This window comes from Spermophilus citellus, assembly GCF_964194105.1.
Source record: "Spermophilus citellus genome assembly, chromosome: 12".
Taxonomy (NCBI): domain Eukaryota; kingdom Metazoa; phylum Chordata; class Mammalia; order Rodentia; family Sciuridae; genus Spermophilus; species Spermophilus citellus.
The window spans coordinates 91,042,230-91,114,318 of NC_138198.1; the positions used below are offsets into that span (position 1 = coordinate 91,042,230).

General features: G+C 36.7%; 2 protein-coding genes and 1 pseudogene across 5 annotated transcripts; 1 reads left to right on the forward strand and 2 right to left on the reverse strand.

Moving 5' to 3' along the window:
* Window positions 1-6,106: 6,106 nt before the first annotated feature.
* LOC308631793 (archaemetzincin-2-like) lies at window positions 6,107-7,145 on the reverse strand. Its single transcript, XM_081263277.1, is given in 2 exon segments — window positions 6,107-6,708; window positions 6,711-7,145. Coding segments are annotated over 2 exon segments (963 nt in total). The 5' UTR covers window positions 7,123-7,145; the 3' UTR covers window positions 6,107-6,157.
* Window positions 7,146-15,261: 8,116 nt separating this feature from the next.
* On the forward strand, window positions 15,262-48,939 carry RNF138 (ring finger protein 138). Of its 3 annotated transcripts, none has more exons than XM_081263627.1 (8): window positions 15,262-15,393; window positions 15,939-16,121; window positions 37,374-37,539; window positions 38,902-39,017; window positions 41,115-41,171; window positions 42,517-42,625; window positions 44,630-44,737; window positions 46,619-48,939. In XM_081263627.1, the coding sequence occupies exons 2-8, from the start codon at window positions 16,012-16,014 to the stop codon at window positions 46,685-46,687; spliced, it is 735 nt and encodes a 244-aa protein (XP_081119753.1). In that variant the 5' UTR covers window positions 15,262-15,393; window positions 15,939-16,011; the 3' UTR covers window positions 46,688-48,939. The 3 variants fall into 3 exon arrangements, with proteins under 3 accessions (XP_081119753.1, XP_081119754.1, XP_081119755.1); XM_081263629.1 differs by lacking the exon at window positions 15,262-15,393 and adding an exon at window positions 16,728-16,814 and having other exon boundaries at window positions 16,107-16,121; XM_081263628.1 differs by lacking the exon at window positions 44,630-44,737.
* A 16,821-nt stretch (window positions 48,940-65,760) lies between these two features.
* On the reverse strand, window positions 65,761-66,248 carry LOC308631660 (small ribosomal subunit protein eS10-like; annotated as a pseudogene). Its single transcript has one exon. The product of its transcript is annotated as a small ribosomal subunit protein eS10-like (transcript).
* Window positions 66,249-72,089: the final 5,841 nt, after the last annotated feature.

Here is a 72,089-nt window from a genome sequence, read left to right on the forward strand (position 1 = left end):
TTCAAATGACAATGTATATTATAATTTCTGTATTAATTTGCTCTAGATTATATAATGTATTCTGCCACAGAGTCATCCTAGATAACCAAATAAAATTGGCTAAACCAGGTAACCAGGTAAAATGAAGAAATTGTTTAATTCTTATATCCAGTATGTTTGGATATACTTCTAAGCATATTTAATTCTATCCCTTTGAAACATATATTTTAAAAATATAATATATACTATACATACATATATATATATTTTGGGGGGGGATACTGAAGATTGAACCCAGGGGTACATTACCACTGAATCAAGTGGTAATTTTTTTATTTTGAGAGAGTTTCAATGCTAGGGGTTGGGCTAAGTGCTGAGGCAGGAATCAAATTTGTGATACTCCTGCTTTAGTCTCCCAATTTGCTGCATGTTCCACTGTTTCTGTCAAAACATTCTTAATAATGTATGCAAGAAGGTTAAAGGTTGGGGTTTTTTTGGATCAAACCTCAGTGCTTCATGTGTGCTAGGCAAGCGATCTACCACTGAACTACAAGCCCAGCCCCAGATTAAAGTCTTATATGCAGAGTTATAGTGCCTTTTGAGAATATTTCAAAGGTAGGTTTTCCAGAAAATTTGGTCTTGCAGCATGCTGTTTTTTAACTACTTTAAAAAGAAAAAAAAATACTTTCTAATTAAAAAAAACAAAGTTATCAAATTCTTAGAAACAGAAGGTTGAATTGTGGTTGCCAAAGCTGCTACAAGGAAGGAAAGCAGAATTGTTGTCTAATAGGTATAGAGTTTCAGTTCAGTAACATGAGAAGTTTCTAGAGCTTGTTGTACCACAAGGTGAATGTAAATAATTGCCACGTTGGGGAAAAGGTGTGACTTATACAGTCCAGGGAGAGAAATAAAGAATGTCCACATGCTTCTGCCCTACTCAATGCTTTATTCACTCAAATCCCTCAATATAATTTCACTCTATAGGTTCTTAATCAAGAAAACAACAATCCTTAATGCTAGGCACTGCAATTGATATAATCAATTCACAACAAACAATTCTAGATTAATTAATTCTAAGCACTTTGAGCACACTTAATCATGACAGGCTAGTGACAGACATTCCCTCTGCATGCTAAGCTCAAGTGTCAGATCAAAAGTCTCAAGCCTTAAGCTTTAAGTCCAGCAGATGCACATTCATTCAGACCATGGTGATCAGATAAGGAACCAAGGCAGGCTTCTCCTGGGGTGGAGGTGATGGCTGGTGGAGGAGAGGGTCAGAGGGAAAAATTGCGGCTGTCACTAAGGTCAAGATGTGGCTGTAGAGTTTGAGAGTGGTGAGGAAGATGCAGAGGATCAGCAAATGATGAACAGTGTTGGGATGTCAGTCCAGGTCCTCATCAGGTTCTCAGCGTGAGAGCACCAGTATCTGCTGGCTGAATGTCTGTTCTTTTGCTCTATTATTTATACCAAATTTTGGGGCTTTTGACCTCCCTTTCAATGCCACCAGATTTCTCAGTGACATCATTTACCCTGGGGTTAAAACATCTGGTCTGGAGTTTATCAGGGTGGGGAGAAGTGACTTGTTTGTGCCTGAGGGCCATACTGGAGGGCCCCTTAGGTGTGCCTGGTAAGACTGCAGGTTTCAAACTGGAGTTTTTAAAATGGAGTTGCTTAGGCTCAGGCCTAAGGCCATCCTTACAATAATACTACTGTGCTGTGCACTTAAAAATGACCAAAATGGTAAATTTCATGTTATGTGGCTTTTTAACCACAATTTAAAAAAAAAAAAACAAAACTACAAATAAAAAATATCTTAGGCCAAATACCTTGGTATATATGTACATTTCAGTGATACCCAGTTTCGGAAATTATAATTGTCAGTGAAATTTAGGAAAGAAGAAATGTCATCTTACTGGCAAAGCTCTTGAGGTTTTAAAAATAAAGACTTAAATATAGAGACTGAGGAACACTACTCCCTGTTTCTAGTTTTTTTTTTTTTTTTAAAGAGAGAGTGAGTGAGTAGAGAGAGAGAGAGAGAGAGAGAGAGAGAGAATTTTAATATTTATTTTTTAGTTTTCGGCGGATACAACATCTTTGTTTTTTTTATATGTGGTGCTGAGGATTGAACCCGGGCCGCACGCGTGCCAGGTGAGCGAGCTACCGCTTGAGCCACATCCCCAGCCCCCTGTTTCTAGTTTTTCACCCACTGTTCTCTTCAGACTTTTTTTCTTTTTAACCATAGGCTGATTTTTTTTTCTCTTTTTGAAATTGGAGTATTATAAATATACATAATGATGAGATTCATTGTTACATACTCAGACCTGCACACAATATAACAATTTAACTTGGCCAATAGCATTCCCCCTTTCCCTCCATGAAGACTTTCTGATAAAGCTCAAAATACACAGCCTTGTTTGCTTTCTTCCCTCTCCCATTTTAAGGGGTTGTGCTGTCTTTGGGTATTTACTGGTTTGAGCTGCCAGTCAGAGTAGTGTCACCTCCAATTTAACTTAAGTACATCTTTCGGGCCCTTTCACCGATAGAGTCAGATTCTAAGGTCCTGGGAGTTAGGGTTTTGCCATGTGAATTGACAGGTGCAGGCACTATACAGCCTACAATTTCTATTATAGTTAAAATTTGTATTTATTTATTGATTTTGTGTGTGTGTGTGTGTGGTGGTGGGGATCAAACCTGGGGCCTTACATGTGCTAAGTAAGCACTGAACCACATGTTGGTAAAGATGGCGCCCAGAGCGCTTCTCTTCCAGGAGCTTAGGTCCATGATGCACTGAATGGCGCGCGAACCATCACCTCCAATCCCTGTGAATAGCTCGAACTTTGAATGGTGCACCTCCGATCCCTGAAGTGGCTCGAACTCTCAGCCAATGAAGAAGTAGCAGCCCACTCACCTTGCTCCTCCTCATCCTGAGTTAAGCCCATAAATATCAACACCCTGTTCATGTTCACTCTCTTGCTCTCCCTCTCTCTCTTACTCTTCCCTCTCTCTCCCCCTCTTCTCTCTCTCTCTCCCCCTCTCCTCTCTCTCTCCCCCTCTCCCCTCTTCGCTTCTGCGACTGGCCACTATAGTCCTGCTAATAAAATCAAGTAAACGGTTGTTTTGGCTTGTTGAGTTTATGGAGCTTTTCCACCGTTCTTTACACCACTGAATTACATCCCCAGCCCTATTTTAAAATTATTTTTTTTCTTAATTTTATTTTATTTTGACACAGGGTCTTGCTGTGTTGCCCAGACTAACCTTGAACTCCTGAGCTCCAGCGATCCTCCTGCCTCACCCTCCTGAACAGCTCAGATTAGATGCATAGCATTGCTCCTGGCTAAAATTCTTTGTATTTTCTCTGTTCAAATTATTCCATGGACTGTCTCTCATGATTAGACCAGACTGATAAATCAATTTGTGTTGCTTTTTCCCAATTACCTTAAATAAAATGCAATAAGAACTTTATACTCTCCTACTGAGATTTTCTTGGAAGTGCATAGAGAATGCTGAGGTTCAGGTCAAGAAGGTAATTATTTGTTGGACTGAAGGACAGAAGTCAGTTTTTTCGATTTACTTCCGTTTCTGTTTCATAAGTTAGAAATGCTGACTAGGAAAGTGTAAGAGCCTGGCTGGCATCTGCAAGAGGAAAGAATGAGTGCAACAGAGGGCTTGGGGAATCCCAATTCTCTGAGCCATTCCAGAGTGACTCATATTGGCTTTCTTCCTGACAAAAGATACATCACTGCCATTTTAAAGTACACTGGACTGGAATCCAGTTTGAGGGCAATGGTGAGCCTTTAGAGTTTAGCAAAGAAGAGCTCTCTGCCAGCCCAGTCAGCTTTCTTCATCCACATCTTCATTTCCTGAGATAAACTTTGTCCAGCAGAGTACCCTGTGCTTCCCCAGAGTAACTGCTAAAACACAGAAATCCCCTTGGTGTTGGCTAGCCTTCAATATTTAGTTCAGTAGTCCTTCAGGCCTGACAAAGTTTTTGGTATTTGTTTTTGGGAAGTTCCACTAAAATGAAACTAATAGTTTTATTTATAATAGGGCTGTGATTCATGAAAACTAATGTTCCTTAGAGTACCTCAGGTCTCATTTCCAAACTCTGATACCTTAAAAAAAAAAAAAAGAAAAAAAAAAAGAAAAAAGAAAAAAAAGGAAATGGAAATGCAGGGCTAGGGGTATAACTTAATGAGAGAGAGAGCATATGCCTGGTGTGTGCAAGGCCTTGGGCTTGGATCCTCAGCCACAAAAAAAAAAAAAAAAAAAAAAGAAAGAAAGGAAGGAAGGAAGGAAGAAAAGGGTTACATATGAAATATACCCCTCCTGCTACAATTTAAATTTAAATCTAAAATGTTCCCCCAAAACCCATGTATTAAATGCTTAGTCCTCAATTTGGCACTATTGGGAGGAATCTTTTAAGAAGTGGGGCCTATTGGGAAATCTTCTGACCTTTGGGGACCTGACCTTGAAGCAAAGTGGTGGAACCATGTCCCTTTCTTTTTCTCTCTTCTGCTTCCCAGCTGTAACAAGGTGAGTGGCTTGTTCTACCCATGTGCCCTCACTGAGATGTGCTGTTTCACCAAGACTGATTGGCCCAAAAGCAATAGGGTCAACTGCATGAACTGGAACCTTTAAAACTGTGAGCCTTTTCTCTTTTTAAGTTGATTACCTCAGATATATTGTTAAAGGAACAGAAAGCTTACTACCATCATTGCCTCTCCCCAAATAAAATAGTTCACGTAATGTCCTTTTCTTTCGTAATTAATTAATTAATTTTTTGTGGTTCTGGGAATTGAACCCAGGGCCTTGAGCATGTTACCTCTCTACTAGTGAGCCATACCCTCAGAACTTCTAATGTCTTTTTAGATGTTTCCTTGCCAATAGAAATGATACCAGCTGGCAATATCAGAGGATCCAGTTGACAGAAAAGAGAGAAAGAATGTAAAGTTGAAGCTAAAAGAATTCTCACTACTGCCATCTTCCCAATGAAGTCCACAAGACTAGGCAGTTCTCTGTTTTGCTTTGTTAACTGTCCAACCACATATGGTACATGTCCTGCGGTTTCTTCCCATTTCCCCATGTTCTAAATGGAAAATTCCATTGTAGTTGTATTTGTTCTTCATTGTGGTACCAGAGGTGGTTAACAGGGATTACATTTATGAGTTAGTCTAAGATTGCAAGATCATGAAATGTCAAAACTGGATCAGATTGACTCAAGTAAAGGAAATATTTGGAAATACTGGACTGGGAAAATAGTGGTCTTATGACATTGTCTCTAGAAAAATGGTTGGAAGGGACATTGGATTACTTCCTTTTGCAAAGATAGTACATGCCTATTTAGTGAGTGTGAAGGCTGAAATAATTAAACTTAATGTACAGAAAGAGAGTTACTTATGTTACTGAAGGGTTATTCTGGTTTCTTTAAAACTTAGATTTTGATTTTTAAAACTGGTGTAGCCTGGTTGCAGTAGCACATGCCTATAATTCCAGTCTCAGGAGGCTGAAGCAGGAGGATCACAACATTGAGGGCATCCTTAGCAAATTAGTGAGGCCCTGTCTCAAAACAAAAAGTAAAGAGGACTGGGCATGTAATTCAGTGGTAAAGCTCCTCTGGATTCTATCCCCAGCCTAACAAAACAGCAGCAATGAAACTAGTGTTAGGCTTTGCTTCCACTGTTACACCAGAACTAATCTTGTTATCTTTGCCTCTGTCATGGATATGAGGACAGCACAGAACAATGCCCAAGGATGTTAAAAAAAAATCAATAAATGTTTGAAGCAAGGGAAAGATAAAAAGGAAAAAGATTAGAGTGGGAGAAGAGAGGAGAGAAATAGAGGAGGGGGGAGAGACAGATCTTTTAGCTTCAACTTTACATTCTTTCTCTCAAAAATTAAAAAAAGCTGGGTGCCATGGTGCATGCCTGCTATCCCAGTGATTCAGGAGAATGAGGCAGGAGGATTGGGAGTTCCAAGCCAGCCTTAGCAATTTAGCAAGGCCTTCAACAATTTAGTGAGACCCTGTCTCTAAATAAAATATAAAAAAAGGGCTGGAGATAAAACATGAATTAACTTGTTGAAATGTCTGCCATCATTGGTCTTTAGAGTTTTGCTTCCGAGAGCAGTATTTTTTTTTAATGTGCAAATATTTATTTTATTTACTCCTATCTGAAGGTACTCATTTTTGGAGAACAGCAAGGCATTTCATTATCCACTCTTTCCAATCCTGAAAGGCCTCTACAGGTTTCGGTAAATGCACATTATCTTCACAACTAGGTTTCGGAGTTGCTCTGGGTGTGTTAACATCATCAATCCACCTCACCAGTGCTTTGTATCTTTCTGCAATATTGAAGCCAATGGCACACTGCAACTTGCGTAGACAGATAGGACACAGGTTTAGAGGAAGACGGTCAGCCTTCTCCAAGTGGTCGGAGCCCTGCATCAGGCATGTGAGCCACTGGCAGTGTCGCAGTCCAAATATGTGTCCAATCTCATGGGATAAAGTCTTACAGGATCGCAGCAGCAAAACACTAGTGATTTCAGGAATAAAGTAGTTATCAAAAATGGCATAGTCATTGGAAGATTTTTTATGGAGCTTCTTCACTGTGCCTTTATAATGTGAGCTATAGGAATCACTGCCGTATCTAGCAAAGCTGAATATCCCCACTCCATCTGTCAAAGAAGCCTGTCCAAAGACAAAATTCCAGGAATCTCTTGGGTAAAGATCATTGTTACTCCCACAACACAGAAAGCATCTTCAGGTTTCTTCTTTTTTAAGAACTTCAGGATATGCCCTGCATGAATTTGTAAATTGCATGTGTGATCATTCACTCTAAAAGAACACCGTGTGGCAGAAACAGAAATCGGTTCTAGGAGTTTTACACTCATGCCATAGAAAAATGCTTCACAGTAGCCCTTGAGCCATTTAGTATATTCTTCACTGATAACTCTGGTGTTTCCTAGAGATCCAATGGCCAGTAAATAAATACTGTGCTTCTCTGGAGAGGGTATCTTTCTGTTGGGATTACTGAAAAACTGCTCAAAGTCTTGAGGAGCCTCAGGATGTGAGATTATCCAGTCTGATTGTGATTGCAAAATAATAGGTCCATAAAGATCACTGGTTGGCTGGAAGGCTTCCTTCATTAATTGCTGTTCCCTAGCATCTAATTTCTTTCTTTCTTTCTTTCTTTTTTTTAAAGAGAGAGTGATAGAGGGAGAGAGAGAATTTTTTTAATATTTATTTTTTAGTTATCGGCGGACACAACATCGTTGTTTGTATGTGGTGCTGAGGACCGAACCCCGGGCCGCAAGCATGCCAGGCGAGCATGCTACCGCTTGAGCCACATCCCCAGCCCCTCCAATTTCTCATACTGTGACAAAAGCGCTGGGTTCTTAGAGATGAGAGCTCTTTTCAGTGTCTGTTCAGAGTGACGTAATACTTGCATAATGACAGGTCTCATCCATCACATCATGTTCCTATGTAGAGCTTTCATCCTTCCCTTGAGTGAGGCAAACAGATGGTACACCATGAGGCTTTCTTTAAAAAGGAAGGCTCCCATTGAAGTGTTTATGTTACAAGGACAGGCATGTCCGGAAGGTGCTGTGGAGGGTGTCTTCACCCCCAGACAGGCCTCACCTCTGCCCGCCCGCCTCCCGAGGGCAGTATTAAGAATGTCTGTTTTATTGCTGGTTTGCTGTCTTTCTAGTGATTGATCTCTGTGTTTGGGCAAGACAGAGGTGGCTGCCTTGTCTCACAGCTCCTGGTTTAATCTACCTTAGAAGTTAAGGCAGTTAATAAAAACTGAATAGAATATTGGAATCTCAGTTCCTCTTTCTTGGAGAGAGAGTGGGGTTGGCATGGGTTGAGACTATATACAGATGTATTCTAGTTAACTGTACCATAAAAGCTGGGTTTCACGGGATAAACAGGGCCACTGGAGCTACTAACATGAATATTATTAAAAATGGCAGCTGTCAACAGTATGTAAAAATACTGCTGATATGAAATTGAATGGCTAGCATCTTGGAGTTTAGGTCAGTGGTATAGTACTCCAGGGATCAATTTCCAGTAGAGAAAGTTAAATGGCATGAAAATGTGTATCAGTAATGATATTCATGAATTAATTGAAATTTAACTGTCCCAAACTAGAGTGTGATAAAGAAGGGTAGATTCTTTTATTTTCTATAATTTAGTCTCACTTTTGAATTTCCATTTATGCTAATTCACAGAAGTATGAGAAGAGAATTTAAACTTGCATTGGAAAGTGACTCAGTTACTTCTCTTTGGGGAACAGGAACCACTTTTGCAGCATTTCTCACTTGCCTCCTGTCTCCTTCTTAAGTATTTTTTTTTAAGAGAGAGAGAGAATTTTAATATTTATTTTTCAGTTTTTGGCGAACACAACATCTTTGTTTGTATGTGGTGTTGAGGATCGAACCGGGCCGCACGCATGCCAGGCGAGCAGGCTACTGCTTGAGCCACATCCCCAGCCCTTCTTAAGTATTGATTCAGTTAGGCAGAGGGAACAGGGTCCAATCAGGAAGTGGAGTTCACAACTGATAGTTCAGTAAAGAATGTTTAGTTAAAACTAATTAAAAAGAACTTACAAGAGGGCTGGGGTTGTGGTTCAGTGGTGGAGCGCTCGCCTCTCACGTGCAAGACCCTGGGTTCGATCCTCAGCACCACATACAAAAATAAACAAGTAAAATAAAGGTGTTGTGTCCAACTACAACTAAAAAAAAAAAAAAAAAAAAAAAAAGAACCTACAAGAGCTAAAAGTCTAAGAGTGATAGTAGTAAGGTAAGCACCAAGTTACTGAGAAAAATCAGGGACTGCCTAGCAGGAAGTGGGACCATCAAGGAAAGTGCCATCTTGGGAAGCCAAAACTACAGAAGAAATGGAGCCATGGCCAGAAGCAAAGGGAGAGGGAGAAATACATTGGTCTTCCTTCCTTCAGGTCTCTCATCAGTGCTTCCCATTGGCTCAATGTGGCCAGAAGTCAGTTCACAAGGGAAACTGGGAAACAGGGTCAGTTCCAGCAACACAGAGAAGAACAAGGAAAAGGGTAGGAACATGTATCTGATTGTTGCTGAACAAATGCCTAACTCAGATATGTTCGGCAACAAATGAAAGTAGAACCAACTGAGAATGGCTTAAATGAGAGAATGTTTATTATTTTAACAGAAAGGAGGTAGGCCAGTTCCTGATTAGATTAATGGAATGGCTCAACTACATCTTTCTATCCCTTAGCTCTGCCATCTTGTGTACATTGGCTCATTCTTCCTGTATTTTCATGATGCTTGCAGCAATTTCAGGCATCACATATAGATATAGAAACATATGGATATGGTTGTGCAATTGTTTTTATTCTCAGGTTTTTTTTTTTTCAGAGTTGAAGTTTGAACCCAAGACCTTGCACATACTAGGTAAATGCACTACCACTGAGCCATATCCCCAGCCCTATTTATCTATATTTGTTTTTGGTACTAGGGATTGAACCCAGGACTGCTACATTTCTAGTCTTTCTTATATTTTTGAGATAGGATCTTGCTAAATTGCTGAGTCTGGCCTTAAAATTATGGTCCTCCTGCCTCAGCCTCCTGAGTCACTGGGATTACTGGTTTATGCCATCATGCTCAGTTATTTATCTGTTTTCTGTTCCACAAAGAAAGCACTTGCCAAAGTCCCCCAGAATAATTCCCCTCCATGCTCCCTTGGTCATATTAGTCACCTGCTCATGAGTAAACCCCAGAAAGAAGACAGGGCCCCATTCAGGTGGGTTCATATCAATCATGGTTTCCCCCCTTGAGCTGAGAATGGTCATTGCCTCCTGAAGCATGTGACTGGGAAAAAGAAGTAATTGAAAAAAATCATGATTTGTTAGAGTGGGAGATAGGAATGGGGTTACAAATTCTTGATAGGAAGATGGTATGTTACAGTTTCTCTTTCACATTCTTAGCTACTTGTCCTCCTTAATTGGCCTGCAGCATTGCTCTCCTCTGTGTGCACTGAGGTGAGGTGAAAAAAAGGAAGAAATTAGGATTAATTCAATAGAAATGAAAAGAATATTGCTATATATTTTTAAAAAGGAATATTTCCAAAACACACTTAAACAATCAAACCCCATGGCTTCATTAGTTAGTTATGCATAGTCATGTGTAATACTAAAATATTACTGACACTCATCACTTAGGTACTATTAGCCAATCAGAATGAACAGGCTGAAAAGAACTAGTACATCTGTACTGGTGCATGTGGGGAGCCATCCTGACACGTGACTGGGCGACTCCCGGTCTGGGTCTGAGGCGTTCTGGCTGTGTCTGAACTTTCCCGGCCCTCTCCTGATGAGAGAACCCGTCGGTGTGGGGGTGTGACTGACCACTGACCCCAGGGGCCCAATCACTGACCCTGACTTTGGAGTGTGGCCCCCCTCAACCTTCATTGGATGGAATTCTCCCCTGAATTTCTTGTTCCCCAATAAAAGGCTACTCCCTGGCGTGCCCTCTCTCTCTCTCCTGCTAGCCCTGAGTAATCCTTGCTGCCCTGCCGGGCGGTTAGAGGTGGGAACCAGAGAGGGGAGCCGTCTCGGACCTGGCAGTAGAAATAAGGTAACTGAGTCTGTGTGTTTTATTTCGATCTCGCTAGCTAACTTTTATGCCAAGAACCTCATTAATGAAACCATTGCGCTGGCCGCATGGTGGAGGTGCAAACTAGTTGAATGTCACATTGCACATGGTACCAGTTTAAACAGACACTGAAGAGAAGACAGTGAAACTGGAGTTTCCCTTCCATTTTACCCTTCAGCTTCCCAGTATAATTCCTCAAAAGCAAACTCACCAGTCTTTTAAATAGGACAAAGCCAGACTTTGTCAAGAAAGAAATTAATTTTCTAAATTTTTAAATTTCCCTCTTTATTTATTTAAAAAATATTTAATATATTTAGTATATTAATTACTTAACTTAGTGAACTTTAATGAAGAGTTTTACATGGAGAGTGCCCAATCAGTGATACAGGTCAAGAGGAAAAGTCTATTCATTCTATTTATTCCCTGAGATCGTAGAACAGACAAAATAGGGACTTCAATTTGGAAGGACAAGATGTGATAGGTTTAAGGGTATGCTGAGGGCAGAACTGGAAGCACATGGCATTATGGGCTGTTCAGACCCAACCTAGGGGTAAACACTTCATGTAAATTCAATGGTGCAGGATAAATCTCCCTCCACAGTATTAGAGGGAGAGTACTAAGAGATGTCATGAAACTATATATAGCTGTGCTTAAGAATTTGGGGATGCAGAAAATTAAAGTTAGACTGAATCTCAAAAGAAGCACTCATGAATCTCTAACATGCATGAAACATCCAAAACAAGCACCCCAGCCCATGTTCTCAGCCAGTGACCTTTCCGGCAAAAGGTAACAGGAGGGCAATGCGCAAGTGCTGAGAAAACTGGTACCAACTTATGTAACTCTGTTCTAGCTCCATCTTTAGCCCCTACCAACCATCTCTCTATAAAAATTAACACCCCACACCAAGATTTCTGTCTGTTCATCTGGAGATGGCCTGCCTTCCCCCTTGAATGTGTATTCCTTGCTTTATTCCAAAAACTTCTCCTCTTGAGATAGCCCATATTCTCCCTTAAATGTATCTTTGCCTTCCTAAATAAAGTTTTGTCTGTCTCTGACACATGCTGAAATCTTTTATGTAACATATGCCCAGGACCCCACTTGTCTTGTGTAGAGACATCTCAAGAGCCAGAAGGTCTGCTAAAGGGCCTGCTGTGTCAACAGTTAAGGAACTCTTGAGATAATTGGGGCAGAGATTCAGGAGGTTTCACAGTGTTGGTGAAGTTGAATCAACTAGGTCAGACAATAGGACCATGGCCCCTGATGCAGCTGAGACAGGTTGCAGCTGTCTTCACCAGCAAGTTCCCGCAATGGAATGCCCAAGACTCATTATATCTTTCTCTCTCTCTCTCATTTATTTTTTGGTACTAGGAATTGAACCCAGAGGCACTGAGTAACATCCCCAATCCTTTTCATTTTTTGAGATAGAGTATCATTAAGTTGTCAAAGCTGGTCTTGAATATTCAATCCTCCTGCTTCAGCCTCCTGATTTGCTGGGATTACAGGTATGCACTTTAAGGAGCACTCATTGTACCTTAAGGAGCAGTCAAAATTGACCATCTTGAAAGAAAAATCTAGGAAGAATCCAAAAGAAAACATACATATTTCAGGACCCAGATGCCCCATCAGTGTCTCAAGTTCATGTCAGCCTTCTCTCACCCTTCTGTCCCTCATATGCCATTTTGAGGGAAGAAGGCTGAAAGGGTTTGGGTGCTTTAACCTAAATGTAAAGGCTTTAATTTTTGCAACATGGCACATGCCTGTGATTCCAGAAACTTAGGAGGCTGAGGAAGGAGAACTGCAAGTTCAAGGTCAGCCTCAGCAATTTAGCAAGGCCCTTAGCTCAGTGGCTCAGTGGTTAAAAGCTCCTGGGTTCAATCCCCCAGTACAATAAAACAAAATAAACAAAAAATCCCCACTACAAACAAAAAAGGGCTGGGAATGTAGCTCAGTGGTAATGTGCCCTTGGGTTCAATCTCTATACTGCAAAAACAAATTAACAAATAAATAATTGCAACAGTTTATCAAATTGGTCACATATTTAGGACATCCCCCTCTACTGCCTAGAGGCTGAGGACATTTTATTTTCACAGCTGACTGTATTCTGAGTAAATCTGTCACATTCCTAGTAGAATATCAAGTACTTTTTCATATGAAATGCTGCCAAGACGGAAAATTGTGTCATTTGATAATTATGATTTTGTTTTGTAAGCTTAATTCTCAGAGGATAACTAAATTTCCCTTACACTCAAATTGCTGATGGATTTTCACATATTACCATGCTTATAGGTACACCAAATGACTTAGAATATATGAAGAAGTAATGCAAATGTTTGGATTAGGCATAAGTGAAGCTAATGTTACAAACAATAAAGCAAACAAAGTAAAAGTCACAATGTTGTGGATAGGAATTCCCAGTGAATAAAAGGAAAGATTATCACACAAAAAATACACTTTATTTACTAAAATAGTCAGAATGAGTGAAATATGAATTGAAATGTTATCAAAATGGTGAAATTTGGAATCTGAGAACCATTTAATAAGGGAATTTGAAAAGCACCTGGAATACCAAGATCAGTTGCCCCTCCCACACAATGTGTTCTTCCTCCTCCTAGGAAATCTGAAGCTAAAATTAGCTTCCCTGACCAGCTTCCACCGTGCTTGCTGCAAAATCTTGTAGTCTGGCAGTATAACTAGCTATTCATCAGACAAATAATTGTTATTGTGGAAACTCTTGTTTTAAGATGTATATTAAAATCCATCTCCTCCAGAATCATGTGGATTCTCTAAATCCACAGAATTTCAAACATCCCGTTTTCTATCCTCATTATAATCACTGTTAAGAGAAAATTTAGTACTTTGGCAAATACCATCTTTTTGTTCTCACATTTTGATATATATTTAAAATGTAAATTAGTTGACTGCAAAACTCATATCTCTATAATGCCTAACCAAGAGCAGTAAAAACTATAGCAAATTTTAAAATCTTAAATAGCTTTTACTTGCTATTTGATAATTGGGCAACACCTTGTTCCATAAAATAGGAGTATTCCAAATAACTGAGCAGAGAAATTAGGTTTCATAGACAGAAAAAGACAGTGGAAAACTGAAACAGAAAAGGGGATTGGCCTTTTCCTTGTAAAGATTAAAGCACAGCTTTCCTTATTATATAGGCTAGAATTAGATTGTTCAGAAATCTGGCTATTATGTCTCTTCTTATTTCTTCCAAGTTCAGATAAACACCTTGGTTTCAGCACAGTGGTGGGGAACTTGGCATGAGTGACTCCATTTTGGGCTCCTCTCATGGACCTAGTGTATGCGCTCAGTCCAAACCATCTCCTTTACTTTTTTTTTTTTTTTTGGGGGGGGGGGAGGGGGTACTGGGGATGCAACACAGGGGCATTTAACTACTGAGCCATATCCTCAGCCTTTAGAGACAGTGTCTCCTTAAATTGCTTAGGGCCTTGCTAAGTTGTTGAAGCTGGCTTTTAACTTGTGATTCCAAACTGCTTGTCTTACAGGTGTGTGCAACTATGCCCAGCTCCTATACATTTTACTTAACCATGCCAAGGACAATGTAGGTGGTAAACAGCATTTAAAAAAAATTTTTGTTGTTGTTGTTGTTGATAGACCTTTATTTATTTGTATGTGGTGCTCAGAATCGAGCTCAGTGCCTCATGCATGCTAGGCAAGTGCTCTACCACTGAGCCAGAACCCCAGCCCCAATTAAGGGCTTTAACAAAGGATGGTAATGAAATCTTTTTTTCCCTGAAGTTATCTGAAGATTTCCCTTACTTCTTTTTCACATAGTTCTGTTACATTCTCAAAGACTTATCAATTACGAGATTTATCTGCAAATTAAGGGCTCATTTAAAAAATAAAAATATTTTTGTATAAATGCTGCCAAAGTGAGCACAAAAATAAAAACATACGTAGTGAGATTAGAGGTAGGGTCTCCTACCTCCTTTTCTTCCAAGATATCAAAAACCAACCTCCTCCCCCCCCAACAAACTCTTATGGTGTTGGTTTTAAGACTGTGAACATGAAGGGTCACCATTTAAGAATCAATCACATTGCATTTAAGCCAAAAAATTGAATCTCTATGCAGCGCAAGGAATCTTCTTTTTAACTAACCCCAAGATTAAAACCACATAATATTGTTTCATAACACATTTTTGCAAGGTCAAAACAGTCTAGCAACGGCAAACAATTAGATTAAATCTTCAACGTTAGAAATATATTTTAAGGAAAAATTCCTGGGAAGCCTAAAAATTAAATTTGGCAGCATTTATACAAAAATATTTTTATTTTTTAAATGAGCCCTTAATTTGCAGATAAATCTCGTAATTGATAAAACGGGGTCCCCCTACTAAGATGCTGGGGGTGTGTGCAGGTACGTAGGCCGGCACCCAGCCGTTGACGTCACAACCTGCCGAAGGCGCCAAGCGCCAGTTGCTATGGAGGCTGCCCTCGTCACCCCGCCCCTCCGCTCTGGGCCTGCAAGGCGAAACCCTACTGCGTTCGGTGACCCGCCGGGCAGGCTGCAGGCAGCGCTATGCCACGGGAGAGCTGCTGGCGGGGGCGATGGGATCCCGGTGCACCATGAGCCTCGGGTCCCGCCCTTTCTTGGGCCGATGAGCACTGCGCACGCCGTTCTCCTTTTGCCGTGGGGCCTCGGTTGCGAGGGCTGCAGCGGCGGGACCAGAAGCCCGACGGCGACGAAAGGTCACCTTTCTACGAACCCGCGACAAAGAAGCAGTTCAGCCTACAGTGCCGCTCCGGGGCTCGGAAGTAAGGGTCTTCGCCCGCGAAGACGGGACAGGGATGCGGTGGAGCGAGGTTGGGAGCGGGAAGAGCAGTGCAAAAGGGTGGGTTGCGGCCGGGGAGGATAAAGAAGCGAGGGGCGGGCGTGGGGAGCTGCCGGACAGCTGGGAAGAGCGAAGCCCTGAACGGCGAACGAGGGACTGGGCAGAACCGCGGCCGGGCCCCAAGCTTCGTAGGCGGTGGCCTCCAGTGGGAGGCCGGCTTGGGGGCGGGACGTAGTGCCGTGGCCACTGAGTGGGGCTGGCCCTAGACTTGCGCCCAGCCCAGGGAGCCTGCGAAACCAATCGCCGTTTCCTGCGCCCGGCCTCCTGAGGAGCACCGCCTCCGAGTTCCGGGGGCGAAGGGGGGGGCCCCTCGCCCGGCGCGTGCGGCCCGAGCGCCGCTGTGTTCGGCCCCGCCCCACCCCGCTCGGAGTCCCGCCCCACCCCGCTCGGAGTCCTGCCTAGGTCCCCGCCCCCTTCCTGGCGCGAGCTTCTTCCTGACGCGATTCCCCTCCCCCCGGGTCCGCGCAGGGAGTCGGGCTCCGGACCGCCACCGCCACCTCGACCGCTGCTGCCGCCATCGCCTTGTTCCTCTGCCCCCGTCATGGCCGAGGAGCTGTCCGCGGCCACGGCCTACACAGAAGATGATTTCTACTGCCCGGTCTGTCAGGAGGTGCTCAAAACGCCCGTGCGGACCGCGGCCTGTCAGCACGTGTGAGTAGACGCCCCCTCCCCCGCGCGGAGCCGGGTGGTCGTTTGGGTTCCTCGTCTGGACCCGGACCTGCGACTGAGGCCTGGAGGGAGTCGAGCCCCCGAGGCCTGCCGGAGCGCCTCCCGCCTCGGGGGCCTGGTCCCGGCGCGTGAGAGCCCAGGGCAGCCCTCCGCCTGAGGCCGGGGCCCGCTCGCCGCGCCCCTCAGCCAGAGCTCCCCGCCCTGGTTTTCCAGGGCTTAGCGCCCCGGGGCAGGGGTCGGGCCCTCCGGTAGCGTCCACAGGCCGAGAGGCCCCTGTCCTCCTGGCAGGCCCGGGAGGAATTGCAGGGAACGTGGAGCCTTTTTGTTTCCTAGCAACCCGAGTGCAGGCGGGGGTGTCGAGTGTCAAACCCGCTAGTGCCGGCACGGGCCGCCCGCCGGCCTCCTGCTTCGCTTTCAAGTTTTTTTTTCTTCCTCTTTCAGAACCTTGGCCTGGTCCTCCTTGATCCAAGAGCTTTTAATCTAACTTCAGCCCTGCTTCACAGACCACTTTTGGATCGGTTTTGTTCCATTTAAAATTCCAGGAATCTACTAGGATGGTCTAAAATGAATTTTCTTCTCTTATGTTAGAACTGACAGGGTTTCCGGAAATTGAAGTGGTAGTTTCCCTTTGTGTTATCTTCTGTTCATTATTACTCGGTTACTACAAGAGTGGAGGTAAGAAAAGAAGAGTTCTGTTATGAGGAATGGACTGAAGATGAGGTACTAACTCTAGGGGTGAGGGAGAACACAAAGGGATTAGGTGAGGTCACATGGTGCTGTTTAACTAGGCTTATTTATAGGAACCACCTCCATCATTTTGTAGACTACCAGACTGTCGGCAAGGATTGAAAGGAGACCTTCTTGAAAAGGTATACAGTGCACCGACCAACCTGGCTGATGACCAGAGTCCCTGGGGAGTTTTTTAAGTAAACATACCAATTCCCAGGCTCCATTCCAAACTTGCAAAAGAATTTCTGGCAGGTGGGACCTGGAAGTCTTTTTATTTTTTAAAAAATTGAATCGGGCTTAAGTTCTGTGCTTGCAGACACAGAATTGAACAAATTTCTAGACATTTCTCCATTCACTTTTTTTTTTTTTTTTTTTGAGAGTCGGGGTTCTATAATTTTGTGAATAATTGGTAGAATTTTGGGTCCCTAATCACAAATGTTACTACAGATGACTTTTGGTAATCTTCCCTGTTCCTCTACCTTAACTCTACTATTTTATTCCATGATTGTGCTAGTTGTGTGAAACGACCATGTAGTTTTTTCAGGATTGAAACATCAGTTACGATTTTTGTGTCTTAAATTCTCTCATCATTTGTTGCAACAAATGCAGGTTGTTGAAAAAGTATTTTAAGATGTCTAGGACACAGAATATACTTTCTATCTTTAATGGTCATTATTCATTATTATAACTTGAACCTTTCCTATATTTAAGAAAAAGTAGTTCTGTGATGACAAAGAGGGGAAATAAAAGGAGGAGAGCAGGCAAGATGAGAAGTTATAATAATTGCTAACTTTATATATGCATGGTAGATATCATGGACAGAATCATTTCAACTATTCTTTGGGTCATTGTCCTCACAGGACTCATTGTAATTTTTAGCTTCCCTCAAAATTCCATGTAGATCATTCTAGTCTATTTCCTTTGTGGTGCATTTGAAATCAAGAACTATAATTTGACTTCACCTCAAAGCTATAGAAAAGAGTGGATGTTTTTAAATTCAAGACCATTCTCAAATCAATTCATTGGGCTTTGAGGCTTCAATGTAATCAAAGTAGCTCCTTATCTCTACTGTCCCCCACAGTTGCTTTATAGTTCTGACTGAACAATTAACTAAAAATAGAGTGAGCCAAAGTTTTATTTGGAAGGGGTGGTAATTGTGGAACAGGGTCTTGATTGGCTGGAAGGAATTTTCTGGGAAATAAGATTGGGGGGAGAGTTACTAGATATTAAATTCAGGCCATTGCATATGCCCAGCAACCATTCTACTGCTGAGCTACATTGCCAGTCCTAGAATTATTTTTAAGTAATAAGTTTACTATGTCATTTCCCTTTTTTCACCCAAAGGACAGAGCTGTACCTTTAATCAAATTTATATTTTGCTACAAATTCAGTTTTTTTTGTTGTTGTTCTGGGGATAGAACCCCAGGCCTCATGCGTGAACATTCCCAGCTCCCCGAATCAGTTTTTTTTTTTTTTTTTTAGTTGTAGTTAGACATAATACTTTTATTTATTTATTTTTTTATGTGGTGCTGAGGATTGAACCCAGTACCTTGCACATGCTAGGCGAGTGCTCTACTGCTGAGCCACAACCCCCTCCAATCAGGGTTTTTTTTTTTAAAGAGAGAGAGAATTTTAATATTTATTTTTTTTAGTTTTTGGTGGACACAACATCTTTGTTTGTATGTGGTGCTGAGGATCGAACCCGGGCCGCATGCATGTCAGGCGAGCATGCTACTGCTTGAGCCACATCCCCAGCCCCCAATCAGGGTTTTTAAAAAAAATATTTTTAGTTGTAGATGGACACATGCTTTTATTTTTTTTTTTTATTTTATTCATTTATTTTTATGTGGTGCTGAAGATCACACCCAGTGACTCACAAGTGCTAGGCAAGCACTCTACCACTGAGCTACAATCCCAGGCCCTCAAATCGGATTTTGATTCAGAGCTAGAAAGAGATAAGAACTTTGGGTCAGTCTGGGTCTGTTAGAAAATAAAAACAAATTTTCATTGCCAATGAGAGGAAAGAATTTTTCCATTGACTTTTTTAGTCAAAGAAGCAAATTCATTTCTATTAGAATAATTTTACTAAGGGCTGGAGATGTACAGCTTAGTGGTAGAACATTTGCCTAGCATGCTTCAAGGGCCTGGGTTCAGTCCCCAGTATTGAAAATATATATACATACACACACTTATCTATATGTGTGTATGTATATGTAGAGAAAAAGTGACACTATTGAGAATAATTTTACTAAAGTATTTAATCTCCACTTGTTCCTTCAAACAAACATCGTTAATGTTTTTATTTGCCTTGTTCAAGAAACACTAAATGCTCTTTCCCTGGAGACTGTTAATAGTCTAATGGAGAAGACTGTTAAATGACTATGGTATGGAAGAGATTTCAGTGGAAATTTTTATGTGAGCATTGAGAGCACATAGCTAAATAAACTTGTTAATATAGGGACAATTTTCTTGGGAAATACCCTGATTAGGTCTACATCATATGTAGAGGCAAGGAGGGGTACAGAGGATGACTCTGTATCCTGACTTCATAGTTTGTTTGGAGCCAGAGAATGAGTGTAATAGAGATGGAGCTTAGAGATGCTGGCAGGAAGCTAATTTGACTGTTTTCCTGAAAACCAGAGAGACCTATTAAATAATTTTTGGCAAGGGAGCAGCATGATTACAATTCCATTTTAGAAAGTTTATATTAGTGTCAGGGTTCAGCTTGGCAATGGTGACCCATGAAGATGTTGATGACACTTTGGCGTGTGAGGGAGAGAAGTGATTAGAACAGGAACTAAGGCAGTGATAATGGAAATGGAAAGAAGAGACTCCTGATATTTTAAGGTCCTTATATAAAGTCTGATGTTCAGTATTAGATGTATATACTGTATATAGATCTGGAATAAATGGAACTAAAGTTATGGGTGTGGATGAGTCACTGAGGGAGGTGTATGAATTGAAAGAAGGAGGCCTGCATAGATAAAAACAAAGTGTTAGAGAATACTTAAATATCAAGTAGAGAAAAGTACATCCTGAGAAGGAATGGACAGAATCATAGGAAGAAAACTAGGATTGAATGTGACAGTGGAGACTGAGATATAAGTACTTTTAGGAAACCAGCATCGGGCTGGGGATGTGGCTCAAGCGGTAGTGCGCTCGCCTGGCATGCGTGTGGCCCGGGTTCGATCCTCAGCACCACATACCAACAAAGATGTTGTGTCCACCGAGAACTAAAAAATAAATATTAAAAAAAAAAAAAAAAAAAAGAAACCAGCATCATCAGGTGCCTTAGAATGGTCAGATAAAATATTTTGAAAAACATGTAAAGACAAATTAAGAATATTAACATCAGACAGACATTCAAAATAAGGCTTCAGATGAAGGTTCCCAATGTTGAAGTGGTAAGATGTTTATCTTTTGATGTTTTCCACTAAAGCATCATTAAAACTAAAGGTTTTTTGAACCTCTATTTACACTGTTCTGAATAGTCAAGGAAGTACCTCTCATACACCATTTAGAAGTAAAATGCAATCCCAAGAAAATTACATTTAACAAGAAATTTTGATTTCTTGCAAAACTTTTCTCTTTTTGCAGTACGGGGTGGGGGTTAAACCTAGGAGCTTTCCATTCCTAGTCCATTTTACTTTTATTTTGAGACAGGATCTTCTAGCCTTGAACTTGTGGTCCACCTGCTTCATTATCCAGAGGGACTGGGATTACAGGTGCCATTGGACCTAGTGATTCCTTACAAAACTCTCAAAAATGGAAATCTAATTAGTGTTTGCTTTGGGGCATCTCTGTAAGGAGGATCTTTTAAAATAAGTTAATATAAATTAGCTTCCACTTCTTACTCAGCATAAGTTTATATGATTCCCTAAATTGACCTGCTTGGGTTATCCAGTTCCTGAATTTTCAGTTTATATTTTTTAAAAATTTGAGCGGCTTTATTGATATCTTATTGGAATAGTTATGCTCTAAATAGGTACTTTTAAAATTTATTCTTTCCTATAGATAATGTTAAAATTTTGAAAGTCAGGCTTATATTGGTTCTTATTGATTTAATAAGTTGTTGCTTTAGTCTATCCTTTTTTCTTAAGATTTTTAAGACTATCTAAATCCTCTTGATATATTTACAGAGTGGCATACTTTTAAAAAATTTCAGTATAAATACATTTCAGTATTTATTGGGTAAAGGAATGAATTGGTTTGTGTTGGGACACAACACAGTTTAACTATAGCTGTTATCAGTTGGCTAAGTCAGTTAACCCCATTCAGCTTTTCTTGCATATAAAAGATTAGAAATCACCTGTTTTCACAGGGTTTTTGCACAGACAAAATGAGGTAATGTTTATTTATACTAATCTTAAATTTGTGTTTTATATTTTTCTTTATTTTTAAATATTTATTTTTTATTTGTAGTTGGATACAATACCTTGTTTATTTTTTAATTTTCTATTTGTTTTAATTAGTTATACATGACAGTAGAATATACTTTGATATAACATACATAGATGGGAGATATTTATTTATTTTTATGTGGCGCTGAGGATGGAACCCAGGGTCTTGCATGTGCTAGGCAAGCGCTCTACCGCTGAGCCACAACCCCAGCCCCTGTGTTTTATATTTTTCAAAACAAATAAATTACTATTTAAAAACTTAACATCTAATACCAAAAGTTAGGTTGCTTTTGAAAATCAAAAGAAATCTTTTGTTTTTTGATTTGGATATTTAAAGCCAAAGTGAATCATGAATAGAGAATTGACAGTTTTAAAGGATTAGGGGAAATACGACTTTTCAGTAATCACAGTTAACCTTACATATTTTCCAGAGATATGTATATAAACAAGATTGTAGATGTTTTTTTTTCCGGTTTTTCATACAAAGGACAGCAATCTGTATATATTCTCTGTGCCTTAATATTTTCATATACTATCTTAGAGGTTATTCCTGTTAATACATAAAAGGGGAAGGGGGTACCTTAGCCAGGCATGGGGGCACATGCCTGTAATAATAAAAGGACTTGGGGGCTGAGGCAGGAGAATTATAAGTCTAAGGCTAGGCTTGGCAACTTAATGAGACCCTGTCTCAAAATAAAAATAAAAGGGCTGAGGGATATAGCCCAGTCGTAGAGCGTCCCTATATTAAATCCCTAATACCAACAACAGAAAAGAAGGTCTCACATTTTTTTTTTTGGTGGGTATGTAATATTCATTCAAGTTACCAACACTATATAGTGATCGACAAACCAGATGAAAGTACCTTATGGAATATATTTATTTAGTCTTCTAATATCTCGTCGTTTGATACATCATCATTGCTTATTTATTCAATCATATTATGAACATTAGGTTGTTTCTAAAAGAAATGCTGCAACAAGTAAAATTGTACAATAGTCCCCCACGTCTGAGGGGGATGCCTTTCAAAATCTCTAGTCATTACCTGAAACAGCAGATAATATTGAGCCCAGTACTTTCTCCCTCTGCCACCCCTCCAGTACCAGGGATTGAACCCAGGGCTTTGAATATGCTAGCAAGCACTCCCACCACTGAACTGTGCCACTAGCTAGCCCCTTTTAAAATTTTATTTTCAGGGGCTGGGAATGTGGCTCAAGCGGTAGCGCACTCGCCTGGCATGCGTGCGGCCCAGGTTCGATCCTCAGCACCAATTACAAACAACAATGTTGTGTCCGCCAAAAAATGAAAAATAAATATTAAAATTCTCTCTTTTTAAAAAAAAAAAAGATTGCTATGGCTAGGGCTTGGGTTGTGGCTCAGTGATAGAGCATTTGCCTAGCACATGTGAGGCACTGGGTTCGATCCTCAGCATCACATTAAAAAATAAATAAAATAAAAGTATTGTGTCCATCTACAACTAAAAAATATTAAAAAAAAATTATTTTCAGAGTCTTGCTAAGTTGTCTAGGCTGGCCTCAAACTTGGGATCCTTCTGCCTTAGCCTCCCAGTAGCTGGGATCACAGGTATTCAACACCTTGCCAGGCTTGAGCCCTGTACTGCCTGTTGTGACACATTGCCATTAGTTGGAACATGTCTTTCATCCATAAATTTAATATATTTTTCATCTTAACTAAGTAATTATGTATTGAGGCCATAATTTTTACAATTTGAGATGTAATAGCAAAATTAGCACCAATTTCTTTTCCGTCACAGTTTTAGGGATAGAAGTTTCTTAGATCTTCAGCATTAACATATACTTTTTTTTACCTTTTCACTTAATAGAAGCACTTTATGGCTTCTCTTTGGCATATGTAAATTGCCAGCATCACTATTTTGTGCTTTGGGGCTGTTATTAAGTAAAATAATGTTATTTGAACACAAACACTACCATATTCAATAACTGATCTCATAACCAAGGTGGCTATAAAGTAACTAATAGTGTATATAGTATTATACTGGGTAGGCTAGGATGAGATTGCATCATACTGTTCGGAACATTGTGATCGGGCTGGGGATGCGGCTTAGTGGTAGACAGTTTGTGTGTATGGTTGGATCTCGCTGCAGAATAAATAATGCAAAATTTAAAATTTAAGATTTGTTTATTTCTGGAACTTTGCATTTAATATTTTTGTACTGCAGTTGACTATGGGTAATTGAAATGGCAGAACCTGCAACCATGGATAAGGAGTGGTGGTGGGGAATACTATATATATATATCATTTTACTCTATAGAGAATTTTTACTGTAAGGTAAATCCTGATAGGTTCAGTTGCTGGGTCAAAAAGGATAAATACAAAGGAATTTGTTAGCTTTGTCATATATGATAATAGCTCTAGTGAAGTGTATTATATATGAAAAATGCTTATAGTTTTGATTTGAGGACTGTGGATTATGTATCTTTGGGTTAAAGGATTTAATAAGTTTTGGATTAGAATAAGGTAAATTGACATTTATTGCTTTAGCAAATATTAACAAGTGTCTGTTAGGTACTTGGTGCTATTATAGTGCTGTGGTGAAAAAATAGGTATAATCCCTTCCCTCTTGGAGCTGGGTGTTGGTGTGATACATTTTGATTAAAGTAAGCACTCAGGGTGTAATTACAAATGCATCAATGGTAGGAGGGAGAGAAAGAGCAAAAGTATAAGGGGGAACAGACCTTGTGTGGGTTGGTGTGTTAATGAGTGGACAGTCAAAGTCCCTTTCTTGGAGAAATGATATTGTTGTTCAAATCTAAATGATGTGTGGGTGTTAATTTGTGGAGTGCTTTGTGTATAGAAGAGGAAGCATTCTGGGCATAAACCCTGAGGTAGAAAGGAATATGCAGGACTTTGTATTTTAATGATAGAAGTATCTTCTAGGCTTTTATAGAAACCTTTTATAGGCTTCTTAATTTTTTGTTTTTAAGCCTTAGTTTTCTCATTATAAAACAAAGGATTTATTTTTTATTTTTAAGATAACTGAAAATTGAACCCAAGGCCTTCCTTATGCTAAAAAGTACTCCACTATTGTGCTATGTCCTCATCACTTTTAAGATTTTTACTTTCAGATGGGGGTCTTGCTGAGTTGCCCAGGCTGTCCTTGAATTTAAGATCCTCCTGCCTTAGCTTCTTGTGTAGTTGGGATTATAGACCTGTGCCATGACTAAAGGAATTTTTGAAAAATATTTTCTTATTTTTAAGACTTGAACTTAATGTATGTAAAGTTTTCGGGACCCTGTGTGGTACACATGAAGCACTCAGTAAATGGTAACTGGTATTTTTATGGAAGATATCCACATTCCATTGTCTCTTTTTATTTTTATTTATTTATTATTATTTTTTTAATATTTATTTTTTAGTATCGGCAGACACGGCATCTTTGTTGGTATGTGGTGTTGAGGATCGAACCCGGGCCGCACGCACGCCAGGCGAGCGCGCTACCGCTTGAGCCACATCCCCAGCCCCCATTCCATTGTCTTTGACAAATCATTTTTGTTTAGTTTAATAAAGTTGATAATGGTGCCTAGAAATCTTTTTTTTTTTTTTTTTTTTTTTTTTGTGCCAGTGATTGAACGCAGAGCACTTAAACCACAACCCTTTTAAAAATTTTTTTATTTTGAGATAGGGTCTCACTAAGTCCTTAGGGCCTCTTTAAGTTTGCTAAGATTGGTTTTGAACTTGTGATCTTCCTGCCTCAGCCCCTTGAGCTGCCAGATTACAGGCGTGCACCACTACCAAGCTGGACTAGAAATCATTTTAAAATCTATTTCTTCACTTGCTAGCAAAGCTGTGTCCAATATTTCTTATTAAATTGTTACATAATTATTTTGCCATTCAAATCATAGATAACTCTAAGATATGTCTGAAGTGATGATTATTGTGATAGCTTGTTTTTTGAACTTAGGTTATTTTTCTATTCATTTACCGCCCTTTTGTATATTATTACATTTCCTATGTCAGATTTGAGATGATTGAGTATTTAGATGAAGTAAGTTATTGTGCTGTTTAATTCTATTTGTTAAATATTTTAAAAAATGATCTTGTTTTTGGACCATCTGCAATTGAATTATACCACATTTCCTTTTGAATTTTAGATAATTTGCCATTCTTATTCAGTTAATCTCATGTTTATTAGAGTGGATTCCTTTGCCATTATTTTATGTATCTTTTTAGTATATTTGAATTATTAAAAAACTTGATTCTTGAATCTCACTTGGTGATTTTACTGTTTTAGCACAGTTTAATATGACTTAATAATATACGCACAAATTTGTACATTGGTGTGCTTGCACATCCAGTTTGCAGGAATTTTTGTCACTTTTGTTGTCAGTTGTATACCTACTATCTGTTATGTAGTAAGTACTGAATACATATTTTTCAAATGAAGGTGCATTACAGTATGTGGACATAATTTTTTTAAAAATCTGGTGAGTTAAGCTCATAATTTTGCCTTTTTTTGTATAATCTTTTTAAATGTTTTGGGATCTTTTTAGATCTGCAGATTATGTGTGTGTGTGCAACTTTATTTTTATTTTTGTTAATATGTGTGTTGTTCTGTGGTACTTGGATTGAACCCAGTGCCTCTTTTTTTTTTTTTTTTAATTGGTTGTTCACAACATTACAAAGCTCTTGACATATCATACTTCATACATTAGACTGAAGTGGGTTATGAACCCCCAATTTTACCCCAAATGCAGATTGCAGAGTCACATCGGTTACACATCCACAATTTTACATAATGCCCTATTGGTAATTGTTGTATTCTGCTACCTTTCCTATCCCCTACTATCCCCCCTCCCCTCCCCTCCCAACTTCTCTCTCTACCCCATCTACTGTAATTCATTTCTCTCCTTGTTTATTTTCCCATTCCCCTCACAACCTCTTGTATGTAATTTTGTATAGCAATGAGGGTCTCCCTTCATTTCCATGCAATTTCCCTTTTCTCACCCTTTCCCTCCCATCTCATGTCTCTGTTTAATGTTAATCTTTTCTTCCTGCTCTTCCTCCATGCTCTGTTCATAGTTGCTCTCATTATATCAAAGAAGACATTTGGTATTTGTTTTTTAGGGATTGGCTAGCTTCACTAAGCATAATCTGCTCTAGTGCCATCCATTTCCCTGCAAATTCTATGATTTTGTCATTTTTTATTGCTGCATAGTACTCCATTGTGTATAGATGCCACATTTTTTTTATCCATTCATCTACTGAGGGGCATCTGGGTTGGTTCCACAGTCTAGCAATTGTGAATTGTGCTGCTATGAACATCGATGTGGCAGTATCCCTGTAGCATGCTCTTTTAAGGTCTTCAGGGAATAGTCCAAGAAGGGCAATAGCAGGGTCAAATGGTGGTTCCATTCCCATCTTTCCCAGGAATCTCCAAACTGCTTTCCAAATTGGCCGCACCAATTTGCAGTCCCACCAGCAATGTACAAGTGTACCCTTTTCTCCACAACCTCTCCAGCACTTGTTGTTGTTTGACTTCATAGTGGCTGCCAATCTTACTGGAGTGAAATGGTATCTTAGGGTGGTTTTGATTTGCATTTCTCTGACTGCTAGAGATGGTGAGCATTTTTTCATGTACTTATTGATTGATTGCATATCCTCCTCTGAGAAGTGTCTGTTCAGGTCCTTGGCCCATTTGTTGATTGGGTTATTTGTTATCTTATTGTCTAATTTTTTGAGTTCTTTGTATACTCTGGATATTAGGGCTCTATCTGAAGTGTGAGGAGTAAAGATTTGTTCCCCCCAGTGCCTCTTACATGCTTGTATGGTAGTCATTTACTCTGCCACTGACCTACATCCCCAGCTTTTTTTTTTTTTTTTCTTTTAAAGACAGGGGCTCCCTAAATTGCCCAAGGCTGTCCCCAAAATGGAATCTTCCCGCCTTAGCCTCTTTAGTAGCTGGGATTACATGTGCAGCTGATTATAGGAGGATGGTACTGTTCCTGGCTCCTGTGCAATTTTAAGAAATAATACAGAGAATCTCTGTATTCTGAACCAGTTTTCTCCACTGATAACATCTTGTAAATATCAGAACCAGAATATTAAATTGATAAAGATACAAAATATTTCCATCATAAAGATATTTCACATTGGTGGGCACAGAGGTTCATGACTGTATTCCCAGTGACTTGGGAGGCTGAGACAGGAGGATGACAAGTTCACAGCTAGCCTCAGCAACTTAGGGAGGCCCTGTCTCAAAAATAAAGGGGGCTGCAGATGTAGTTTCGTTGTTAAGTGCCCCAGGTTCAATCCAGAGCCCCCACCCCACCAGAAAGATAAATAACTTTGCCTGTTAGTAGCCATCCCCAGCTTCCCTCCTTCCTGTACCTGTAACTTCCTTCTTAACCCTTGGCAAACATTAATGTTCTTTTTGTTATGTTTCTGTAATTTTGTCATTTTAAGAATCTTAAATGGGGGCTGGGGATGTGGCTCAAGCGGTAGCACGCTCGCCTGGTATGCGTGCGGCCCGGTTTCTATCCTCAGCACCACATACAAACAAAGATGTTCTGTCCGCTGAAAACTAAAAAAAAAAATAAATATTAAAAAAATTCTCTCTCTCTCTCAAAAAAAAGAATCTTAAATGGCTGGGGAGTAGCTCAACATAGTTTCTGGGTTTGATCTCTCCACCATTGCAACAGGAACAGAATCTTATATTTTACTCCTCTGTGTAAATCTAATACAACCTATTTAATTATTTTTTAAAAAAATATTTTTTAGTTGATGGACCTTCATTTTATTTATTTGTGTGTGGTGCTGAGAATTGAACCCAGTGCCTCACACATGCTAGGCAAGCACACTACCACTGAGCCACGACCCCAGTCCCCATTTAATTATATAGAAATTTTATGATGATACAAATTGTATCTCAGTCTAGCTGTTAGAAAATAGAATGTTATTACTGCTAACTATATTAATGTTATAAGTTGAATTAAACAAATCTTAGAATTTATTTTTTCACTGAACATAATTCTGTAGATATTCAAGTTGTTTCTTATTTGCTTTTATTGCTGAGTATTATTACATGGTATGGATGTACCACAGTTTGCTAAGCTATTTACCCATTGAGTAAGACTGAAATGGCCAATTTTTTACTATTTATAAGTAAATTCTGCTGTAAACATTCGTGTATAGGTTTTTATGTGAACATAAACCTTTGTTTCTCTGGGGTAAATGCCCAGTAGTATAATTGTTGGTTATATGGTAGTTGCATGTTTAGTTTTTCAAGAAAATGCTATGTTGTTTTCCATAGTGTCTGCACCACTTTATATTACAATTTCCTCTGCAGCTTCACCAACATTTTTTGATGTTATTTTAAATTTTGGCCATTTTGATAGGTGTTAATGATATCTTCTGGTTTTAATTTGTATTTCTGTAATGGCAAATGATGTTAAACATTATTTGATATGCTTATTTGCCATTTCTTTACCTTAGGTAAAAATGTCTTCATGTCTTTTGTTCTTGTTTTAGTTGGATTGTTTGGTTTTTAACTGTTGCTTTGAAACTTCTTTATATGTTCTAGATATTAGTCCTTCATCAGATAAATGGATTTACAAATATATTTTCTCAGATTATGGTTTTGTTCATAGAACAAAAGTTTAAGAAGTCTAAGAAGCTAAAAATCTCAAGTCAACCTCAGTGTGCCAAAATCAAGGTGGTAGTAGGGCCCTCTTCCCTTCTGAGGCTCTGATAACACTCCAGATCTCTGTTTTCACATTCGCATGAGTTCTATGTGTCTATGTCACATCTCCCTTTGCTTCTCATTTATAAATATATTTAGGATAGCAGTTAGGGCTCATTTGGATAAACCTGGCTAATTACCTCATCTCAAAGTTCTCAATTGAATCAAATCTCTTACCATAACATTGCCTTTTCTGGGGAGTTAGAAAGCGCATGTATCTTCAGATGGCCATTATTGACTTTAATACTATCTGTGATATATTTTGAGGTTTTTGTTTTGTTTGCAGTGCTGGGGATTAAATTCAGGACCTCCAGTGTGCTAGGCAAGTGCTCTGCCATTAAACTCTATCACCAGCCCTTGAGTTAGTTTTGTTTAAGGTTGGAAACAGATTGAGGTTCATTTTTTTACCTATGATGTCTGGTTGTTCCAGCATCATTTCTGAAAAGTGTCTTTGATTGAACTGCTTTTACTTCTTTGTTAATCAGTTTTGCAACTAAGATATATTTTTGCCAGCCTCTAGAATCTTCTTTGAAAGTTGGAGTACCTACTTTATAGAGACCTACAGAGCAGCTGCTTTTTAGGGACCTTTTGTTTTTGGTGGTGCTAGGGATTGAGCCCAGGACCATTTTTAGAGACTTTTAAATTAGTTTTGTATTAATTATTTTATTATATAGTTTATTTCAATTGGAAATGTTGATATTTTTTCCTTTATGTCTTTATATTTTTAATTAGTCCTAAGTTAATTTTAAACCTATTGCTTTCTTTTTTTTTATTACACATATACAGCACAATTTTTCATATCTCTGGTTGTATATAAAGTATGTTGACATCTGCTTTATTTCTTATATGAATGTTTTCATTGTGTTTTGGGTGAAATTTCCAGTTTTTAGTAAAGCGATTAATATTTGAAGTGTTGTATTATAAATTGTTCAACTAATTTATTGCATAATTTTGTGGGATTAAATCAGAATTTTTTTTTCATTTTTAATATGGAAACTGAACCCAGAGGCACTTTACCACTGATCTACATCCTGCAGCCCTTTTTTAATTTTTAATTTTGAAACAGGGTCTTGCTAAGTTGTCCAGGCTGACCTCAAACTTGTGATTCTCCTGCTTCAGCCTCCTAAGTAACTGGCATGATAGGCTTGTGCCACTGTGTCTGGCTTACCCAACTTAAACATTTTAAATTTTGTTGTTTTTAAAAGAGGAAAGATTTAATTAGGTTCATGATTTCAGTCCATTGTTAATGGGCCTGTGGTAAGCCTGCATATCATGGCAGAAAGGCAGAAAGGCTTGGGGGAATAGTTTACCTCATAGCCTGGAAATTTTGGGGGGCAAGGGAGAGTGCAAGTGCCTAGCTTAAACTTTTTTTTTTTTTTTAAGAGAGAGAGAGAAATAATTTTTTAATATTTATTTTTTAGTTTTCAGTGGATACAACATCTTTGTTTTATTTTTATGTGGTGCTGATGATAGAACCTAGTACCCCGTGCATGCCAGGTGAGCACGCTACCGCTTGAGCCACATTTCCAGCCCTAGCTTAAACTTTTTAACATGAATGTGTTTATAACCAATATAAGCTATTGTTTTGGGTATGTGATATTTGGAGGCTGCCTCGATTCCACTTTTTCTATAGGTCTGTGGTTATCTGATTTTGCATGGTGCGGTGATTTTTAGGAATACATACGTTGGGTGATAATATAATTGTGTTACATTATAATAAATCTTGTAATAGATCTTAAGAGTCTGTATGTATTCACTTTTCCAATTCTATGAATCTACATTTCTGTGTCATTCAAAAGAAAGTTGGTATAGACATTTAGTTAAAGTAACCTTATGAGAGGTATTTTCATGTGGATAAAAAAAAACAACCATGAACTTTATATTCACTCTTTAGTCAAACTGAAGTCAATGGCAGAGGCATGTGCAAACTGCACAGTCTTGTATCTTTCTCTTTTTTTTTGGTACCAGGGATTGAACTCAGGGGCACTTGACCACTGGCCACACCCACATCCACATCCCCAACCCTTTTTTGTTTTTTATTTAGAGACAGGGTCTTACTGAGTTGCCTTGTGGTGCCTCATCCTCCCAAGCTTCTGGGATCATAGGTGTGCACCACCACGACCAGCAGTTTGTTAAAGTTGAAACATGGCATCCTAGGATCATTCCTGATGGTTAATTAATTCCAAAAGAGTAAATTCTGTTATATTGGTGAAACTGATGATTTTTACAGTTCTGTCAATATGAAGTATAAATCTCATTCTGGAGGTTGTGAGGTCCAAGATGGCAGGGCTGCATATTATGAGGGTCTTCTTGCTGGTGGAGATAGTTCCAGGGCCACTGAGGGCAATGAATGACAAGAGGGGTGCCTGGGAACTTTTATTTTTTGATAGGCATAGGATCACAAATTAATGAAAAAAAATGACTAATTAAGATAGTTTGGGGGGCAGCTTTGCATGAAACCACTGCATACATGTTTTTCAGATGGATTAAAAAATGAAGGGTAAAGCTTTAACTTTTTAGTGGGAAATGCAGGGAATGTCTTATCTTGAAACAGCAAAGTCCTTAAGAAAGCTAAATCACGAACTGAAATTTTAGGGAAGAGTGATGAATTTAGACTATATTAACATTTAAAAATTTTTTATATCAGAGGATCACAGACAATGTTAAAGACAAATGATACAATAGTGATGTGGTCTGTTCAAGTACAACAGATTGTATCAGATAGGTTTTTACATTTTTTTTCCCACTCAGCATTAATGTTTTATCCCATCATCAAAAGGCATTGGAAGCAAAGTATTCTAAAAGTAATTGAATGTAACAAGTCACACAGAATGCTCAACAACTATCTTCTTGGTTCAGTTGGTCTTGAGTTCTTGGAATACTTATTGCATTGTTCGCCTTTCCTTTGTGCATTTTACATCTGCTTTCATAATTTATTAGCTTTAACTATTTATTCCTCTGCCCCTTTTTAAAGTTCAGGGTAAAGTGTTTATTAGGAATGTAGTACTTTATAAATGTATTAGTGTTTTAGAATTATTTGGGCTCTTGTTAGGACTCTTGACAGTTACACAGATGGTCTAGTCCAACAGTTTTTTTTCCCCCCACAAGCCTTATAAGTTTTAGCGTGGAGCTATACAGAATTTAAATATTTTCAGTATTTCATATGTTGTGTAATATCAGAAATACTAAAGTACGTACAGCAAATGATTTTAATTTGGGATTTAATTTGGGATTCTAGGTTGTTGATCATTTTCTATCAGAACTTTGAGCATCATTCCATTCTTTTGTCATCTGTAATTGCTTATGAAGTATGATGCTGATCTAATTTTCTTTCCTTGGTAAATGGTCTATCTTTTACTCCCTCTTGGAAAGCGATTGGAAGTTGAAAAAAGATTATTTAAAAGTTTCCAGTGATCTGTGTGGGTATGAGTCTTTTTAAAATTCATTGTACAGGTTATTCACTTGTCTCTTATTCTTTTTTTCTTTTTAAAAAATATTTATTTTTTAGTAGTAGTTGGACACAATGCCTTTATTTTATTTATTTATTTTTATGTGGTGCTGAGGATTGAACCCAGGGCCTCGCACATGCTAGGTGAATGCTCTACCATGAAGCCACAACCACAGCTCCCAGTTGTCGCTTATTCTGCAGACATGTTTGCTTACTGCTGGACTCTGACATTTTTTTTTTTTTTTTCTTAAAATAATTTTCTATTGTCTGTCTTCTGTTTGGTGGTTGTTGGGCTACAGAATTAGGGAATCTTATGGTTTATTTCTAGAGAAATTTATTTTCTATCTAGCTTTATTTTTTTTTTTTATTTTTAAATTTTTTTGTGGTACTGGGGATTGAATTTAGGGCCCTGTGCTAGGCAAGTGTTTTTTGTGTGTGCTTTTTTTAAGCCCAATTAGAAGATAATTTTAATTTTTCTAGTTTTTAACAATTTAATGTAACTCTTAATTAAGACCTAATTAAGACCTTAACGTAAGTGTAATGCACATATGAAAAAAGGTCCCTATAGTAAATGTCTAGCTCAGTAGAATTTTTTCCAAACTGAGCATATCTGTATATTCAGCACCCTCATCAAACAAAAGAACATTGAGAGCACACTGAAAATTTCCCAGTGTATCTTTCTCCAAGGAAAATCTCACATTCTCCAAGATACCCTAATGATGACTTTGAAAATATTTTTTAAATTGTTATAAAATAGAAAAATTAGGTTTATCTTCTGATTGGGCTTTAAAAAATGCTTAAAACAAACAAACAAAACACTTGCCTAGCACAGGACCCTGAGTTCAATCCTCAGTACCACAAGGTGTGTGCCACTGGGCCCTACCTGCTTTTTATATTTTCGTTCTCATTATAGGAACTGTAGTTTTCATTTTGTAAATAAGCCACAATTTATTCTTCTATTGATAACATTTATATAATTTTTAGTTTTAAGCTATTGCAAATAGTGGGCTGCAAACATTCTGGGAATTTTTTTTTTTATACAATTCTATTAGGTATGTATTTTGGAGTAGAATTTCTGGGCTGTAGTAGATACTGCCAACTGGTTTCTCAAATGGTTCTATCAGTTTACTCTCTCTCTCTCTCTCTCTCTCTCTCTCTCTCTCTCTTTAGAGAGAGAGAGGGGAGAGAAAGAATTTTAATTTTTTTTTTTTTAGTTCTCAGCGGACACAACATTTTTGTTTGTATGTGGTGCTGAGGATCGAACCCGGGCCGCAGGCATGCCAGGCGAGCGCGCTACCGCTTGAGCCACATCCCCAGCCCAGTTTACACTCTCTACCATCAAATAAATGTTGGTTTACACCACCCTTTTCATTTTTAGTGAAGTTATTTCTTTTTTACTCTTGTTGAATAAGTGGATTTTGAAATTTTGATCTTTCCTTTTCCTAAATAATAACTTTTATTTGTACATATTAAAATTTTAAAATATTCTATTTATGGAAGTATTAAGTTATCCAGCTTATAATTAATCATTTTTAATTACTATTTCACTTTATTTCTTGCATTTGATTCCATCTTTTTTATGCACAATTCTCTCTTAGCAGTGAGTTTTGCTGATATAGACTTTGTTAACAGCTTCGATTCTGAATTTAAAGAGGAAGGTTTAGCTTAGTGATAGTTTTACCTTCATCTCTAAATATTATCTCTCTTTTGTAGCTTTAGTAGACATAGCTTCCATAACAGTACTTAAGTCTTGGTTCCTTTTCTCTTACTCTTAAACTCCTTTGAATTGTATATCTTTAAATTATTTCTTTAGTACTCTTCCACCTTGTCTGCTCTTCTTATTCCCTCCAATTTCAAGATCATATTTCTAATTGTTTACTGGATATTGTGTATTGAGATGATTTTTGTGGTACTTTGAAATTAACACTTATACTTTCTATGCCAGATAATTCTTCCAATATTTATTAACTTGGTGAATAGAGTCACCTTTTACTCAGTCTTCCAAGTTATAAATCCTACCTTTCTCTCCTACAACTAATTATAATTTTTTTTTTTTAACCTGGAATTGAACCCAGGGGCCACTGAGCTACATTTGCAGACCTTTTTACTTTTTTTTCTTTTGAGATAGGGTCACACAGAGATTCTGAGACTTGTCCTTGAATTTGTGATCCTCTTATCTCAGCCTCCAGAATCCCTGGGATTACTGGCATGCACCTCAGTGCCTGGCTTTTTTTTTTTTTTTTTTTTTAAACAGGAAGCTCTATCCAAATGCCGACAAAACCATTGAGAAAGACAGTGGGATAGACAAAGGGGGGAATGAAGGGAAAGGAGGCTTGGGATAGGGAAAGACAGTGGAATGAATCTAACCTAACTTTATGTATATGAATATATCACAGTGAATCTCACATCATGTACATCTATCAGATACTAATTTATTAAAAAAATAAATAGCAGAAATATCAATAGAGTATAGAGGGAAAGGAACGGGGGAGGGAGGAGGGCAGGGAAGTACTGGGGACTGAATTAGACCAAATTATTTCAATGCTTTTATAAATTATGTCAAAATGAGTCCTATAGTTAGGTAAAAGAACTAGTTAAAAAAAAAGTGTTTCTCTAAAACAGAGCTATTTGTGTTCTTCCTCCCTTTTAAAACCTGTCTTAGTGTAGACCTTATTGTATTTTAGACTGTTGTTTCTAATTATTGCTTATTTAAGTGAGAGAGCTATCTGAAGCTTCCTTCCCTCTTTTTTTTAATATTTATTTTTTAGTTGTACTTTGACACAATATCTTTATTTTATTTATTTATTTTTATATTTATTTTAGTTATGAGGTGCTGAGGCTCAAACCCAGAGCTTCACACATACTAGGCAAGCGCTCCACCACTGAGCCACAACCCCAGCCCCTCTTTTTTTCTTTATAGTCCCTCAGGTTGAAGAATATAAATACTGAGCAAACAAAGTATTTAAATGAAAAACTTATTTAAAAATTATAAATCATACAGATAATAAATTTAAAATTTTTAGTTTAAACAAATTTGTAACATATTATTTTATGATTTGAGCATTTATGCTTCTGGAGTTATCAAAGCTCAAAGTGGCACTTAAGACTTTTGGGGTACCCTAGGAACTTTGGTAAGTATTGATATATTGTGATCTGAAATGTTGAATAGTCATTTTCCAATATCTTCACTGTTACAGTTTTTATCTGGGATATATCCCTAAAAGCTCATTTGTTAGGCAATGCAGCAGTGTTCTAAGTTGGAAAGAGTGGATTATGGAGTTCTGACTTAAATCAGTAGATCAATCTACTTGATGTATAAAAATTTGAATGTGTTGGTAACTGGGTAGGTGGAGTATGTCTGGAGGAGGTAGCCACTTGGGGGTCAGTCTTGGGGACTATGTCTTTCCCTGGCCCATTCCTCTCTGCTTCCTGGATGCTATGAATTGAACAGCTTTCCTCCATCATGCCCCTCCACTATGGTGTTTTGTCTTGGAGCCCGCTAACCATGGACCAAACCTCTGAAACTGAGCCCAAAATAAACTTTTCTTCCTCTAAGTTGTTGTGAGGTTGAGGTCACAGTGACAAAAGTTGACTTAACACACCCAGTTATATTATATTGGTTAATTTATTGACTTTTTATAATTATACATAATTATGGGTTATAATTAGATGCTTATTTTTATAATTTTTAAGACTAGTTTCTAGTTTGACAAGTGAAAACTGATGTCTTGGTCTTATTTGCTTTGCATTATTTTGATACCTTGTTCTGGTGAGTATTATTAGTGTTTTAATTTATGGCCTTAATTGATAATCACTTCTAATGTCTTTAATGATATTAGCTACTGTTTGCACTTTCTTGACTCTCATAGTATTGAAATCATGTGAATAACTCAGTTGTAAATATTTTTACTATTTTATGGATTAGGAAACTGATTTAGAGGGGAAAAATGATTGTTCAGTACTACATAGTTAGGGAACTCAGATTCTCATTTTATTTCGTTGTTCCCTCACTTTTATTGGTATAAATGAGTAATGTTGATACATTTGATCCCAAATATAGACACCTATATGGCAGAGCCAGGATAAGAGCCTGTGATTTGTCTGGCTCTCTTAAAAGCAAAATGATCAAATGTGGTAATTAGTGTGATCAGAGGAGAATAAATTAAAATTTTATTTAGTTAGTTTGGTTCCACTTAGAATGTTGGCTGTGGATGTTAATGCTAGAAGTGTTTTTAAATATTTCTTAAATTGTATTCCTTTGTATATCATTGTGGGAGATTTTTATATATCCTGACCACATAAGTTTGGGCAACCATTATGTTTTTCCTTAGCAGAGGAAACAGTCTGTTCTTCCAACTTTGCTAATTAATCTATGTATTCTTTTTTTGGTGGTGCTGGGGATCAAACTCACTGCCCCACTCATGCTAGGCAAGTGTTCTACCACTGTACTTTCTACTTCTAACCCTATGCAGTCTTGTTTAGTAGACCTAATCATATTTTGTGGGAACATCTTGATATATATATCAGTTTGAGCCAAAAGATGATATGGTCCATCCTTTCAGTTTGTAAGGGGAGAAAATGGAGATCCAGTATAGGTGTGTTTCACACAGCTGCTAAATGGCAGCGCCAGGATAAGACTCAGTTCTTCCTTTGTAGCATGCTTCCTGTGATGATAATGTTACATAATAATATTTATGTTTTCCTATACTCTATTAAACAATTGTAAAGTAGATCTGTAGCTGCTTTTATGTTCCCATCTAATCTAGTTATTAGTCTTATTCTCTGAGAAATAACATATAGTTCTTAAAATCCTGAGATGTACATATGAATAGCCTAATGTACTTAGCATAAATATTTGTCCAGTCACTTATTTGTTTAATCATAGAAATAAAAAGAGTACTTTTTTTCTGTAATTAACATGTCACAAATGTTTGATTTAGTTTCTGTAGAAAATGTTTCCTGACTGCAATGAGAGAAAGTGGAATACATTGTCCCCTGTGTCGTGGAAATGTGACTAGAAGAGAAAGAGCGTGTCCAGAACGGGCCTTAGATCTTGAAAATATCATGAGGAAGTTTTCTGGTAGCTGTAGATGCTGTGCAAAACAGGTAGAGAAAATGCTCTTTGAAAGTTTAAAATTCTACTCTGAAGTTTTCATTTGAGTGCTCTTGGTGGGTGCTTACACTGTTTTAAAGAGAAAGATATTATTTAGTTTTGGAATTGAGTAGAAAAGACCAAAAAAAGTTGTAGCTGTAGATTTTACTAGATTATAAGCTTATTGAGAACAGAGATTGAAAGATAAAATCTCTGAATTATCATACTTTTTAGCATGGTATTTCCTGCAAAGTAATAGCTCATTAATTACTTGCAAAATTAATTGAACACTTAGTTCATTTATACCCCATTGTGGTGGATTTAATGTTTAAATCGTTTTTCTGACAATAGCATCAGTATTGCAGCTTTGTACATAGAAATGTTAATCATTCAACCAAATTGAAGTAAAGGAATTCTCTAGGGTCCTGCTTTATATATGTATTTATCTAAGAAATCACAAAGTATTTGGCAGAAGACTTTGGTTAATTTTTAAGTAACAGGTAGGAAAATCAGGTGTTGGCAAATAACTGGCATTTATTTTCCTTTTTTTTTTTTTTTTAAGAGAGAGAGAGAGAATTTTAATATTTATTTTTTAGTTTTTGGCAGACACAACATCTTTTTTTGTATGTGGTGCTGAGGATTGAACCCGGGCCGCATGCATGCCAGGCAAGCACGCTACCGCTTGATCCACATCCCCAGCCCCTGCATTTATTTTCTTATCTGTAATGTATTGTTCTATTATTTAGAGAAGGTGTAAAATGATGTGGAGTAGCTAGACTTTGAGTAGATTTATGTGTCTATGGATTTTTTTCTGAAAACTAATAGTAAACAAAACTGTTGCCATTTTATGCATGCACACAAATCAGATCTGTTTTTCTATGACTTTAAAGAAGGTGAGAGAGCAATGGAGTGAAGCTGGAAAACATACTTGAGATTCTGGCTTTACTCCTCAGTGAGAAACTAAAAAATGTTTCATATATTAACTTGGGAACTTAATTTTTTAAAAAAATGCTTTCTATTTGTGCTATAAGTAATTAAATAAAGAAATGCCTAATAGAATGAGACGACTTAGTACTTTTGACTTTTTTAATATTAGTAGTATCATCATCTCAAGTATAAAATTATTTGTTGATATTTTTTGCTGTGACTTTATAGAAGGTGGACTCTTTCAAGGTCAGCACCTAATAGAAAGGTATTACCTATTTTCAACTCTTAAGAATTAAATAATTATTTTTTTAAAAACTCTCTTTATTTAAATGAATTTAATCTTGTTTAATTTCATCATTTATTTTAATCTTTTTTCTCTTGTTGAGAGTTGAGAGTATCAAATGTTGTGAGTTTTTTTTTTAACTAAAAACATTTTAATCTATTTACAGATTAAATTCTATCGTATGAGACATCATTATAAATCTTGTAAGAAGTATCAGGATGAATATGGTGTTTCTTCTATTATTCCAAACTTTCAGATATCTCAAGATTCAGTAGGGAATAGGTAAGCAACCTTTCTTCTTAAAAGTATAATTTTTATAATTGAAATGGGAATTGTTTGAGGAACTAGGATTTTTTTTTATCATTTGTATTTTTAAAGTAAAATATACTATTAAAACATTTTCCTTCAAAATTTTTGATAAAAATGAAAAAGTTACTTGAAAAGTAAGTTTTATTTTAGTGATATAAAATATTTAAATTTTGTTGTTTTTTTTTGTTGTTTTTTTAATTTTGAACTGGGGATTGAACTGAGGGGCACTCTACTATAGCTATATACCAGTTTTTTATTTTGAGACAGGGTCTTAAATAAATTGCTGAGACTGGTATCAAACTTGAGTCCTACTGCCTCAACCTCCAAAATCGCTAGAAGCAATACTTTAAAATTAAAAACTGTTTTTTGGTTGTTTTTTTTTAAATGCTACTGATACAGTATTCAAAGCTTAGATGCAGGTTCACTTTGTTTTGATGATTATTGTCACTGGAAAAGATACCTTCCTATAAAAAAGGAAGGAGATATGTCATAAGTTCAAATTACTAAAATTTTTAGTTCTATTCACTAAATATCAAAAAGGCTTTTATTGAAATTTTCACCTTCCCTGATAAAAACTGTTAAAAGTCAACCAGAAATTGTTATATTTTCAAGGGGAACATTCAAAATTCATTGATTTTATTTATGTAGGAGATTTTTTAACTGATTAGAAAGACTTGTTACCAAGTTGAGTTTGAGTGTTTTTTAAACAATACAGAGGTAGTCTCTCTGTATTGCCCACACTGGCCTCCAGCTCTTGGGTCCAAGCAGTCCTTCTGCTTCAGCCTCCTGAGTAACTAGAAATACAAGTGTGCCCCACTTGAGATTTTCTAAAAATAAGGGTCACATACTGATTTTGGTCACAAAAATCATACAGTGTTTCCTTAATAATTGTATTCTTCATAGTTTGAGTTTATTTTAAAGAGCAATTTTTTTAGTGTTTTTGTTGTTAAAATGCCACCTTTACTGGAACAGATTAATATCTGTCAGATACATGCAAAATACTCTTAAAAGTTTTTTATTGGGCTGGGGTTGTGGGGCAGCAGTACTGTGCTTGCAAGACCTGGTGGATTTGATCCTCAGCATCACATAAAAATCAATAAATAAAATAAAGGTATTGTGTCCAACTACAACTAAAAAATAAATATATTTTTTAAAAAAGTCTTCTATTTGGGTATGTAATTCAACTACGTGTGGAGAGGTGGTTATCTTCACAGAGGGTGCCTTTTCATTGAGTACACATTGTTATATGCAACTTTATTTTGAAAATTTTAAAAACGACCATCTGTTAGGTAGGTGATACACTATTGTTTGTCTTTTTATAAAAGAAAATTGAATAGTAAGGTTTTTTTTTGTTGTAGTTTTTGTTTTTTTAAGTTCAACAACCCTTAAGTTTAGGTTTGAGATACAGAGCAAACCTCTTTAGGACTGCTACCTATCTCTTTACTATTAAGATTTCTACCTTTGAAGGACCTGACCTTGCTTTTGTAAAATTGACCAAATGGGTGAAATTCTCTCTCACACAAGTGGCAATCCCCATATGGCATGTCCATTCTTCCTTTATGATTTCTCTAATATTTTATATGACACAAGACTGACAAGTGAAGAGAAGATATCAAGATGTTGTATATATTAAATATTAGTGAAGTTTGGGAGTCAAATATAAGTGTAGTAAATAAGTATTTTCTTAAGCCTACTCCGTTTTGGAGGCCACAACCTTAAACAGTGTCCTACCACATGTCAAAAAGTTGATGAATTTTTGAAGTCTATCCATGTTTAAAATCTTACTGGTAGAGGTAGAGGAGTAGGATTTAAGGTAATTCAAAATTGTCTAATCTGTACTTTTGTGACTGCATATTAATATTAAAAGACATGAATAAGAACCTAATAAGCAGTTCTGTCTTAATTTGTTTGAAAAGTAATTACCATAATTATTGTATGTTCAGAACATTTGAAATTTATACTTTAAAAAAAAATTCAGACTGGTTGTTTTTCATTAACAGTTCAAGTTAACAAATCCCTGATGGTTTTATTATTTGAGGTTTTAACCATTTTCCCCCTGTGCTTATTAAGTAATAGGAGTGAAACATCCACATCTGATAACACAGAAGCTTACCAAGAGAATACAAGGTAAGCTTTTTAAAAATTTTGCTAATTTAGCAGGTAATATCCATTACTTTATTAAATAATAAATTTGTAAAATAAATTTTTATTTACTTAAATCATTTGCTTTAGTGCTAGAGGTTGGTAGTTTAAGAAACAGTATAATTTTTTTTTCAATATATATTTTTATTTATTTATTGTTGGTTTATTAGGAGTTTACACAATAGTGGGATTTGTTGCAATGTATTTAGACATGCACATATCAGTATAATTTTTGTTTTTAATAATTTCATTAAATTCAGAAAGTTTAGCTATTCTCTTTGACTATGGTTAGATTTCTTCCAAGCATGATTCATATAGAGTTTTCAATGTTGAATTGTTCCTTGCTGACTTTGAAGAGGTATCAAAGCCTAATAATGCTTGATGCTCAGATTGTTTTGAAGTGCTTTATTCTAGTGATCAATGTGTCTTTTTGCTTTATCTGTAAATTTTGTATGTTTAATTCCTAGGACCTGGATTATATTAAAGATATAATTTTTAAAAAAAATTTTTTTTTTTAATATTTGTTTTTCAGTTTTCAGTGGACACAACATCTTTGTTTGTATGTGGTGCTGAGGATCGAACCTGGGCCGCGCGCATGCCAGGCGAGCGCTCTACCGCTTGAGCCACATCCCCAGCCCGAAAGATATAATTTATTATTATTATTTTTACTGAGGATTTAACCCTGGCATGCTTTACCACTGAGCCCTAGCCCACTTCTTTTTATTTTTTATTTTGAAACAGGGTTTTTTCTAAGTTGCTCATGGCTGGTCTCAAAGATGAGATTCTACTGCTTCAACCTTCTGAGTTAATGGGATTGCAGGCATGGGCCTTTGTGCCTGGCTAAAGGTATAATTTTGGTAGAAATCTTAGAAGTTTTAAATTTTAGCATCAGACACTGGTGCATGCCTATAATCCCAATGACTCAGGAGGCTGAGGAGGATCACAAGTTCAAAGCCAACCTCTGCAGCTTAGTGAGGCCCTAAAAAATTTTTCAAGGAACACAAGAATGACATCTATTAGCTTCATATTAATGATTGATTCTAAAAATTTGGACTTATCTACTTAAAAAAAGCTAAGTCTTTTTGTTGTTATTGTTTTGATCTAGGCAGACTCCATGAAAAAAATTTAATACTATTTCTATTAACTGAGATTGTTTGAGAAGTTCTGTTCTAGATCATTTATTGAAAACATTTTAAAAATGTGAGAATCCTTCAATAGTCTAATGATTATAACTTTAAAAAAATAAGCTCACATTAGTCAAAATATAATAGAGCTCATTTTTTTGTTATGGTATTGAATTAAATATGCTTCATTTACAATTGTTTTGTAGTTCTGGGAATCCCACCTTTAAGTGTCCCTTGTGTCAAGAGTCAAATTTTACTAGACAGCGTTTACTTGATCACTGTAACAGTAACCACCTATTTCAGATAGTTCCTGTGGTAAGTACATGTTTAAGATAGTCTTCTGCTTAAAGTATGCTGCTCCATTTATTTTACTTTATATATGCAAAAGGGAATGCCACAGATATAAATTGGGATATAGAGCATTATCAGTAAGGTAGATTTTTGTCAACAAACGATTGATAAATCAAATTTTATTTGAGCCAAAATGAGATGTTTAGAAATCCAAGGGATATGCTTATTGTGAGATAGGATAGGACAGCCTGGAGAAGAGTAAAGTGATGAATGAGGTGAACAGGAAATTCATTGTTAAACAGTGACAGAACCTAAATCTATTGGGTCCTTTCAGTTTCTTTCTCTATAGGATGTAGATGACAGGGTCCAAGCAGGTGGATTTGTTGAAAGAATAAACCCAATAGGTATTTTTTTAAAAATATTTATTTTTTAGTTGTAGTTGAACTCAATATCTTTATTTATTTTTTTTTATGTGGTGCTGAGGATCGAACCCAGGGCCTCGCATGTGCTAGGCGAGCGCTCTACTGCTAAGCTACAACCTCAGCCCCCCAGCAGGTATTTTAAATTCTAAACCTTTGCAGAATCTGATACATGAATGCATAAAGCAAGGAAGGAAAAGAACCATACAAATCTTTTTGATGTCATTTTGAGGGTGAGTTAGAAAGTGATGAGACCTTTTCAGTGAATGAAGAAAATAAAAGAGTAGCAATGTGCAGGATTCCAACATTGTGTTAATGGTCTCAGAACAGCTTATTTTGAACACAGTTAATAAGTGATTTTAACTGTGGATAATGGAATAGAACGAACAGAACTGGAAGAGATATTTCTTTTTTAGCTAAGCTTTTTTTGTGTGTGTGTGTGGTCCTGGGGATTAAACCCAGGGCTTTGTGCATGCAAGGCAAGCACTCTGCCAACTGAACTATATATATGTCCCTGCCCATAAGCATTTTGATATGTAAACATTCCTTCAGAAATAAAAAATAGGAGGAAAGTTTATCAGTAAAAACTTGTGGATATTTTTAAGCTTAGTGGATTACTAGAAAAATTTGGAAAAAAAGCATGTCCCAATAACTATCGAGAATTCCTTCAAACTCTTGCATACCTACTTTGCTTTTTTAGAAGGGGGTCAGTTTCTGTTAAATAATAATGCCAAGAAGTCTTCAGGAAATCTCATATATAAGAAATTACACTTAGTTTTATATTGAATTAGCAATTTTTATTCATTTCTGCTTAGTAGTCACTCTATTGTAAGCTTTGACTAGAGTCCAGTTACAAAAGTTCCTTTTTATATTATTTAGTATGTCATCCATTTGCTTTTAAAGATGTACTTCATTAAAATTTTAAGAATGCAATTTAAACTTCATAATTCAAATAATTTTCATTTTACATATAAATGAAGCTAATAATATCATGGTATTGTGTAGATCAAATGAGATTATTTACTACATAGGCAATTAATGATAACTATCATTACTATTGGTGTTTCTATTGTGTTTCTATTGAAATAATGTGTAATTGGAAATTAAGTAATAGAATATAAAAGGTCTCTTATTGTATTAGTGCATTTCTTAAGGTACTTTGGGAAATGATCTAGTTATGAAATCTGGCCTTTAGAAATGTTTTTCATCAAGAGCTAGAAGTGTAGCTTGGTGGTAGAAGGCTTCCCTAGCAGGCTTGAAGCCCTGGGTTGGATACCCAGCATCATTAAAATAAAAGGAAATACTTTTCAGATATTTCAGTGTTTTTTTTCAGAGCACTGAAGTACAGCAAATATTGCAGTAAAACAAGTCACACAAAATATTTGATTTTCCATTGTATGTAAAAGCTTATTATTATGTGTTTACTGTGTCAAAATAAAAAACAATGTTCATAGCTTAGTTAAAAAATCATTTTTTGCAAAAAAAGTGTTAGCAGATACTTTTTGAACTTTTGGAAATATGGTGCCAATAAAAGTTGCTTAAACCTTCCATTATATAAAGTTCGATTGTTTTCATAATTTTTTTATATAAAACAATCTGTTTTTCATAGACATGTCCTATTTGTGTGTCTCTTCCTTGGGGAGATCCTAGCCAGATTACTAGAAATTTCGTTAGTCATCTAAATCAAAGACATCAGTTTGATTATGGAGAATTTGTGGTAAGTAAATTCTTTAATAAAGTACTATTTAAATATTCAAGTTAAATTATTTTTTTCAATCTAGACTTGGGGTTTTGTTTGTTTCTTTTGTACTAGGGATTGAACATAAGACATTCTACCACTGAACTACATTTCCAGCCCTTTTTAGTTTTTGTTTTGAGATGGTCTCACTAAAAGTTGCCAAGGCTGGTCTCAAACTTGAATTCCTCCTGTGTTGCTGGAATTTCAAACATGCATCTCCATGCCTGGCTAGACTTGAATTTGAGTCAAGCTGTTGTACCATATTGGTTAGATATATAGCAAGTTCTTTTATTTTTGCTAATAACATTGGCAAACTTTTAGATTATAGATATACTACTTGAGGTACAATTGGTACAACATATGAAAGGATATATTTATCATATACTATAAGTTGTTGTTAAACCTACTATTAGAGATATTAGAGATTTCTCCACATCTAGCACATGAAACTTTTTTTTTTTTTTTTTTTTTTTAATGGAGGAGCTTAAGTATCAGGCAAAGCCAGGTTGATTACTTGGGAAAGTGAGCAATGAAGTTACATAATTTAAAAATGGCTCCTTAAAGCAAAACTGTGGGGTTAATTTCTCTTTCCTGAATGTGTCATAGTTTTTTAAAATTAATTAATGACTTCTTTGTTAAATGTGACATTGCATTTTATTCATCTCCAGTGTAATTGAGACGTTATTTAATTCAGCATTAATCCTGACAAAAAAATGACTATTTTCTAGTTTAGGTAATAAAACCAGACATGTACCGTTCTCACAGGGGATGTGAACAAAATTTACATTTTTCTTTTCTCTCCAGTTTTGAAATTATATAACCCCTCCCTCATCCCCCACCCCCAGCCCTGCTGCCCCCATATCTTCAGTATTAGAGATTGAAACCAAGGGTGCTGTACTAATGAGCTCCATCCCCTGTTCATTTTTAATTTGAGAGGGTTCTGCTTAGTTGCTTAGGCTGATATTGAAAATGTGATCCTCCTGCTTCAGACTGCTGAGTCTCTAGGTGTGAGCCACTGCATCCAGCTGAAATTGCACTCTTGATAAATGGGTTTTTTGTTGTGTTTTTGAGGAAATGGCATTTTTGGTGGCCCTTTCAAAACAATTCAGATGTACATAAAAATCACTGTTTCATTAGCAATTTTATGAAGTACTTGTAGATTATTATTCTCATCCTAGGAAAGGTTACTATGTCTGGAAGACTGTTTGGAAAAATGAAAATCTGTTCAGTGAGCTACTTTTGGTCTAATTGTTATATTGTTTTACCTTGCTATTGAAAACTATGATTTTAATTATTCGATGCTGTTATTTCTTTGGGCAAATTTATCACTTATGATTGTAGGTTATAATTAAGCATAGTTTTGATTAATGATTGATTGGAAATATATATTTCATTCTCTGTTGATCTTATTAGTCCTAAATAATTTACAGTTGAACTTAATTAAAGCTTAAGTATTTAGATCTTTTAATCTTTTATCTATTTATTTTTTTCACACTGAAATTTGAACTTGGGGGTGCTTTACCACAGAGCTACATGCACAGCCCTTTTTATATTTTACTTTTAGTTTGAGATAGTATCTCACTAAGTTGCCCAGGCTAGCTTCAAGCTTGTGCTCTCCCCCCTCAGCCTCCTGAGTTGCTGAGATTACGGATAGGTGCCATCAAATCCACCTTAATCTTATATTTTAAATTATACTATGTGTTGTACACAAATTGTCCTGAATGTAATGTACATCAAGATCAGTAATATACTGGATAAATGTGGAATAGTTGAGTATTTTCTTATTGACTACTTAACGTTTTTGTGTGTGTGTGTGTGTGTGTGTGTGTGTGTGTGTGTGTGTGTATGTGTGTGTTCTAGAATCTTCAGCTAGATGAAGAAACCCAATATCAAACTGCTGTTGAAGAATCTTTTCAAGTAAACATCTGAAGCCTGTAGACATCTCTACATCTTTGTACCTGCAAGTGCCATCTTTAAGGGGAAAACTACACGAAGTCACCGTTTCAGTAACTTGATGTGTATATTAATAAAAGTAATTCAGTCTATTGTTTTAAATTTTTTAATTGAAAAATAAAGGTTGGGCCACCTAAAAACTTCATCTTCTTGACAAGTTAAAAAATGAAAGTTATGACATTACTTTAAAAGCATAAAAAGGATTATATCTCAGTAATGTAGTGAAAAGGGAATCCCTGTTGTACTCTTATCTTTTTTTATATTACATATTTTTGAATTTTTCATTTTTATTATGTTGCTTTTGAAATTTGGTGCAGTTTTTCCTATTTATTGTACACAGGCATCACACAGTAGCAAATTCTAAAAGACGTGATTGATATAAACATAACAAATCTGAGCCAGTTGTCAGAGTTGCAGAATGAAAACTTGAAGTGCTAAATGGAAGAATCCAAAGGAAATTTTTTAAACACAGATTATAGCTGAAGTATTCAACTATAAGAAAATTGTATTTATATAACATTTAGTATTTTTGAAAACTAGTGAGATTTCTTTAATAATTTTAACTCTTAAAGTTCATTGCAAAGACATTTCCTTTTTGCTATTAGAAGGAAATATCAAGAAAAAAATTTATTTCTTTGGGGCAATTGGTAATTCAATCTTGTTTGTTTGACCAATTTGTAAGCTGAAATACCAAGCTGAATAACAATTGTTTTGCCACAGAATTTTCAATAGCCAGTGTTTCTCATTAGCTGAGACGAAACTTACTAGAAACTTTCAGTTGGTGATATATTCTACAGATATACTTAAATGAGAAATTTAAAGAAATTCAAAGCTAAAGATATATATGTACATATACTTTTGTATGTATATACATAACATACATATACATATATATCTTTGCAGTTTGTCAGGTTATACAGAACTTTTATTAAGGATTTAAAAATGAACAAGCAATATAGGATTAAATTATCTGATTTGATTAAAATTTTGTATATCACCAAATTTTTTTAAAAAGTAACAAATGCTAAGTGATATAAGTTGGTTGCTATTACACCTTAAAAATTGAGTTTACACACAATTACCTATTTATATGGTGCTCATTTGTTATTCTCAAAAATAATGCGTGACTATGAGGGTAGTGAAAATAGATTTTACCAGCCACAGTTTCACTACTTCATAGTCAAAACTAAGTTTTTTCTTAATATTGGGAATCATAAAGTATTTTGTAGAAGGGCCAAATCACAGAAAAAAAAAAGGATAAAGTGAATTCACTGACATTCCATACTAATATACAATGTTATGCTTTCTTTAAAATTACTAAAAGATCAAGATCTCAGAAGTAGTTTGCTGCTAATATATACATATATTGTATAAAAAGGTATATTTTGGTTTTTTTAAAACCCTTGTTGACTTTTCTACAGTGAACATTTTTTTAAACTTGATTTAATAAAAATGTTAATTTTAGAAGTGAAGTTTTGTAAAAACCTTTTTCAGTCAAACAGCAATGATTTTATTTATAGATAGTAATAACAATCACACAGAAAGCCATACATCTTAATGCCTTTGTTCTGTTATTCTAAGAGTAATGTTTACTGTATGCTTTAACATTTTTTTCTGCAGCTAACATGAGTGTAATTTTAGGAACAGCAGGATGAATTCTTTATAAAGATACTTTCGACCATAGTTTTTTTTTTCCAGTTTAAAGCAATAATTTAGTAGTTTCTTTCAAAGTTTAACGTGTCTGGTGTATGTCAACTTAAACCATTCTGAAATTTGCAAACTTCTTTAAAGGAAAATTGTTGGTAGAGATCATCTTGATGAAATTGTATTTTGAAGTTTTGTGAATGAGTTAAATATTAATAGTCTTGTGTGTTTTACATATAAGCTTTTTCATAAGGAAAATATTGACTTTGGTATTTGCTTTTCTCTGGGAGTTCAAATATAGAAATAATTGTTTAAAATAGCCCCTCCATTTGTCACTGGGTTGGAAGTAGGGATAAACCTGTACACATTTAATTCATGGAAATTAAATTCATGGGAAAAGGTTCTTATTTTAAATAATTTGTCAGGATAAAGGAGGGAAGCTATTAATACTGATATCTAAATTTCACAATACCACTTAGGAAAGCCTTTTCTTTAAACAAATTACAGTTTATGTTGTTCGTTTAAACAGAGTCTTATTTGAGATGTATTGCTTTATTTTTCAATTAAAAGTGGTTTTCTCCTACTGTGTGTTTAATGAAAATTTTATCCAGAGGCAAATATAACATCTAACTCTCACCCTGAAAGACACATAGATGATAACCCATTACTTTTTAAAAAAGTGAGTAGGCAAAAGTTATCACATACTGTTGAATTTAACTTTATAAACCTTTCATCTGTTTTAAATGTAACACACTATAAAGCTATTTTATGAAGTGTCTAGGTCATCTAGCAAGATTTTTTTAAGCCCTGATAGGCAGAAAGCTAGTTAATTGGTTAATTAAATACCTTTATTTGGAGAAATTACTCTCAAGATACCAGGGCTATAAGAATCTATTGCAAGTACAATGTCATATGCCTATTTGGCTGCTTGGTAAGTACTACCTTCAGTGAACTATAACTTCTATGGAAACCCCTTGAGTCTACTACTAAATCCTTTTTAGAATGGGGTACTATTTTAGCCTGTGTAGAAATGGTATGACCCAGAAAACGTGTGTGAAATTCATGATAGAAATAAAGCATGCACTCCATACCACCTAGTGCACAATATTTTTTTTTTTAATTCTGCAACAAAGTTGCAGAAAATGAAACGTATGATGAGGTTATATTAGAAACTTATGTGATTAAAGGGGGGTTACAGGGAATGGGAAACCATGTTGCAGCGCACATGCCACATGATCTTACCCCAACACCAAGTTAAATCTTTGGGAACAGAGAAGATAGACATTACACTCTGTCCCACTGGTGAAATGAGAAAGAAAAATGGCAGTATTTTTTTTAAACGGCTGTATTTTATTGTGTACTTATTAACTTGCATTAGATTATGCAGCTTTCTTGATGATGTTTTTTTTTCTTCTTTGATGCTGGGAATTGAGTACAGGGCTTTCTGCATACTAAGCATGTACTCATCACAGAACTGCATCCCTAACCCCTATATAACAGAAATTCTCCCCACCACTCTGGTCCTGGGGTTTGGTCCCAGGGGTACCCTACACCAAGCTACCCCCTTAGCCCTTTATTTTAAGATAGGTTCTTGCTAAGTTGAATAGGCTGGTCTTGACCTTGTGATTCTCTTGCCTCAGCCTCCCAAATTGCTGGGATTTCAGGTGTGTACCACTATGCCTAGCTTGAACAGGATTTTTTTTTTTGGTACCAGGGATTGAACCCTGAGGAGTTTTACTATTGAGCTACATCCCCAGCCCTTTATATTTTTTGAGACAGTATCTTGCTAAGTTGCTTAGGGATGGCTTTGAACTTGTGATACTCCTCCATCAGCCTTCAGAGTTGCAGGATTACAGGTGTGTGCCCTCGTGCCCACTTTATAACAGGAGTTTTTTTTTAAGAGTCTGATAATGAAAGGTCCTATTGTGCAGGATTTAATATGATCAGGGCAAGGGAGTGAATATGGAGTACCGGGACACTGATAGATGAGATAGCCATTCACCAGAGGATATGGAGAGGAAAAACACAGGATGTGAGGGATACTGAAAGTGTAGTAAAGTGAACAGTAACCTGAGTAATCACTCATCAAGGAAAACCACTACTGGGATCCCTTAAGTCCTTCTTCCTATTTCTGGTCACAACTTCCACTGTCAGTACACAACCTGTAATAGCTCAGATGGTTTTGCCTCTTTTTATGCTTTCTATAAGTAGAAGTACAAAGTATTTTTAATCTAGCTACTTTTTGCTCAAGATTGTTTTTTGAGATTTTTCTGTTTTTTCCTTCCTTACAGCTACCTGCAGTAACTGTCCAGAATAGAAAAACGGTTTTTCTGAAGTTAGGTTTCAATGTTTGTGAAAATTGTATTCCATCCAATAATAGTTCATCTTGTTGACTGTGGGGTTGCCAAAGTAGGTAAAAATTGAAAACCGATCCTCCCCTTATAATCTCAGGAAAGACAAGCGAAGAGTCTTAACCAAATGACCTTACACTGCTCTAACCTGACCTTTTCCATAAGCTGTTTTTATATGTTTTCAAGGCATTTTTTTTTTTTTTTTTTAGGGAAGGATTTATTCATTTGCAGTGCTGGAGATTGAATGCAGACCCTTGGTACAATTTAGGCATGTGTTCTACCCAGTGGAATGTGATTTTAAGTGTATAAGGACTAAATTTTTTAGGACTAGAAGCCAAAGCAAGTAAAAATTAAAGGAACTGCAGTAGATAAGAACGAAAAGATCTTTGTTGGTCGATTAGAATACAGAGCCTAATTTCTTGGGCCAGGCTGGTTTTGCTGATTCAACTTGTGGATATTTGTGTGGTTTTGGACAACTTTCTCACCATTTATGTTTTCTGAGGGTTGAGTAATGTACAAAGAGCCTGCTACTTTATACCAACTGCATTTTTCTGTTTCCAGATGGAATTGATAAATTACACCACAGTCATTTTTTAAAATGTTTTTGAAGTAGTTTTATGTTCACTTAGAATTCTAGAATTTCTTGGTCTCAGGAACCCTTTACACTTAGAAATCATTGAGAACTTCATAGAGGTTCTATTTTTGTGGGTATACTTGTATTTGAAATTAAGAAGATGAAAATATTTGTTGATTTAAAATAGCTCCTTGCATTACCATTGGTATTTTAATTTTAATTTTTCTAATCTTTTTCTTTTTTCAGAGCCTGGAATTTAACACACGTGCTGTGAATCTTTTACCTATGCATGATTTTATAACTCTGTAATGGCCCCTCAGAAAATAGTGCACCGAGTTATGAGCATCTCCCAAATGTTAACACTTTTTATACTATATCACTTCACCACTGATCTAATCAGTTTTTTAAAATTGAGTAGTTGAAAACTAAAATTCTGATTTTTCCTTAATTTCAAGTGTTATCATTGGTTTAAAAAAAAAAGGTTGTTTCCTTGCATAACAGACTCATTGCTTTTAAATCCCAACTCTAAATAAACATGATTGTTAAACTCTTAAGTAAAAATGGCCGTGCCATGAAAAAAGGTGGTTGAGCTCACAACTCAAAATAGTTGAATAAGTACACTTCCTTGAGATAGACATCTCGCAGAGCAGGAAATATGCTTTGTTGTACATCCCATTTTGTCATGGGATATTTACCTACTTAAGGGTCAAATTTTGATATAAAGACAACATTGTTTCATCAAGGGCATTTTTAAGTGTAGATGCTTTTATACTTGTTGGTGAAGACTGATAGTAAATTTGATGCCTCTGACTTGATCCATTCAGCAGTGCAATTTTTTTATTAGTGCATAAGTTACTCATAATAGGTTCATTGTGCTATATTTGTATGTGCAAATAATTTGACATTTTATTCCCCAGTCCCTCCCCTTGCCCTCCCTCGCTCGCCCCCTCCCTCTCCCCTTCCTCCCCCCCAGTCCCTTCCCCTGCTCTACAGGTTTCCCTTCCATGAGATCTTCCTCAGTTCCCCCCTTTTTTTCTCTCTAGTTTCCACATGAGAGAAAACATACAACCATTGACTTTATTTTTTTTTTTTTAAGATAGAGTGAGAGAGAATTTTTTTTTTTTTTTTAGTATCTATTTTTTAGTTCTCGGCGGACACAACATCTTTTTTTGTATGTGGTGCTGAGGATCGAACCCGGGCCGCACGCATGCCAGGCGAGCGCACTACCTCTTGAGCCACATCCCCAGACCTTGACTTTATTTTTAAAATATTTATTTTAGTTGTAGTTGAGCACAATATGTTATTTGTTTTTATGTGGTGCTGAGGATCGAACCCAGAGCCTCACATGTGCTAGGCGAGCGCTCTACCACTGAGCTACATCCTCAGCCCAACCCTTGAGAGTCTAGCTTATTTTGCTTAACATGATCTCTCATTTCATTCATTTTCTTGCAAATGACAATTTCATTCTTTGTAGCTGAATAGAACTCCATGATGTGTGTGTATATTTTCTATGGATACTTATGCTGGTCTCTGTGTCTTCTATTCATCTGTGTGGCTATTTATGCTGGTACCATGTTATTCCACAACTTGGTTATTGTGAGTTGAGTTGCTATAACCTGTGGATATGCATGTATCCCTTATAATATGCTGATGCCGACTTTAAATCGTTGGATAATACCAACAACTGATACAGTATAAGGTATAGCTGGCATGGTGGTTTCATTCCTAGTCTCAGTACTAATTTACATTCCCACCAATAGTGTATAACAGTTTATTTTTCCCTGTATTCTCGCCAGAATTGATTGTTGCTTAAATTCTTGATGGTTGGCATTTTCACTGGAATGAGATGAAATCTCAGGGTAGTTTTGATTTACATTTCCATAATTGCTAAAGATGTTGAATATTTTTTCATTTATGTTGATCATTTGCTTTTCTTTTTATGTCAATTTAGTTCATTTTGATAATTTATTGATTGGGTTATTATTTTTGGTGGGAAGGTTTTTTTTTAGTTCTTTATGTATTTTGGATATTAATCCTCTGTTGAAAGAGTATCTGGCAAAGAGTTTCTCCCCTTCTGTAGGCTGCCTACACTATTGATTACTTTGTTGTGCAGAAGCTTTTAAATTTAATGCTATGTCATTTATTGTTAGTATTATTTCCTGAGCTTTAGAGTCCTATTGAAGAAATCGTTGCCTGCACCTATATGCTGGAAGGTGATTCTATGTTTTCTTCTAGCAGTTATAAAGTTTCTGCTTTAATTTCTAGCACTCTCACCAATAGAAAAGAAGAAGTAAAATTATCACTGTTTGCATATGACATGATCCTATACTTAGAAGCGCTGTCACCATTTTGAATTGACTTTTGTGCTAAGTAAAAGGATCTAGTTTCGTTCTTCTATATATGGATATCCAGTTTTCCCAGTACCATTTGTTTTAAAAAGCACTTCTTTTCTTCAATGTATTTATTTGGTGTTTTTGTCAAGAATCAGTTGACTGTATCTGCATGGGTTTGTCTCTGTGTCTTCTATTCTATTGGTCTGTGTGGCTATTTATGTTGGTACCATGCTATTTTAATATAATTTGTATAATCATTTGTAGCATAGTTTGAAATCTGGTATTATAATGTCTCTCTGTTTCTCAGAATTGCTTTGACTATTCTGGGTCATTTTTTCTTCTACATGATTTTTTTTTTTTTAATAGCAAGGATTGAACTCAGGGGTGCATAGCCACTGAGCCACATCCTTAGCCATTTTTTTTCTTTCTTTTTTTTTTTTGTATTTAGAGATAGGTTGCTTAGGACCTCACTAAGTTGCTGAGGATTGAATTCGAGATCCTCCTGCTCAACCTCCCTAGCCAGTGGTATTACAGGCATGCATCACTACACCTGGTAGCACTTTTTTTTTATATATATAGTTTTTTGAAGAATGTCATTGATATTTTGATGGGGATTGCATTGAATCTGCATAGGGCTTTTGATAGTATCGCCATTTTAACAATATTAATTCTGCTTAGCCGTTAGTAGTTTTCATCATCTTTTTTAGTTCTGTAATTTTCATTGTAGAGGTCTTAGCCATTAGTAGTTTTCATCTCTTTTTAGTGTTCTGTAATTTTCATCGTAGAGGTCTTTCACCTTTGATTAGATTTATTCCTAAGTTTTGTTTGTTTTAAAGGCTATTGTGAATGGGATTGTTTTACTGATTTGTTTCTCAGTGATTTCATTATTGTTGTATAGAAAAGCGGTTGATTTTAGTATTTGATTTTTATATCCTGCTACTTTGCTCCATTTGCTTATCAGCTTTAGAAGTCTACTGGTAGAGCTTTTAGGATCTTCTAAGTATAGGACCATGTCATATGCAAACAGTGATAATTTTACTTTTTTTAATTTGTATCCCTTTAATATTATTCTTTTGTCTAGTTGCTGTGGCTGAGGTTTCAAGTACTATATTGGGAAGGAGTGCTGAGGGGGACATCATTATCTTGTTCCTGATTTTAGAGGAAATGCTTTTAGTTTTTCCCTAATCAGTATTGTGTTGGCTTTGTGTTTGTTGTATATGGCCTTTATGATGTTGAGATAAGTTCCTTTTATATAGTTTCTTCAATGTTTTTATCGTGAATGGGTGCTGCATATATTGAGATGACGTGATTTTGTCCTTGGTTATATTATGTGATGTATTATATTTATTAATTTGTGTATATTGAACTATTCTTGCATTCCTTAAATGAAACTCTTGATCATAGAAATGTGGTGTTATATTCTATTTGCTAATACTTTATTAAGGATTTTTACATCTGTGTTCATCAGGGATATTTGTCTAGTTTTCTTTTTTTGACATAGCCTCTGGTTTTGATATCAGTGTGATACTAGCTTCATGGAAAGAAAATTTGGAAGTGTTCCCTTTCGTTATGTTTTATGAAATATTTTGAGAAGCATTGTCATTAGGTCTGGTAGATTTCAGCTGAAAACCCATCAGGTCCTGGACTTTTCTTTGTTGGGAAGCTTTTTATTATTCCTTCAATATTATTATTATTGGCCTGAGTTTTCTATATCTTCTTGGGCTGATTTTAGAAGGTTTATATGTGTCTAGAAATTTGTCCATTTCTTCTAGATTTTTCAATTTATTAGGGTACACATTTTCAAAATAGTCCCTAGTGCTCAACTGGATTTCAGTGATGTCTGTTGTGATATCTTTGTTTTATCTCTATTTTTATTAATTTTTCTTTTCTCTCGGTGAGTTTGGTTAAGGGTGTATCAATCTTGTTTAGTGTTTAAAAGAACCAAATCTTTGTTCAATTGATCTTTATAATTTTTATTCTTTATTTCATTAATTTTGGCTCTGATCTTTATTATTTCCTTTCTTCTATTGGTTTTGGAATTGGTTTACTGTTATTTTTCCAAATCAATTTAGGTTGTTTATTTTGTTTTCTGATTTTCTTTCTTTTTCTTTCTCTCTTTTTTGTACCAGGGATTGAACCCAGGGGCTGCTCAATCACTGAGCCAATATCACCAGCCCTTTTTTAATATTTTATTTTGAGACAGGGTCTCACTAAGTTGCTTAAGACTCATTTTCTTATGTAGGCACTCACAGCTATAAACTTTCCTTTCAGAACTGCTTTTGTAGATGTTCTAGAGATTGTTATCTTGGCATCTCTATTCTCATTTAATTCTAAGAATCTTTAAATTTCTTCCCTGATTATTTCAGTGACACCTTCAAAAATATATTGTTTAATTTCTATGTGTTTAAATTATTTTCTAGTTTTTGATGCTTTTGATTTCTAATTTTATTTCATTAGAACGTGGTAAGATGCAAGGAATTACATTTTTTAAATATTTTGTTTACTTTGTGGACTAAACCATGAACTATTTTGGAAAAAAGTTCCATGCAGCAGTTAAGAAGAAAGTGTATTCACCTGTCAGATGAAATATTCTGTAGTTGTCTATTAAGTCTATTTTGATTTATAGCATATTTTAAGTCTAAAACATCTTTGCTGATTTTATGTCTAGATGTCCTATATTTGTGAGAGAGGTGTATGGAAGTCACTCAGTGTTATTGTATTAGGATCCATCTCTGCCTTAAGTGGAGTTGTGTTTGTTTTATATAATAAGGATCATTTTCTTGAAATCTTTATTTTATATAATTATGATTGAAATCTTGTTGGACTGTTCCCTTTACAAGAATGTAGTGGCCTTTATGATCTCTTCAGACTAATTCTGGTTCTAATTCTAGTGTGCTTTATTAGATATGAGAGTAACTACTGATGCTTGCTTTCAGGTTTCATTTGCCTGGAATATAAATTTCCATCCTGTTACTTCAGTCTGTGGATGTCTTTTCTGTGAAATGTGTTTCTTGCAGGCAACATATAGTTGAGCTTTATTTTTTTATTTTTTTATTATTGGTTGTTCAAAACATTACAAAGCTCTTGACATATCATATTTCATACATTTGATTCAAGTGGGTTATGAACTCCCTTTTTTACCCTGTATACAGATTGCAGAATCACATCGGTTACACATCCATGTTTTTACATATTGCCATACTAGTGACTGTTGTATTCTGCTACCTTTCCTATCCTCTACTATCCCCCCTCCCCTCCCCTCCCATCTTCTCTCTCTACCCCATCTACTGTAATTCATTTCTCTCCCTTGTTTTTTTTCTTTCCCCTCACATCCTCTTACATGTAATTTTGTATAACAATGAGGGTCTCCTTCCATTTCCATGCAATTTCCCTTATCTCTCCCTTGCCCTCCCACCTCTCATCCCTGTTTAATGTTAATCTTTTTCTCATGCTCTTCCTCCCTGCTCTGTTTTTAGTTGCTCTCCTTATATCAAAGAAGATATTTGGCATTTATTTTTTAGGGATTGGCTAGCTTCACTTAGCATAATATGCTCTAATGCTATCCATTTCCCTGCAAATGCCATGATTTTGTCATTTTTTAGCGCTGAGTAATACTCCATTGTGTATAAATACCACATTTTTTTTTTATCCATTCATCTATTGAAGGGCATCTGGGTTGATTCCACAGTCTAGCAATTGTGAATTGTGCTGCTATGAACATCGATGTGGCAGTATCCCTGTAGTGTGCTCTTTTAAGGTCTTCAGGAAATAGTCCGAGAAGGGCAATAGCTGGGTCAAATGGTGGTTCCATTCCCATCTTTCCCAGGAATCTCCAAACTGCTTTCCAAATTGGCCGCACCAATTTGCAGTCCCACCAGCAATGTACAAGTGTACCCTTTTCTCCACAACCTCTCCAGCACTTGTTGTTGTTTGACTTCATAGTGGCTGCCAATCTTACTGGAGTGAAATGGTATCTTAGGGTGGTTTTGATTTGCATTTCTCTGACTGCTAGAGATGGTGAGCATTTTTTCATGTACTTGTTGATTGATTGTATGTCCTCCTCTGAGAAGTGTCTGTTCAGGTCCTTGGCCCATTTGTTGATTGGGTTATTTGTTTTCTTATTGTTTAATTTTTTGAGTTCTTTGTATAAGCTTTATTTTTTAATCCAATCTGTCAGTCTGTATTTTAATTGGAGAATTGAGACCATTTATATTCAGTGTTATTATAGAGGTTTTTATTGTTTCCTGCCATTTTGATTTATTCTAATGTTTAATTTGATCCTGATTCTTATTTGCTTGTTTACTCTTTTTTTTTAAAGAGAGTGAGAGAGGAGAGAGAGAGAGAGAGAGAGAATTTTTAATATTTATTTTTTAGTTCTCGGTGGACACAACATCTTTGTTGGTATGTGGTGCTGAGGATCGAACCCGGGCCACACGCATGCCAGGCGAGCGCACTACCGCTTGAGCCACATCCCCAGCCCGATGCTGGTTTCCTAAAAGTACTTATATCTCAGTCTCCACTGTCACATTCAATCCTAGTTTTCTTCCTATGATTCTGTCCATTCCTTCTCAGGATGTACTTTTCTCTACTTGATATTTAAGTATTCTCTAACACTTTGTTTTTATCTATGCAGGCCTCCTTCTTTCAATTCATACACCTCCCTCAGTGACTCATCCACACCCATAACTTTAGTTCCATTTATTCCAGATCTATATACAGTATATACATCTAATACTGAACATCAGACTTTATATAAGGACCTTAAAATATCAGGAGTCTCTTCTTTCCATTTCCATTATCACTGCCTTAGTTCCTGTTCTAATCACTTCTCTCCCTCACACGCCAAAGTGTCATCAACATCTTCATGGGTCACCATTGCCAAGCTGAACCCTGACACTAATATAAACTTTCTAAAATGGAATTGTAATCATGCTGCTCCCTTGCCAAAAATTATTTAATAGGTCTCTCTGGTTTTCAGGAAAACAGTCAAATTAGCTTCCTGCCAGCATCTCTAAGCTCCATCTCTATTACACTCATTCTCTGGCTCCAAACAAACTATGAAGTCAGGATACAGAGTCATCCTCTGTACCCCTCCTTGCCTCTACATATGATGTAGACCTAATCAGGGTATTTCCCAAGAAAATTGTCCCTATATTAACAAGTTTATTTAGCTATGTGCTCTCAATGCTCACATAAAAATTTCCACTGAAATCTCTTCCATACCATAGTCATTTAACAGTCTTCTCCATTAGACTATTAACAGTCTCCAGGGAAAGAGCATTTAGTGTTTCTTGAACAAGGCAAATAAAAACATTAACGATGTTTGTTTGAAGGAACAAGTGGAGATTAAATACTTTAGTAAAATTATTTAATAAAATTATTATCCTTTATTTGGAGGTGTCAAAAGCCCCTAGCCAGCCCCCCAAGCTATTTACATAGGCCTTCTTTACATGCAGGCCAAACAAACAAGGCCCACTGCCAATAAGTTACATGAGCAGATGCATCCCCACAAGCAAATGTTAATGACCCTGAGTATATGCACTGAATCAGTGTTTCTGACCTTGACTAACACACTACCATAACATCTGATTCATGGCCTTGGTCACACACATAAAATATAACACAGAAGCTTCTGAGAGGGAGTCTAACTGCCATTTGGGGCCAGTCCCAACAATCTCAGTGTTTTTTCTATTCCAAGAACCAACATGTGTGTGTGTGTGTGTGTGTGTGTGTGTGTGTGTGTGTGTGTGTATTACTGGGGATTGACCCCAGGGTCTCATTAAAGCTGGGCAAGCGCCTTATCACTGAGCTACATCCCCAGCCCCTAAAAATATTTCTGTTTTTCATCTGGTTGTTTGCCTCCAGGTGTTTTCCCACAGCCTTTCTACTTCAATGTAACACCGGAACTGTTGTTCACCATTTTCCTCTACTCCTTTATTTTATTTTATTTTATTTTGAGACAGTCTCACTAAGTTGTCCAGGTTAGCCTTGAATTTGGGACCCTTCTGCCTCAGCCTCCTAAGTAGTTGGGATTACAGGCATGCACCACTCCCCACAATATATGGGCAGTGATACTTTTAAGTTTTTAATGCATTCTTTATTTTTTTGTTGGTGATAGTATTAGGGATTGAACCAAAGGGAATTTTACCACTGAACTACACCCCCCACCCTTTTAAAATTTTATTTTGAGATAGGAACCTGCTAAATTGCCCAGGCTGGCTTGGGACTTTTGATTCTCCTGCCTCAGTTTCACCAGTAGCTGGAATTGCAGGTGTGCACCACCATGCCCAGCTAGTTTCATACATTCCAATGTATGGATTTACTACTGGTCTAACTACACATTTTGATTGCTTTCAATTTCTTAAATTATGTGTCTGTAATGGTTCTATATTGATCTTGCTCTTATTATCTACCTAGCCACTAATCTGGAAAGCAAACAACCAAGCCTGCTAGAAAAGCAGTCTAAACAGAAAACAAACTTAACTGAAGGGATTCATTATATTAAATGTAAGTTCATGGAATTTTTGAAAGGCAGAGTAGTTGAACTTAAGCTCTAAATCATTTGACCTTGGGTTTGAAACCAGCTTCCACCATTTATTGTCGCTTTGGATAAGTCATTTAATCTCTATAATACAGTCCAGATTTTTTAATTTACAAAATGAAGATAGAGCCAGGAATGATGGCACATTCCTATAATCCCAGCAGCTCCAGAGGCTAAGGTAGAGGATTGCAAAGTCAGCCTCAGCAACTTAGCCAAGTCCTAAGCAATTTAGCAAGACCCTGTCTCAAATAAAAAATAAAAAGGACTGGGGATGTGGCTCAGTAGTTAAGTGGCCCTAAGTTCAATACTTGGTACCAAAAAAAAAAAAAATGAAGATAGATATGTCCTTCCTCATAAATTAAGACAATACTAATATGTAACAAGCACTCTGTTTCAGTCATTTCCAATCTACTTTTGCTTCTTTTCCCCTTGAAAAATCAAAAAGCCAGGTCTCATTACTTCTTTCAGCTTTTGTAAAAAAACCTTACTTATCAGTCATCTTTGTATTATTAAATTACTAAGGTATCTAAAACAAAATACAATTTAAAATTAACCCTGTGTACATGGTAAAAACAACTTGTTTCTATCTGACTAAGAATATATGAATTCATGGGGGAAGATTATCTTAAAAAGGACATTAATCGGGACAACTGTTAAATTCAAATGCCGATTGATATTAGATAATAATGTGACAACATTATAAAATTTCTTGAATTTACTAGTTATATTGTAGGCATGTATATGTAGTTTTATAACAAACTGCCAAACTATTTTTTAGATTGGCTATACCAGTTCTTCCATCAACATATGAGTTCCAGTTTTTCCAGACCTTTGCCAGAATTTGGAATTATGAACTTTTTAATTATAGCTGTTTAAATAGGCATATATTGATATCTCATTGTAGTTTTACTTTGTATTTCTTTAATGTCTAATGATGTTGAATATATTTTAACATGTTTATTTAACATGTTGTATATTATCTTCAATGAAATGTCTGTTCATATCCTTTGCCCATATTTTAATTGGATTATTTATTTTTCTCCTCTTGAGTTTAGATATTCTTCATATATGCTACATCCAAGTACTTTGTCAGGTATTTTGTTTGCAGATATTTTCTTCCTAGATATAGTTTTTCTTACTGTTCTGATTTTTTTTCTACAGAGGGATGTTTTTAATTTTGATGAAGTCCAATTTATTAATTTTTTTTCTTTTATAGATTATACTTTTGGTGTCATGTGTACGAACTCTTCACCTAGCCTTATGTCCTGCAAATTTTTTCCTATTATTTTCCTCTAAAAGTTGTAAATAGTTTGCTTTACTGTTTTTTGGCACTGGGCATTGTCTAGGAGGGCACCACCGTTGAGCTATATCCCTAGCCATTTTTATTTTATATTGAGTCAAGATCTTGCTAAATTGCTGAGGCTGGCCTTGAACTTGTGGTCCTTCTGCTTCAGATTCCTAAGTAGCTGGCATTACAGGCATGCACCACTATACCCGCCAAATTGTATGCTTTACATTTAAATCTATACTCTGTATAGAGTTAATTTTTGTATAAACAATGGTGTTTAGGCTGAAGTTCTTTTTTATTTTCTTTTTGGCCTATGAGTATCCATGTGGTACAGCACCATTTGTTGAAAAATTTATCCATCCTGCATTGAATTTGCTTTTACAGTTTTGTAAAAAAACTTATTTGTGTGTCCTTTTGGGGGTTCTCTGTTCCATTCCATCGATCTATGTATCTGTTTCTCCACCAGTATGTATAGTGGATGGGCAAGAGAATGTCCTTATTCCTAGGAGATGCATCAGAAATACTAGGTCATGACATTTACAATTTGTTCTCAAATGGTTAAGCTAATAGGAAAGACACACAGATAAACAAATGTAAGAAAATTCTAATGCGTGAAGACAATAGATAAGAGAATTTATTGGAACAGTCTTGAAAATTTTCTTTAGGTTTGAATTTTTTTTAAAAAACAGATTACCAAGTGTGGTAATATTAAATGAAGTAGTTTTATTAGGAGAAAAAAGTTTAAATTGTGCCTTTTGAAATTTATGCTTTCAATTTGCAAGCTGAAGAATGCCAGCAGATTATGAAGAAAATTAACCAGAGCAGAGATGATGGCTTAGCAAAAAGAAAACAGTAATTAAGTCTGTGGAACTGGAGCCATGGAGCTGAGAGAAGTACTTTCTGAGCTAGTGAGCTTTTACAGAATGTTTTCATGCTGCAGCATGATGACATCCCATCAAAATGATTTCCATAAAATGATTTCATAATTTCAAATCTAGTTTGATAAAATATAAATAATATATAATTATGTTCATTGTTTTTGAATTTGTAGGGGACTTTTGCAATATCAGCAAAATTTTACTTCATTTTTGGTGAAAAATCCTCCTTTTCTGTGATTACTCCTTATGGCCTGATTTTAGAGTCATTTATCTGGTCTTCATTGTTTGGTCTCTAGTTTTATTAATGCTCTAAATTGTTGGCTCCTTGATCCCAATCCAGTGGTTTAAAAATTTTTTTTCTGATCAGCAAAGAATAATTTGGTACCATTATGTACATATGTATTAGAAACCATGTTTTTAGAAGGGGGTGGTGGTGCCTACCTGTAATGCCAGTGATTTGGGAGGCTAAGACAGGAGAATCACAAGTTTGAGGTCAGCCTCAATTTAAAGTATTACATTATGAATATTGAATCTCATCTTTCGTCCCCACCTATGAAGACATTTGAATTTTGATTTTGGTTTATAACATATTAACTACCACTCCATGATTCATTTTTAGATTTATGATAAAGACCTTCATCTTATTGTAGAGGGTCAGGACAACCTAGTAATAAACTGTTGTGTGCTGCTTTAGGCTGACATCCATCTATTTGATTAACTATTGCTTATATATATGCTTAAATATTCTGGGCTCCAGCATATTGTTCACAGAACTAACAATTCTTAGTCTTCTATCACATTAAATATATTAAAAATAGGAAATGTATCGAGTTCAATTTGACTTAGTGAATATATCCTGGGTCCTTTATTTGCTGATTCCTTTTCTAATTGCTTACAATTCAGATATTTTAGAATTTTATCAGGCTACATGATTCTCACTGTTAATTTCCAGAGTGTGCATTATCTTTGGAAAAAGAGGTCTATTGGAGATGTTTTATCAAAAGGGACTACATATAGAATGTTGTCTAGTGATGGATGTACTATTTCAATAGAGCTAGAAGTTTTTATTGGGGAGGACATTTGTAGTCCTGAAAGTATTCCTTTCACCAAAAAATTAGAAGTTTGATCGCAATCCATTGTCCTAAATACTGAGTGACTAGTGCTTATTGAAGACCTGTGATGTCATGAGTGAGACTCCTCAGTGCAAACATGTCTACATCAAAGTGAAGATTGTATTTGTAAGGCTTCTTTCTTGCATATTCCTGATAAATACCTTGGTGATTATTATGTGATGTGTCCTAAAATGATGAGGAGGCAAATTAATTTGAGGTTTGTAAAAATTGTAATACAGGAAAGGATATATTTATTTTAAAACAGTTTAGAATTGCCTTTGAGGCATCACATCACTTAATCCCATGTTGGACATGTTTAGATGAAATCAACATAGTTTGTGTCTACATTATTCTAAACCTGGGACTTCTTGATGGAACATTTATTTCTCTCTGTGTCTGCCTTAATTATTGCTCAAGTATTATTTGCTGATGTGCTTTGATAATGTTGCACATCTAATTTGGAAGTGATTACCATCATAATCAAGAATTGATATTTAGCCAGGTGTGGTGGGCACACCTGTAACCCCAGTGGCTTAGGAGGATGAGACAGGAGGATCATGAGTTCAAAGTCAGCCTCAGCAATTTAGTGAGGCCCTAAGCGACTCAATTGAGAGGCTATATCTAATTAAAATACAAAACAGGGCTGGGGATGCGGTTCCGTGGTTGAGTGCCCCTGAGTTCAATCTTCAGTACCAAAAAAAGAGAAAAAGGATGGAAGGAAGGAAGGAGGGAAGGAAGGAAGGAAATTGATATTCAACCCACCTTGGGAATGTGGCAGGCATGGGTCTCCTGGTCTGTAGATTTTGAGTTACCTGTGAGCTCTGGTCCAGAAGACTTCGGGAGGTGAAGCCAGAGACTGGTTCATATGTGCCCAGTTCAAATGCACTGAGTCAAAAGGGAAGAGAGAAACTACAGTGAACTGGTTTTGGGGGATGCAGGTCAACAGAAACAGACACAGAGCAGGAAAAGGAGACATGAAGCCAGTGTGCCAGGGTGTGGCTTGGTTTAGGCAAATCTTAGCAGACAGACATCCTTGGAAGACAGATATCCCTTTTGTTCATTTCATGCTGCCTACAGGTTGGACATAAAGATTTTCAGTGAAAGGTTTTCAACAAACAGCTATTATTATTATAATTGTGATGTTTTCATTTTCATCCCTAGAATGCAACTTACCTGGAGCTATAGATAGGAATCATCTGAAACAGCTGTTTATTTTAATTCGTATATCTTGAGCTTCAATTTCCAATTAACAATGTTTGGGCCACTCTTTCTAGTTAAATCTTACAGTATATTTCTTAGGAAAGATGAAAGCCAAGGTATGTATCCTGAGAAACTTAATGCTGAAAATCCCTTTATTTTCTAGATCGAGTTCTCATAGTACTTGTTTCACTTTATAGGGTCCAGGTGGTACTGATTTCTGTTGGCATATGTGACATCCTTCTTTCCCGGTTCTCAGATTTCTCTATTCTTTCTTTGCTGGCTCATCTTCTAGGATCAGGCATTTAAGAGTCAAGAGATCTTTCAGGCTCAGTCCTATCATTCCTCAGATCCATCAGTGATCATATTCATACAAGTGTCAAGTAGCATCTTTAAGAAGGGCATGATAGTGCACTCCTGTAATCCCAGGAACTCTGGGGGCTGAGGCAGGAGGTTGGCAGGTGCTAGGCTAGCTTTAGTGAGACTATGTCTCAAAATAAAAAGGACCAGGAGTGTGGCTCAGTGGTAGAGTGCCCTTGGGTTCAATCCCCAGTACTGAAGAGAAAAAATTACTTGCTCAAGTACCATCTTCATATGAACCAATCTTAGATTCTCACCTGAATCTCTCCTTGGAGTACCAGACATGTATGTCCAGGAACTCTTTATTCAGCATCTCTGATTATCTCACAGGCATCTTAAATTCATCATGGCTGAGACCAAATTTATCTTCTCCTCACTTCATGTTGTAAAACTCAGGAATCATCATGCCTTCCAGCACTTTCTTAAGCCAAAGTCTGAGAGTCATACTTGGCACATTCTTTTTCCTTATATCACACATGCAATTCATTAACAAGTTCTGTTGACTTTACCTCCTATCTCTTAAATCTTTTTGTGTTTCTTACTATTTACTTTCATTCTTCTACCCCAAAATATCATCCCTATTTTTGGACTGCTGTCAGTCTTCCTAAGTCTATGTTTACTCCCTAAGTATATGTCCTCAAATTTCTTATCATTCTTCTGGCCAAAAGCACCCATCGACTTCCATTATTCTTGGGAGAAAAGGAAAGTTCTTTTTTTAATTTTTTTCTCGATACAAGTTTATTCAAAACAAAATAATGCCCTCCAACTTCACTAATGTGGCTGAACACATAGATGACCAAATCTTCCTCTAAACTGGAATTTGGTTGCCGCCCCAGCCCCAGCCTCTGCTTTCTTATCAGCACCAGGGGGCATAGCATTCTGTCTGTAGGTGTCTCTCTTGGCTTCCCCTCTTGTGGGTCTTGCAGGATGTTCACCCTCCAAACCTTTGGGCCGAGGCCTGCTAGTTTCTTATCAGTTAAGGCGCAGAGTGCAGGCACAATCTCAGGTGGCAGATGAAGGTAATCATGGAGATATTTTTACTGGATGCCCTCGTTGGTAAGGTAGAAAGTCTCTGGGCAAACTTCCTTCACATAGCCTTGAGACTTGAAAAACTGTATGGCCTTCATGACGTGAAGGTTGGGCACATTCTTATCTGCCTGCTCTGGGTGCTTGGCCATGTGAATATTCTTGGCTACCATTATTTTCTCCTTAAAAAGGAGTTCATAAATGGCAATCCGATTCTTCTTAGGCATCAACATGTGGAGGCTTCAGGTTCCAAGGCCAAGACTGGAAAGGCAAAAGGAAAGTTCTTAACTTGTCCTACAAAATTAGGATCTGCTTCTTGCTTAACCTTTCCAACTTCCCAATTTTTCTTCACTTTCTTACTGGAGTCCATGGCACTATTAGTCATAAGTTCTGTTTCTGTAGTTTTGCCATCCCCTTTCCCAGCAGAGGGGCCTCACACATTGCTGTTTTCTCCATGTAGAACACCTTCACTGCCTTCCCATCTGGCTATAATCAGTTCATCTGAATTCTCAGTTCTTAGCTTACTTGTTGAAAGCAGTTCTGATGGTCAAGTTCTTTCTGGTCCTGCTATACCCTCCCAGAGCACCATTTCCTGCTTCCTAGCACTTACTCCATTCATAATTACATATGTAAGTAGCTCCTTGTCAGTGTCCATGTAAGCTCCATGAGGATACAGCCACCATAAATAATGGCTATACTGATTTGATTTCTACCAACAGTGGATGAGAGTTTCCCTTTCTGTGTATCCTCACCAGTATTTGATGGTAGCCATTTGACTAGGGGGAAATGCTATCCCATTGTGATTTAAATTTTTTTTTAGTTGTAAATGGACACAATACCTTTATTTAATTTTTTTTTTTAGTTCCCAGATATTAGAAAAAACATATAGCCCTTGACTTCCTCAGTTTGGCTTATTTCGCTTAACATATGTTCTGAAATTCCATTCATTTTCCTGCAAATGACATAATTTCATTCTTCTTTGAGGATGAATAAAACTTCATGGTGTATATATGCAACATTTTCTTTATCCATTCATCTGTTGATGGACACCTGGACAGGTTCCATATTTTGGCTATTGTGAATTGTGCTGCTATCAACTTGGTTATGCATGTTGTTGAGAGCCACAGCCAAAGGGGCCCCAGCAAACTTCCAGCTGCCAGCAAACTTCCAGCTGCCGGCTGATGATTGGCTCACAGCAGCCCCAGCAACATCTAGCTGATTGGCTCCTCTGCGGTGATGTTCATTGGGCTGTTTCCCTGCCCTTCAGACTGCCAGCTGATGATTGGCTCACAGCGGCCCCAGCAACATCTAGCTGATTGGCTCCTCTGCGGTGATGTTCATTGGGCTGTTTCCCTGCCCTTCAGACTGCCAGCTGATGATTGGCTCACAGCGGCCCCAGCAACATCTAGCTGATTGGCTCCGCCCACACGACCCAGCCAATCGGCCTCAAGAACAGGAGGATTGTGGGAGGTGGTGAGGGTTGTGTGGGGGTGAGAGGCTTGTGGAAAATGGGTGGTGGCAGTTGGGCTCTGAGGGGTTTTTCCTGAGGAGCGGTTTTGTTTGGTGTTTTTAGTTCTAAAAATAAAGTTAGTTTCTTTTGACAAGTGGCTCCTGAATTGTGCCCAGCCAGACTGCGGCAGCATGTAGCATTATAGTACAATGACTTTAATTCTTCAGGATAAATAACCAGGAGTAGTATAGCTGACTCATATGATGGTTCTATTTCCAGGTTTTTGAGGAATTTCCATAGCGTACTAATATACGATTTCACCAACAATATAAAAGTGACCTTTTTCTAAACAACCTCTCCAGCATTTATTATTATTTGTATTCTTAATGACTGCCATTCTAACTGGAGTGAGATGAAATCTCAGTTTAGATTTTATTTTTGTTTCCCTAATTGCTAATGATGTTGAACCTTTTTTTCATCTATTTGTTGGTGTTATGGTTCAGATGTGGTGTCCCCTCCCAAAGCTCACATGTGAGACAATGCAAAGGTTTGGAAGAGAAATGATTGGGTTATAGCCTTAACCTAATCAGTACATTAGTCCCTGATGGGATTAACTGAGTGGTAACTGGAGGTAGGTGATGTGAGCATGGTGGAATGATGGCAGACCCTCTAGAATGGAGGCCCTTTTTTTTGTTTGTTTGTTTGTTTTTCTATTGCTTTGAAATGCCACCTTTATTTTTTTTTTAATTTTATTTTTTTTATTGGTTGTTCACAACATTACAAAGCTCTTGACATATCATATTTCATACATTAGATTGAAGTGGGTTATGAACTCCTAATTTTACCCCAAACGCAGATTGCAGAATCACGTCGGTTACACATCCACAATTTTACATAATGCCCTATTAGTAATTGTTGTATTCTGCTACCTTTCCTATCCCCTACTATCCCCCCTCCCCTCCCCTCCCATCTTCTCTCTCTACCCCATGTACTGTAATTCTTTTCTCTCCTTGTTTATTTTCCCATTCCCCTCACAACCTCTTATATGTAATTTTGTATAGCAATGAGGGTCTCCCTTCATTTCCATGCAATTTCCCTTTTCTCTCCCTTTCCTTCCCATCTCATGTCTCTGTTTAATGTTAATCTTTTCTAGAATGGAGGCTCTTAATGTATAAAATCCACCTGTGTTATAGCAGTTCTCATGAAGCCAGGAGCTCCTGATAGCATTGACTGAAAGGTGCTCAATAAATGCATGTGGAAGGCATCAGCAATTGCTACGGAATACCAGGGCATTAAAAATAACAAAGTAAGCTGGGCATGATGGTACACACGTGTAATCCCAGCAACTTGGGAGGCTGAGGCAGGAGGATCTCAAATTCAGAGCAAGCCTCAGCAATTTAGTGAGGCACTTAACAACTCAATGAGACCCTGTCTCTAAGTAAAATACAAAATAGGACCTGGGGATATGGCTCAGTGGTTAAACACCCCTGGGTTTAATCCCCAGTATCAAAAAAAATTACAAAATAATTTGGAAGCAAATTGCATCTAGACTCCAAAGCAATGTCTAACCCCGCTCCTGGGTCACTTGTTGTCCTGAAGGATGTAATGTATTGCAACCCACTTTCATGATTCTGTGACGGAAACAATGTTGGGGGAAGGAAGCACAAATTTTTACTCTTTACCTGTTACCTTTGTAACACATTGTTCCTTAAAGCCAGGGAATATTTGGAGTTAGTGGTAGTGAAGAAAATGCAAAAAGCAAAAGGAATGGCATCAAATGACAAGTGTAGCTAGGCAACAGTCACTGGAGCCTAGTTAAAACACATACATCTAAGAGCCACAAGGTGGCAGCTTAGAACTATGACATTATGGAGAGAACACTCAAAGACCCAACAACTAAATAGGTATATTGGGGAAATGAAATTGGAAAAGGGAGAAAAAGTCTGATTTATAGTACTTGCTGCACATATCTTTATGAATTTTGTTTTCCCCTAAAAAAAAGGACAAGCAAAAACACACAAGTCTTTTCAGACACACAATTAACTAATCTTGCTCTTAAGAAGTGTCAGCCTCAAAGTGAATCTGCCATCATAAGCAGGAGTCGGCTGTTTCATCTTGAGGTTTCACTTCCTTTGAACCTCTTCCGGTATGCTCTTATAGGACAGTTCCGGAATTCCCAAGGGTAATTTTACTTTTATTTGGATTTCATCTAATCTATTTACTTTAGAACCTCACCCTGTTATAAATGGCTACTCTGCTTATAAAACCACTTTTTGTTTATTTGCTTGTTTGGTTTGTTTGCTCCTTTCTTCTAGGGCAGGGGTTCAAACTCAGGGCCTCAAGCACGCTAAATTTAAGCCATGCATATGTAAATTTATCTGTTTTTCATATGTTATATATTACATATATTTTGTGTTATAATAATCTATAATATTTATCGATAAATCAGTGAACCATTACTTTCTATCATCCCTCACACATAATAGGTGTTCAATGTAAGTTTGCTGAACTGAATGGAAATACAAAATAGTGGCTGGAAAATGGAAGGTGTGAAGATTGTAGCAGAGTGAAAATTCAATATAGTGTAGAGGGTCATAGTGGGGCAGAGGGGACGAGAAATACCCACTGCTCAGAGAAAACATGCTGTATCCAGGGATTCATGAAATTCAGGCTCCTTTTCTCAATTTTAATCCAGATTTTTGCCAGACCCACTTGTCCTTCTAGTGATCTGAACGTCAGTTTTTATAAGATGATCATGAAAGTTTAGATTACTAGAACGCAAACTTTTTAAGGACTAACACAGCTACCTCAATAAAAATTTATTATAAACTCAACCTACCCAATAAAAAGTACAAAAGCTACCATCACTCCCTCCTTAAAAAGGAGTTCATAAATGACACTCGAGTGAATGTAGGGACTTACTGAAGTAATAATTGAAAGGAAATGTTACCAAATGCCTACTACTTAAAACAGCTTTTGTTAAGTATCTAACAAATCAAAATCATACGTTAGTAAAATTATTTTTCCTCAGTCCAGCATCAGGCTAAAATCTATGGATATAAGGCACAGGGTATGGTATCATTCCATCCTCAAGGAACTTATAACTTAGTAGAAAAAGATAATATATCCATGGATATATATCCAACAACATATGGTAAAAATAAATGCTTTGGATCCTCAGAAGAGGGAGGAAGCCTTCACAGAGGGGATTGGCATTGACCTGGACTTTGGAAGGTGAAACATGCTAGATAACAGCAGGATGGAGAAATAGTCTTAGTTCAGAGGACCATGAGAGAGAGTCAGGAAGGTGTGTTCAGGAGAGGGTGAGTAAAATGAGTGGACAGGATAAGAAGTTCATGGAGGGTGTGGTGGGGGAGATAAGATGGAGATTCAGATGGGGCTGATAGTTCCTGGAAGCCCAAATCAAAGAGTCCTGGAAGCCAAAATCAAACCCATGAGTCACCGAATCTTCAATCAGGGTAATGGCCTAGTGGAGGATCACTTTGAAATAATGCAGGATATATTGGTCTGGGTATGATTAGGTCTTAGTATTTTGTTTTAAAATTATCCCCCAAACATCATAAAAATAAAATCTGTTGCTACCACGCACATATAAATGTTCAAATATATTATAGCCAATAGATTTATTGCATACTTAAAATTGGATGACAAAATAAATTTGAAAGTCATGTGCTTGCCTAGCATGTGGATATAAGGCACAGGGTATGGTATCATTCCATACCATGTTGGATATATATCCATGGATATATTATCTTTTTCTACTAAGTTATAAGTTCCTTGAGGATGGAATGATACCATATCATTCAAACCCATATCATATCAAACCCATATCATATGATACCATATCACATTGCATATGATAGCAATTTTGGGTTTGATACCCAGCACTGCAAAAAGAGTCATATTTTTTTAATAAAGAATAGAAATTCTTAATTGTTTTTGTTTTATTTTTTTAGTTATACATGACAGTAGAATATATTTTGACCTATCATACATAAATGGAGTATAACTTCCCATTCTTGTGGTTGTACGTGATGTGGAGTTACACTGGTCATGTATTCATATATGATCATAGGAAAGTTATGTCCGATTCATTCTCCTGTCTTTCCCATTCCCACCCTCCCCTCCTTCTCTCCATTCCCCTTGTTCAATCCTGTGAATCTCCCACTTCTCCACCTCTCCACCCCTACCTATTGTGAGTCATCATCCACAGATCAGAACATTCAGCCTTTTTTTGGGTGGGGATTGACTTATTTCACTTTATGATAGTCTCTAGTTCCATCCATTTATCAGCAAATGTCGTAATTTCATTCTTCTTTATGGCTGAGTAATATTCTATTGTGTATATGTACTACAAAAAGACATATTTTAGATACACTATTTTTTAATCGAGATGTAGTCAGGGAGTAAGTGACAATAGAGGATGAAAAGGAAGATGATTATATTTAGAAGTGGCATTTCAAATGCCACCTAAAGTGCCAGTGGCAGTCTTGCTTTTGAAAGGAGCTCTGTGTGGTCAGCCTGGCCATAGTTTGCTATGCACAACGGTCCTTCAAAGAGCTGGCTAACCTGAATCGAAAGTTCATTCACTCACAATATCCAG

Bases quoted from the DNA above. Each gene is read 5' to 3' on its own strand.
- RNF138 (XM_081263627.1), top strand. From the start codon at position 16,012: ATGGCCGAGGAGCTGTCCGCGGCCACGGCCTACACAGAAGATGATTTC. The intron at 39,018-41,114 runs GTAAGCAACCTT...GTGCTTATTAAG, and splicing joins CAAGATTCAGTAGGGAATAG to TAATAGGAGTGAAACATCCA. The intron at 41,172-42,516 runs GTAAGCTTTTTA...ATTGTTTTGTAG, and splicing joins GCTTACCAAGAGAATACAAG to TTCTGGGAATCCCACCTTTA.